This window comes from Oncorhynchus kisutch, linkage group LG17 (assembly GCF_002021735.2).
Source record: "Oncorhynchus kisutch isolate 150728-3 linkage group LG17, Okis_V2, whole genome shotgun sequence".
Taxonomy (NCBI): domain Eukaryota; kingdom Metazoa; phylum Chordata; class Actinopteri; order Salmoniformes; family Salmonidae; genus Oncorhynchus; species Oncorhynchus kisutch.
Window position 1 is genome coordinate 26912974 of NC_034190.2, and position 71189 is coordinate 26984162.

Below are 71189 nucleotides of genomic sequence, written 5' to 3' on the forward strand. Positions count from 1 at the left end.
TTGACCTAAACAGGCGGGGCCTCCATTTTGTTATTGTTTCATCTGTGGATTTGCCCTTTAAACAGCTGCATATTATCAAGATATCAAAGTGTCACCAACAAAAAGGTAAACAATGGGCCAAAAGCAAATGCAGAATATGGCATTCATTTTTCACAAGTAAATATAACTATTCAGTAGTGCTCAAAGCATGCCATTCCATGAGCACAGCATTTATTTTTCAGCTCGAATCAATGAGCCCAATCCGTCCTCCATGACAACAAAATCATAAACAACAGAGTAGAGCTGGCTAATAAGTCCTTACTTTTGGGGTTACGCTCAGGTAAAACAATTTGGGTAATCCATACTTCCATATTTCCAAGTCCTATTCTTGAAGATCAAGGGGTATAACATTTATTGGAATGACTGGAATTCTGATAGACTTTGGTTTTTAATGTAAAGATATAATTTTATTGTATTATTATATGTAGAAAGCAATGGGTTAGAAGAAGCCTACATAACCAACCCATAAAGTAAAATGTAACATCCACATATGGCCAGCTATGTAAACTTTCCAATGCCTCTTAAGGGGAAAGTAATCTAGATGTAATCAGATTACGTTACTGAGTTTGGGTAATCCAAAAGTTACGTTACTGATTACAATCTTGGACAGGTAACTAGTAACTGTAACGCGTTACATTTAGAAAGTAAACTACCCAACCCTGAATGTCAATTATAATTTCATCTTTTGTTACAGTTTATTATCTAAAATAAGAATTTGTTCTTAACTGCCTTGCCTAGTTAAATAAAACACATACAAATTCACTTAAAGAACCTGCGTCCCTCCTTATAATGTCAGAAGATTTAGGAGGGAACCTGTGTCCCTCCTTATAATGTCAGAAGATTTAGGAGGGAACCTGCGTCCCTCCTTATAATGTCAGAAGATTTAGGAGGGAACCTGTGTCCCTCCTTATAATGTCAGAAGATTTAGGAGGGAACCTGTGTCCCTCCTTATAATGTCAGAAGATTTAGGAGGGAACCTGCGTCCCTCCTTATAATGTCAGAAGATTTAGGAGGGAACCTGCGTCCCTCCTTATAATGTCAGAAGATTTAGGAGGGAACCTGTGTCCCTCCTTATAATGTCAGAAGATTTAGGAGGGAACCTGTGTCCCTCCTTATAATGTCAGAAGATTTAGGAGGGAACCTGTGTCCCTCCTTATAATGTCAGAAGATTTAGGAGGGAACCTGTGTCCCTCCTTATAATGTCAGAAGATTTAGGAGGGAACCTGTGTCCCTCCTTATAATGTCAGAAGATTTAGGAGGGAACCTGTGTCCCTCCTTATAATGTCAGAAGATTTAGGAGGGAACCTGTGTCCCTCCTTATAATGTCAGAAGATTTAGGAGGGAACCTGTGTCCCTCCTTATAATGTCAGAAGATTTAGGAGGGAACCTGTGTCCCTCCTTATAATGTCAGAAGATTTAGGAGGGAACCTGTGTCCCTCCTTATAATGTCAGAAGATTTAGGAGGGAACCTGTGTCCCTCCTTATAATGTCAGAAGATTTAGGAGGGAACCTGTGTCCCTCCTTATAATGTCAGAAGATTTAGGAGGGAACCTGCGTCCCTCCTTATAATGTCAGAAGATTTAGGAGGGAACCTGCGTCCCTCCTTATAATGTCAGAAGATTTAGGAGGGAACCTGTGTCCCTCCTTATAATGTCAGAAGATTTAGGAGGGAACCTGTGTCCCTCCTTATAATGTCAGAAGATTTAGGAGGGAACCTGTGTCCCTCCTCATAATGTCAGAAGATTTAGGAGGGAACCTGTGTCCCTCCTCATAATGTCAGAAGATTTAGGAGGGAACCTGTGTCCCTCCTTATAATGTCAGAAGATTTAGGAGGGAACCTGTGTCCCTCCTTATAATGTCAGAAGATTTAGGAGGGAACCTGTGTCCCTCCTTATAATGTCAGAAGATTTAGGAGGGAACCTGTGTCCCTCCTTATAATGTCAGAAGATTTAGGAGGGAACCTGTGTCCCTCCTTATAATGTCAGAAGATTTAGGAGGGAACCTGTGTCCCTCCTTATAATGTCAGAAGATTTAGGAGGGAACCTGTGTCCCTCCTTATAATGTCAGAAGATTTAGGAGGGAACCTGTGTGGCTAAAGTCTTTCCTGATGCATGAAGGTTATATTAGGTCTAACAGTTACCATTGATCCTGAGCGAGGCAGAATATGGTGGGTCTGTGTGTTTCTGTCTGCTCTGTCTCAGGCTCTGTGATGTACTTGGAATTGAGTGGGTTCTGTGGAGCGTGACTCCAGTTTACTACTCCACTTCCTGCAGCTCTACAGAGGTCATAAATGTAAAGGGGTTCTCTCACACCTTTCCATCCCATATCAGTCAGCTACCTCTTCTTTTCCCCTTTTTATTTTGAGGCCTGAGAAGAGAGATTTTCACCACCAGCTACATAATACAGGACTGTTCCCCATCCCGCCCAGTCCCTCTGTCTCCGCTCCTCACTATTATCCCCCACCCCCAACACGAACACACACACACACACACACCACACACACACACACACACACACACACGCACAAAGACAGACACACACACACACACACATATAATCATATGTCTGCCAAAACGGACAACTGAGTTTAGATTGAAAGCTTTTTGCAATTTGTTAATTAAAAATGCTCTGAGTTTTGGCCATACACTACAAAACACAAATCATGGGTTCAAAGTGGAGTTTGGGTTCTAGTTGTCCGTATTGAATTAAAACCTTGTGTTGAGTTGTACTGTATGGGTGCTGCACTACTCAACCAATAATACATCTGAAAATAACATACATCTAATGAATTAATTTCTAATGTGTACGTAAATGTTATTTGTAAAATGGTGTTCCCATAATGTCCTTGGCCTTGTCCAATTGGTGACGTGAGGGTTAAACCCTCCAGTGTCCTCAGGCATCAACACACACTCACCTAGGTGAGAAATATTACAGAGGCCTGGTGCTTCACAAAGGGACAGTTATAAGGCCAGGCATATTTTCCAGAGGACTTCGCCTTCGTCTTCACTGGTCAAAATAAGTAAACACAGAGACAGGAATGAGTCAGCTCTGGGAAGAAAAAACACACACACACACACACACACACACACACACACACACACACACACACGAGGTTAGTGGCACCTTAATTGGGGGGGGATGAGCTCATGGTAATGCCTGGAGTTGAATTGGTGGAATGGTATCAAATACATCAAACACATGGTTTGATCCATTCCATTCGCTCCGTTCCAGCCACTATTATGAGCTGTCCTCCCCTCAGCAGCCTCCACTGACACACACACATCCTTTCATCCTCCTCTCTTTGTCTGTTTCAGGATATAAGGTAACAGATATAACAGTACTGTAATAACATGCTACTTCCCAGGTCACTGTCATTTTAGCAGCCTCTTCTAGCCCCACCATGGACTTATATGTCTGTGTTTCCTTCTTTTGTTCATCACCGATAATTCAAGGTGGGTTTGAGTGGAGCGAGTGTTGGGTTTCTATTGCGGCCGTTGTATTGTATTTTAATTGTATTTTATTAGTGGCTGGTGTAACTGTGGCTCTGTGTGAATGAGGAAAGGTGTTGTTGTCCATAGAGACAGATAGGACCTGAGTGAAACACACCAATAGCCACTTTCCAAAACCCTCAGCGTAACCCTCCTCCTACCCCCGTCCCCTACCCTCCTCCCTCCCAGCCCTCTCTGATGTGGATTGAGCCCTAAAACGTGTCTGTCACTTTTGCATTTTTGTTACAAGTTCAGGAAATCTAAACTTTCCTCTTCTAATCACTCAGGCCTTTGAAAGGGATAAAAATAATTAGTGGGGACAGTAATTCCCCCTTCTGCCCCCCCCCCCCCCCCCTCCCCCTCAACCCTCTAGAAGACTAGTGGAGGTGGAAGCACCTTTGGGATGCTAATGCAAACTCAGCTAATGCCAGCTCAGCTCAGGCTCAGCTTTGACACGACAGATTAACTTTCTCTGTAGAGTGGTTGCTTTTGACTTGGGATACTGTCGTAGGATACTGTAATATAATACTGTAGTAAAATACTGTAGTAGGATAATGTAGTAGAATACTGTAGTAGGATACTGTAGTAGGATAATGTAGTAAAATACTGTAGTAGGATACTGTAGTAGGATACTGTAGTAGGATACTGTAGTAGGATAATGTAGTAAAATACTGTAGTAGGATACTGTAGTAGGATACTGTAATATAATACTGTAGTAGAATACTGTAGTAGAATACTGTAATATAATACTGTAGTAAAATACTGTAGTAGGATAATGTAGTAGAATACTGTAGTAGGATACTGTAATATAATACTGTAGTAGGATATTGTAGTAGGATACTGTAGTAAAATACTGTAGTAGGATACTGTAATATAATACTGTAGTAGGATAATGTAGTAGGATAATGTAGTAGGATACTGTAGCAGAATACTGTAGTAGAATACTGTAATATAATACTGTAGTAGGATAATGTAGTAGGATAATGTAATATAATACTGTAGTAGGATACTGTTGTAGAATACTGTAGTAGGATACTGTAGTAGGATACCGCAGTAGAATACTGGATAATAGGATAATGGGGCGGCAGGGTAGCCTAGTGGTTAGAGCATTGGACTAGTAACTGGAAGGTTGCAAGTTCAAACCCCCGAGCTGACAAGGTACAAATCTGTCGTTGTGCCCCTGAACAGGCAGTTATAACCCACTGTTCCCAGGCCGTCATTGAAAATAAGAATGTGTTCTTAACTGACTTGCCTAGTTAAATAAAGGTAAAATAAATAGAATACTGCAGTAGAATACTGTAGTAGGATACTGTAGTATACTACTGTAGTAGGGAAGGTGTTAGAAGATCAGCTTTGGTAAAGCTAGGATTCTAGCTATAGCTAGGCCACTGTGACTGGACTGATAGTTCACTTGACATCTAGTTTTGCATCTGAAACGCATGCTCTCGTAGTGAAACATACAGCGCAACACAATGTAACTAGAACTGTGTGGTACAGTACTATGGCTCTTACAGATGCATCTTACTGATGCATCTCTATACAATATTTACAGTAACAATTACCTTTCTAGGACTACTGTCCATCACTGCCATTGAATTGAGGTGAAACACAGATTCACAGATTGTGGCTTTAAGTCATTGGATTGATGATTTAGATCAGGTATTCCCAAACTCGGAGGGGGAGGTTTTTTCCTCGCCCGAGTAGCCTCATTTCACTGCCAAAAATACAATTAAACTATCTAGTGTTCAGCGAAATAATAACACAATGTCAAATACAGGTAGTCTAGTCAAATAAATAACATCCAATCACATTAACCATTACACTCTCACAGGAATGTCCCTAAAGGTCCATATGTAGCCAAACGTAGCTAATGCTTATTTTGTTTGCTCCAAAATAGATAAATGGTCAAAATAAATGTATGGCTCGCGTCCATAGAGATATACCAGCTCTACATCATGGCTACATCTGCACCTTTAGACGACACAAGTTGTTCTGCTTCCACGAGCACATCCAATGCTAGCATCAGTAATTCCACATTTGTTGCTAGCCCAGCTATCATGGACACCGAGTAGTTATCATGGACGCCTAAGTGCTATTGCCCCCTTACCCGGGAAAACACCAAACATCAGGGACGTTGGACCATCGAAGAGACGCAAATATGATGAGAACTACATTGATTTGGGGTTCACTTATATTGGGAGTAGTGCCTTTCCTCAGCCACAGTGTGTTATATGTGCAAAAGCACTATCTCATATCTCAATGAAACCTTCACTCTTGCGCAGACATTTAGAAACAAAACCTGCCAATTTGGAAAATACGTTTTTTGAGCGAGAATTAAGATGACTTTCGAGTAGTAAGACATGTATAAAAGCAACATATACCATTAATTAGAAGGGGCTAGAATCATCTTATATGGTGAGCTACTATTGTGCAGGACTTAAATCTTCCTGCTGCGTAGATATGGCTGGGACAATGTTGCGGGAAAAAGGCCCAAAAAACTATACAGACAATGTCTTCATCAAACAACACTGTTTCATGACGCATCAGTGACATGGCAGGAGATGTTTTGAAACAACAATTATTTCTTCGGATACAAGCCAGTGAATTCTATGCGTTACAGCTGGATGAGTCAACAGATGTGGCGGGCCTGGCACATCTCCTGATATGTGTCCGTTAAGTTTATGAGGGGTCAATTAAGGAAGGCATCCTCTTCTGCAAACCACTGGAAACCATAAGAACAGGAGAGGATATTTTTTATGTACTGGACAGCTTTGTGACATCAAATGGACTTTGGTGGTCAAGATGTGTTGGTATCTGTACTGATGGTGCAAAAGCCATGACAGGGAGACATAGTGGAGTGGTAACACGCGTTCAAGAAGTTGCTCCCGACGCATCTTGGGTACAATGCAGCATCTACCGAGAAGCTCTTGCTGCCAAGGGAATGCCTGACAGCTTGAAATATGTTTTGGACACAACAGTGAAAATGGTTCACTTTTGTTAAAGCAAGGCCCATGAACTCTCATGTATTTTCTGCACTATGCAATGATATGGGCAGCAACTATGTAACGCTTTTACGACATACAGAAGTGCGTTGGTTATCAAGGGGCAAAGTATTGACACATTTCTTTTAATTGAGAGATGAGCTTAAGGTTTTCTTTACTGACTATACTTTTCACTTGTCTGACCGCTTGCATGATGACGAGTTCCTCACACGACTGGCCAATATGGGTGATGTTTTCTCTCGCCTGAATGATCTGAATCTAGGATTACAGGGACTCTCGCAACTATAATCAATGTGTGGTACACAATTGAGGCTATGATTAAGAAGTTGGATCTCTTCTCTTTCTGCATTAACAAGGACAACACAGGTCTTTCCATCATTGTATGATTTTTGTGTGCAAATGAACTCGAGCTTACGGACAATGGCAAATGTGTTATAGCGAAGTACCCGAGTGAGTTGTGTGCGCAATTACGCAGGTACTTTCTTGAAATGAACGACACAAACAACTGGATTAGTTATCCCTTTCATGCCCTGCCTTCAGTCCACTTACCGTCATCTGAACAAGAGAGCCTCATCGAAATTTCAACAAGCGGTTCTATGAAAATTGAATTGAATCAAAAGCCACTGCCAGATTTCTGGATTGGGCTGCGCTCAGAGTATCCTGCCTTGGCAAATCGTGCTGTTAAGACACTGTTGCCCTTTGCAACCATGTACCTATGTGAGAGTGGATTCTCGGCCCTCACTAGCATGAAAACTACAGTTGAAGTCAGAAGTTTACATACACTTAGGTTGGAGTCATTTAAACTTGTTTTTCAGCTACTCCACAATTGTTTCCAGACAGATTATTTCACTTATAATTCACTGTATCACAATTCCAGTGGGTCAGAAGTTTACATAGACTAAGTTGACTGTGCCTTTAAACATCTTGGAAAATTCCAGGAAATTATGTTATGGCTTTAGAAGCTTCTGATAGGCTAATTGACATCATTTGAGTCAATTGGAGGTGTACATGTGGATGTATTTCAAGGCCTACCTTCAAGCTCAGTGCCTCTTTGCTTAACATCATGGGAAAATAAAAGGGAAAAAAATTGTGGACCTCCACAAGTCTGGTTCATCCTTGGGAGCAATTTCCAAACGCCTGAAAGTACCGCGTTCATCTGTACTAACAATAGTACGCAAGTATAAACACCATGGGACCACGTAGACGTTATACTGCTCAGGAAGGAGACGTGTTCTGTCTCCTAGAGATGAACGTACTTTGGTGCAAAAATTGCAAATCAATCCCAGAACAACAGCAAAGGACATTGTGAAGATGCTGGAGGAAACAGGTACAAAAATATCTATATCCACAGTAAAAGGAGTCCTATATCGACATAACCTGAAAGGCCCATCAGCAAGGAAGAAGTCACTGCTCCAAAACCGCCATAAAAAAGCCAGACTACGGTTTGCAACTGCACATGGGGACAAAGATCATACTTTTTGGAGAAATATCCTCTGGTCTTATGAAACAAAAATATAACTGTTTGTCCATAATGTCCATCATTATGTTTGGAGGAAAAAGGGGGAGGCTTGCAAGCTGAAGAACACCAACCCAACCGTGAAGCACGGGGGTGACAGTGTAACAGTATAACTTTAGACCGTCCCCTCGCCCATACCCGGGCGCAAACCAGGGACCCTCTGCACAAATCAACAACAGTCACCCACGAAGCATCGTTACCCATCGCTCCACAAAAGCCGTGGCCCTTGCAGAGCAAGGGGAACCACTACTTCAAGGTCTCAGAGCAAGTGACGTCACCGATTGAAACGCTATTTAGCGCACACAACCGCTAACTAGCTAGCCGTTTCACATCCGTTACACTAGCATCATGTTGTGGGGGTGGAAGCATCATGTTGTGGGGGTGCTTTGCTGTAGGAGGGACTGGTGCACTTCACAAAATAGATGGCTTTATGAGGAAGGAAAATATTGTAGATATATTGAAGCAACATCTCCAGACATCAGTCAGGAATTTAAAGGTTGGTTGCAAATGGGTCTTCCAAATGGACAATGACACCAAGTATACTTCCAAAGTTGTGGCAAAATGGCTTAAGGACAACAAAGTCAAGGTATTGGAGTGGCCATCACAAAGCCCTGACCTCAATCCCATAGAAAATGTGTGGGCAGAACTGAAAAAGCGTGTGCGAGCAAGGAGGCCTACAAACCTGACTCAGTTACACCAGCTCTGTCAGGAGGAATGGGCCAAAACTTATTGTGGGAAACTTGTGGAAGGCTCTCCAAAACATTTGACCCAAGTTAAACAATTTAAAGGCAATGCTACCAAATACTAATTGAGTGTATGTAAACTTCTGACCCACTGGGAATGTGATGAAAGAAATAAAACCTGAATTAAATCTCTATTATTCTGACATTTCACATTCTTAAAATAAAGTGGTGAGCCTAACTGACCTAAGACAGGGAATTTTTACTAGGTTTAAATGTCAGGAATTGTGAAAAACAGAGTTTAAATGTATTTGGCTAAGGTGAATGTAAACTTTTGACTTCAACTATAATACAGGCACTGACTGTGTGTGTAAAATGATTTAAGACTGAGTCTCTCTCCAATACAACCCAACATTGCAGAGTTATGTGTATCCTTTGAAGCACACCCTTGTCATTAACCTGTGGTGAGTTATTCACCATTTCTGATGAACAAATAAGGTTTTATATGCAAGATGGTTAAATAAAGAGCAAAGTATTGATTATTATTATTTGTGCCCTGGTCCTATAACAGCTCTTTGTTTCTTCCCACAAGCCGGGTTGTGACAAACTCACCCATTCTTATGTTTAATAAATGTATTATATAGTGTGTCTGTGGCAGGCTTTCAATGATGGCAAAAAACAACAACATTTGAGAGTGTGCTGACCCTGGTGCTAGAGGGGGTACACAGCTGGAGGTTGAATGTTTGAAGGAGTACGGGACTATAAAACATTTGGGAACCACTGCTGTAAAGGCTGTATAGTAGGGCTCCAGACTAACTTTTTCCCCTGGTGCCACTAGAACTTGTGGGTTTGCACCTTGACACCAGTCCACCTTGACACCAGTCCACATTAAAATCGTTCACTGCTGTAATGTGAGAGTGAGCATCTCATAATATTTTCAGGCCTGTATACTAATCACAGGTATATGATTAAGGAAAATCCTCATTCTCTACGGAGGCTAAAATCAAGCCATTCAGTTTCCTGAAAGCAGTCTGCCGGTCACGCTGGTTAGAAGGATTTGGAGACAGGCGCAGGAATACATCATCTGGGTTTTTAATACACCTTAACAAACACGTATACAAAACACTGGTATGTACCCAAACAAAAGAGCGAGGGTTAACCTCGTAGAACTACACGGGACGAGACCCGTAATACACGCAGCACAAAACACGCAGCACAGGCTGAGACACCGCATAGGTACTCACACCACCAACGGACATGGGAACAATAATCAACAGCCCAATGGGGAAACAAAGGGCACATTTATACAAACACAATCAGTGAGGAATTGGAACCAGGTTCAGTGCAGTTCAGTGCAGCCTAGAAGGCCGGGAACGTCGACCTCCGGAACTGGTAAACAGAATGAGCAGCAGTACCGGGGGGAGCCGTGATACTGCCAGTCTGTCTGTCTGTGAGTGTGTTTCTGTTTTCAGTCTGTTTCAGTGGGTTTGGTGTTGCCTGGTGTAAATATGAGCAGCTGTTTTCAGTCTGTTTCAGTGGGTTTGGTGTTGCCTGGTGTAAATATGAGCAGCTGTTTTCAGTCTGTTTCAGTGAGTTTGGTGTTGCCTGGTGTAAATATGAGCAGCTGTTTTCAGTCTGTTTCAGTGGGTTTGGTGTTGCCTGGTGTAAATATGAGCAGCTGATTTCAGTCTGTTTCAGTGGGTTTGGTGTTGCCTGGTATAAATATGAACAGCTGTTTTTAGTCTGTTTCAGTGGGCTTGGTGTTGTCTGGTGTAAATATGAGCAGCTGATTTCAGTCTGTTTCAGTGGGTTTGGTGTTGCCTGGTGTAAATATGAACAGCTGTTTTTAGTCTGTTTCAGTGGGCTTGGTGTTGTCTGGTGTAAATATGAGCAGCTGATTTCAGTCTGTTTCAGTAGGTTTGGTGTTGCCTGGTGTAAATATGAACAGCTGTTTTTAGTCTGTTTCAGTGGGCTTGGTGTTGTCTGGTGTAAATATGAGCAGCTGATTTCAGTCTGTTTCAGTAGGTTTGGTGTTGCCTGGTGTTAATACTGTATGAGCCGTTGAGGTCAGCAGACACTAGTGTGTGAGAAAACATGTTTAAATCTGCTCAGCCCAGCTGTGCGATCTCTTTAACCAGTGGTGTAAAGTACTTAAATACTACCTAAGTCGTTTTTTGGGGTATCTGTACTTTATTTTAATATTTATATTTTTGACAACTTTTTTTTTTACTTCACTACATTCCTGAAGCAAATAATGTACCTTTTACTCCATCCAAAAGTACTCGTTACATTTTGAATGCTTAGCAGGACAGGAAAATGGTCTAACATTATCAACAGAACATCCCTGGTGATCCCTACTGCCTCTGATCTGGCGGACTCACTAAACACACCTGCTTCATTTGTAAATTATGTCTGAGTGTTGGAGCGTTACAATAACTACATTAACTTTTTGATACTTACGTATATTTAAAACCAAATACTTATAGACTTACTCAAGTAGGATTTTACTGGGTGACTTTCACTTTTACCTGAGTCATTTTCTATTAAGGCATCTTTACTTTTACTCAAGTATGACAATTGGATACTTTTTCCACCACTGTCTCTAACACACACACACACACACACATACACGTACATACATACATACATACATACATACATACATACATACATACATACATACACACATGTACATACATACACACGCGCACAGACACGCGCACAGACACGCGCACACACACACACACACACACACACACACACACACACACAATCATTATTCATGTCATAGTTTGTATTTTCTGAGTGCCTTTTCTAGGAAACCAGCACCCTTTCCACTGGATGTGAGGTGGCTGGGTTACATACTGTAGGTATGGTAGGAAGGACATGAGATGGCAGGGTTACATACTGTAGGTATGGTAGGAAGGACATGAGATGGCAGGGTTACATACTGTAGGTATGGTAGGAAGGACATGAGATGGCAGGGTTACATACTGTAGGTATGGTAGGAAGGACATGAGATGGCAGGGTTACATACTGTAGGTATGGTGGGAAGGACATGAGCTGGCAGGGTTACATACTGTAGGTATGGTAGGAAGGACATGAGCTGGCAGGGTTAGGTATGGGAGTAGAGAGAGAGTTGATGGAGAGAGATCAAAAGGACATATTCACAGACACACAGACAGAAAGTTCTGACAAACAGAAAGTGTTAACCACCCCCATACATGGATTAATGGTAGCAGGTCTCACCTCTGAGGACGTTATTTACCCAGAAGACTGACGGGACGTGAGCCCACAGAGCAGACACATCACTAAGCACTCTCTTCCTGTTTCATCACTTCCTCTTTAAAAATGCACATGTTCACATGATACGGTGTCAGCTACTGATGAATGTTCTACAACCTATTAGGATTTCTTATTCATCTGTTATGAAGCTTTTGTCACCACTGACATACAGCGGACTAACAACACCATTTATTTTGATGGTCTTTTCTGGTGTTCATCCTGGGACACATAGGCCCCTCCTGTCTCAGCCTCCAGTATTTATGCTGCAGTAGTTTATGTGTCGGGGGGCTGGGGTCAGTTTGTTATATCTGGAGTACTTCTCCTGTCCTATTCGGTGTCCTGTGTGAATCTAAGTGTGCGTTCTCTAATTCTCTCCTTCTCTCTTTCTTTCTCTCTCTCGGAGGACCTGAGCCCTAGGACCATGCCCCAGGACTACCTGACATGATGACTCCTTGCTGTCCCCAGTCCACCTGGCCATGCTGCTGTTCCAGTTTCAACTGACCTGAGCCCTAGGACCATGCCCCAGGACTACCTGACATGATGACTCCTTGCTGTCCCCAGTCCACCTGGCCATGCTGCTGCTCCAGTTTCAACTTCCACCTGACTGTGCTGCTGCTCCAGTTTCAACTGTTCTGCCTTATTATTATTCGACCATGCTGGTCATTTATGAACATTTGAACATCTTGGCCATGTTCTGTTATAATCTCCACCCGGCACAGCCAGAAGAGGACTGGCCACCCCACATAGCCTGGTTCCTCTCTAGGTTTCTTCCTAGGTATTGGCCTTTCTAGGGAGTTTTTCCTAGCCACCGTGCTTCTACACCTGCATTGCTTTCTGTTTGGGGTTTTAGGCTGGGTTTCTGTACAGCACTTTGAGATATCAGCTGATGTACGAAGGGCTATATAAATAAATTTGATTTGATTTGATAGGGGAGATGGATTACGATGGTCTATTGCTGAGTATTTGAATGTAATCTTTGGCTAATCTTTGTTAAAAGAACACACACTGCAGAGGAAATTCCCGACAGAAGTGGTCCTTTTTTGACTGATCATCTACCCTATACACTACCGGTCCAAAGTTTTAGAACACCTACTGATTTAAGGGTTTTTCTTTATTTTTTACATTTTTCTTCATTGTAGAATAATAGTGAAGACATCAACACTACGAAATAACACATAAGGAATCATGCAGTGACCAAAAAAGTGTTAAACAAATCAAAATATATTTTATATTTGAGATTCTTCAAATAGCCACCCTTTGCCTTGATGACAGCTTTGCACACTCTTGGCAATATCTCAACCAGCTTCATGAGGAATGCTTTTCCAACAGTCTTGAAGGAGTTCCCACATGCTGAGCACTTGTTGGCTGCTATTCCTTCACTCTGCGGTCCGACTCATCCCAAACCATCTCAATTGGGTTGAGGTCAGGGGATTGTGGAGGCCAGGTCATCTGATGCAGCACTCCATCATGCTCCTGGGTCAAATAGTCCTTACACAGCATGGAGATGTGTTGAGTCATTGTCCTGTTGAAAAACAAATGATAGTCCGCCTAAACCCAAACCAGATGGGATGGCGTATCACTGCAGAATGCTGTGGTAGCCATGCTGGTTAAGTGTGCCATGAATTCTAAATAAATCACAGACAGTGTCACCAGCATAGCACCCCCACACCATAACACCTCCTCCTTCATGCTTTGTGTTGGGAAATACACATGCGGAGATCATCCGTTCACCTACTCTGCGTCTCACAAAGACATGGTGGTTGGAACCAAAAATCTCAAATTTGTACTCCAGACCAAAGGACAAATTTCCACCGGTCTAATGTCCATTGCTCGTGTTTCTTGGCCCAAGAAAGTCTCTTCTTCTTATTGGTGTCCTTTTGTAGTGGTTTCTTTGCAGCAATTCAACCATGAAGGCCTGATTCACGCACTCTCCTTTGAACAGTTAATGTTGAGATGTGTCTGTTACTTTAACTCTGTGAATCATTTAGTTGGTCTGCAATTTCTGAGGCTGGTAACTCTAATGAACCTATCCTCCACAGCAGAGGTAACTCTGGGTCTTCCATTCCTGTTGCGGTCCTCATGAGAGCCAGTTTCATCATAGCGCTTGATTGTTTTTGCGACTGCACTTGAAGAAACTGTCAATGTTCTTGAAATGTTCCGTATTGACTGACCTTCATGTCTTAAAGTATTGATGGTCTGTCGTTTCTCTTTGCTTATTTGAGTTGTTCTTCCGATAATATGGACGTGGTCTTTTACCAAATAGGGCTATCTTTTGTATACCACACCTACCTTGTCACAACACAACTGATTGGCTCAAATGCATAAAGAAGGAAATAAATTCCTCAAATTAACTTTTAACAAGGCACACCTGTTCATTGAAATGCCTTCTAGGTGACTACCTCATGAATCTGGTTGAGAGAATTTCAAGAGTGTGCAAAGCTGTCATCAAGGCAAAGGGTGGCTATTTGAAGAATCTCAAATATAAAATATTTGTTTCACACTTTTTTGGTTACTACATGATTCCATATGTGTTATTTCATAGTGTTGATGTCTTCACTATTATTCTACAATGTAGAAATAGTACAAATAAAGACAAAACCCTTGAATGAGTAGTTGTTGTAAAACTTTGGACCGGTAGCGTATGTGTCCCAGGTTTTCCAGGTAGGAAGCAGCCCCTCTCTAGGCAGCCAGAACCACAGCCAGGACAAGAGCCAGCCAGGGCCTCAGCCAAGCGTCTTGTCTGTCTGGCCAGTCTGAGGGAGCTAACCAGGAGCTGGAGGCCAGCAGACTATAAAACGGAATAAACAAAGGGGTTGGGCATGAGCAGGGTGCTTTTTACTGCATTCCCACGCCAGCAGCAGCAGCTTACTGAGAAGTGCTACCTGAAAAACACAGGACCCTCCCCCTTCCATCCCCCTTCCATCTACCCCCATCCCTACTAGCAGCAGGAGTAGACAACCAATCCAAGGCGACTGCTGCAGCCCAGGTGTACAAACACTTAACACAGCCCGAGATCAAAGGGTCTCATTAAAGGACAATAGATCCCTATCCCCCACCCCCTAATCCAGACTTGTACCACAGCATGGGCTTTCTCTATATCAATCCACTTCCTTAGGCTACACCTGCTAGAGCTCCCCCTACTGTCTGTTCAAACCTGGGACAAGACAGTCACTTTGAGTCAGGGAATCAATGAGGATTGTAACACTTCCCCTAGTGGTCGGTTAGTGGCTGGCCTTTGTCCTGACCTTTAAACTTTGCTGAGATTATAGGTGGTTTGCTTGGATACAACATCCATACAACTCTACTTTATTATCACCCAAGATTTTACAGGTTTACTGTATGCAGACAAATAGACACAGAGCATTACTGAGCTATAAAGATAGTCCAAAACAATTATTCACTCTGTCCAGTAATTTTGGACAAGAAATTAAACATTTAAGTGATACTTAGCAACAGTGGATTTCAGCCTGTCCAAGTATTCAACCACATGTATGAGTGAGCAGTGAAACTGGATCAGCCTCTTATAATAAGATAAACAAATGGAAACACAATCAACTGGATGCCGTGTCCCTGTGATCCAGATTTGCTGGTATTACAACAGTTTTATAAAGCAATGATAAATATACAAGAGTGGGTAGATATTTTATAGCGGAATCATCCTTCAGAATTCGTGTGTCAACTCAGGCAGGTTCTCAAAAACAAGCTGCAAAAGAAGAGCCAGAACCCTGTAGAAATCATTTGATTTAGATTTCGAAAACTTTATTGACAGATGTCAGTGAGTCAGTCAGATCAGGCCTGGGAAAGGTCTGTCTGGACAGACCTCAGAGCCCGCTACCAGCCCCGGTGTGTCTTTGATGGGGAGGCCCTCTCTTTGTAGTCGGCGTGTTAGTCAGTAAAAGTTAAAGGGCCTAAATGGTCCCTAACAGGAAGCAGTTTACACAGTGAAGCTCAAGCTGCCTGTGGCCCCTATTGTTCCCGGGCCCCTCACCACTTCATTACGATTTCCATAAGAAAGGAACAGTAATTTACCCTTTTCTTCTGGTCTCCCTTCATCTTGGTGGAGTGGACCTCTCTCTGTCCTCAGTCACTTGTTCCTTCTCTCCTTCATGCTACCAATGTATGGGTGGTGATGTAATGGCCTTGTATGTTCTGAAAGCATTTAAAACATCATGGAGACCAGTTAGTAAGGATTACAAATAAGGACAAGTTAGAATAAAACTGTATAATGGACAAGCATTTGTCTGTTTTGTGACGAGAAGTAGGACTAATTTGCAGAGCACCTTGACCTGAGAAAGTCAGGTCTGTCTTGATGAAAGACTGGCTCGAGTTCATGAGGTGAAACTTGGTGTCTTTGGTGCTTCTGAGGAGGTTAGCATAACTGAGCTGTACACAGAGAAGATGTTCAAATCCTGGCTGACTGAAGGGTCACTGTGACTGGCCACTCTGTCCACTGATCTGGATAGAGAGAAGACTAGTGTCCATGACCAGCTGAGCTGAGCTATAGAGACCACTGTGGAGAGCGTTCAAACTGTTTCACAGGAAGAGAGAAGGAAAGATCGACATAATGGTCATCCACATTATAAGGCATGGTGTTCAAACCCAGCAAAGTTGACCGTATAGTGAATCCCAGCTGTGACAACGCACATGAAGGTAAGACGCCCCCTCTCACACACACACACACACACACAGCTCCCCACACCCCCCACTCTCCCCTTCCCCTAACCCTCATTCCACACTTTGAACTTCTGAAGTGAGAAGGGGAGAAATGCAGCGAGAGCAGAATTAATTTATGCGGAGAGAACGATGTGTAACTTCTCCAGTTAATCCCATCAACCCTGACGCATGGACACATCCTGGGACACATGCAAACACCGATCAAACATGTCCTCTCTCGCTCACGCCTGGTAGGATACCCCAGAACCCCACTTTCGGAGGTCACTTGTCAACATGAGGTGAAACGGTCTGTTATTATATAATTCAGGGTGGTTATAACTCAGGCTATAACACCAGTTATAACCTCTATAAGGACCCACGGTGCTCTTTCCCTATCTTTCTGTTTCCGAAGGGTTTTGGCTGGAAGGCTGGTTGTTGTTCCTCCAGTCTGAGAAGGGGAGGGCAGCCGGCTGCAGACCCCCTCAGTGAGCCGGGCTGTTTTACCCACGGCCCCATGCAGATCCTGACAATAGAACCCGGCTGGAATCATTGTCTGACCTATTGTTGCAGGGGGAGCCAGAGAGGCTGGGGTCGGGTTGAGGTCCAGAGCACATATGTCTCAGAGTAGGAATGCTGATCTAGAATCAGGTCCCCCCTGTCCATGTACGTCTTACTCATTATAATCTAATAGGCAAAACAGAACCTAGATCTGCAAACCTACTCTGAGAGGCTTTGCCGCCACACCAGCAGGCCTCCTTATTAATACGCTAAATCTCCAAACCTCATTTCCAGGTTATATTTATATTTTATATTTATGTAACCTACAGTTGAGGTGGGAAGTTAACATACACTTTAGCCAAATACATTAAACTCAGGTCTTCACAATTCCTGACATTTAATCCAAGTAAAAATTCCCTGTCTTAGGTCAGTTAGGATCATCACTTTATTTTAAGAATGTGAAATGTCAGAATAATAGTAGAGAGAATGATTTATTTCAGCTTTTATTTCTTTCACCACATTCCCAGTGGGTCAGAAGTTTAAATACACTCAATTAGTATTTGGTAGTGCTGCCTTTAAATTGTTTAACTTGGATCAAACGCTTCAGGTAGCCTTCTACAAGTTTCCCACAATAGGGTTGGGTGAATTTTGGCCCATTTCTCCTGACAGAGCTGGTGTAACTGAGTCAGGTTTGTAGGCCTCCTTGCTTTCAAAAGCTTCTTCAGTTCTGCCCACAAATGTTCTTTGTGGGCAGGGCTTTGTGGATTGAGGTCAGGGCTTTGTGATGGCCACTCCAATACCTTGACGTTGTTGTCCTTAAGCCATTTTGCCACAACTTTGGAAGTATGCTTGGGGTCATTGTCCATTTGGAATACCCATTTGCGACCAAGCTTCAACTTCCTGACTGATGTCTGGAGATGTTGCTTCAATAAATCCACAACATTTTCCAGCCTCATGATGCCATCTATTTTGTGAAGTACACCAGTCCCTCCTGCAGCAAAACCCCCACAACATGATGCTGCCACCCCAGTGCTTCACGTTTGGGATGGTGTTCTTTTGGTTTGCAAGCCCCCCCCTTTTTCCTCCAAACATAACAATGGTCATTATGGCCAAACAGTTATATTTTTGTTTCATCAGACCAGAGGACATTTTTCCAAAAAGTACGATCTTTGTCCCCATGTGCAGTTGCAAGCCGTAGTCTGGCTTTTGTATGGCGGTTTTGGAGCAGTGGCTTCTTCCTTGCTGAGTGGCCTTTCAGGTTATGTCGATATAGGACTTGTTTGCAGTGGAAATAGATACTTTTGTACCTGTCTCCTCCAGCGTCTTCACAAGGTCCTTTGCTGTTGTTCTGGGATTGATTTGCACATTTCGTACCAAAGAACGTTCATCTCTAGGAAACAGAACGTGTCTCCTTCCTGAGCGATATGATAGCTGCGTGGTCCTATGGTGTTTATACTTGCGCGCTATTGTTTGTACAGATGAACGTGGTACCTTCAGGCGTTTGGAAATTGCTGAGGTCTTGGCTGATTTCTTTTTATTTTCCGATGATGTCACGCAAAGAGGCACTGAGTTTGAAGGTAGGCCTTGAAATACATGAACACCTCCGATTGACTCTAATATGTCAATTAGCCTATCAGAAGCTTCTGAAGCCATGACATATTTTCTGGAATTTTCCAAGCTGTTTAAAGGCACAGTCAGCTTAGTGTATGTAAACTTCTGACCCATTGGAATTGTGATACAGTTAATTACAGTGCCTTGCGAAAGTATTCGGCCCCCTTGAACTTTGCGACCTTTTGCCACATTTCAGGCTTCAAACATGAAGATATAAAACTGTATTTTTTTGTGAAGAATCAACAACAAGTGGGATACAATCATGAAGTGGAACGACATTTATTGGATATTTCAAACTTTTTAACAAATCAAAAAAATTTGGGCGGAAAAATTGGGCGTGCAAAATTATTCAGCCCCCTTAAGTTAATACTTTGTAGCGCCACCTTTTGCTGCGATTACAGCTGTAAGTCGCTTGGGGTATGTCTCTATCAGTTTTGCACATCGAGAGACTGACATTTTTTCCCATTCCTCCTTGCAAAACAGCTCGAGCTCAGTGAGGTTGGATGGAGAGCATTTGTGAACAGCAGTTTTCAGTTCTTTCCACAGATTCTCGATTGGATTCAGGTCTGGACTTTGACTTGGCCATTCTAACACCTGGATATGTTTATTTTTGAACCATTCCATTGTAGATTTTGCTTTATGTTTTGCATCATTGTCTTGTTGGAAGACAAATCTCCGTCCCAGTCTCAGGTCTTTTGCAGGGTGATGAGCTGTGTTGCTTTTACACCAAACATAACGTTTTGCATTGTTGCCAAAAAGTTCAATTTTGGTTTCATCTGACCAGAGCACCTTCTTCCACGTTTGGTGTGTCTCCCAGGTGGCTTGTGGCAAACTTTAAACGACACTTTTTATGGATATCTTTAAGAAATGGCTTTCTTCTTGCAACTCTTCCATAAAGGCCAGATTTGTGCAATATACGACTGATTGTTGTCCTATGGACAGAGTCTCCCACCTCAGCTGTAGATCTCTGCAGTTCATCCAGAGTGATCATGGGCCTCTTGGCTGCATCTCTGATCAGTCTTCTCCTTGTATGAGCTGAAAGTTTAGAGGGACGGCCAGGTCTTGGTTGATTTGCAGTGGTCTGATACTCCTTCCATTTCAATATTATCGCTTGCACAGTGCTCCTTGGGATGTTTAAAGCTTGGGAAATCTTTTTGTATCCAAATCCGGCTTTAAATTTCTTCACAACAGTATCTCGGACCTGCCTGGTGTGTTCCTTGTTCTTCATGATGCTCTCTGCGCTTTTAACGGACCTCTGAGACTATCACAGTGCAGGTGCATTTATACGGAGACTTGATTACACACAGGTGGATTGTATTTATCATCATTAGTCATTTAGGTCAACATTGGATCATTCAGAGATCCTCACTGAACTTCTGGAGAGAGTTTGCTGCACTGAAAGTAAAGGGGCTGAATAATTTTGCACGCCCAATTTTTCAGTTTTTGATTTGTTAAAAAAAGTTTGAAATATCCAATAAATGTCGTTCCACTTCATGATTGTATCCCACTTGTTGATTCTTCACAAAAAAATACAGTTTTATATCTTCATGTTTGAAGCCTGAAATGTGGCAAAAGGTCGCAAAGTTGAAGGGGGCCGAATACTTTCGCAAGGCACTGTATAAGTGAAATAATCTGTCTGTAAACAACTGTTGGAAAAATTACTTGTGTCATGCACAAAGTAGATTTCCTAACCGACCTGCCAAAACTATAGTTTGTTAACAAGACATTTGTGGAGTGGTTGAAGAACGTGTTTTAATTACTCCAAACTAAGTGTATGTATACTTCAGACTTCAACTGTATATTTGTAATCTTCTCTTCAGTGGAGGTTTCTAAATCAAAAAATACCATGAAACCCTCATGGGTAACCCAGTAATATTCATTTAACCATTTCAAACCTAGGAACTACAAATATTGATGTCATCCACTCTATACACACACACACACACACGTTGTCGGCCTGCTCCATCCCTACCTGACACGTGCTCCATCCCTACCTGACACGTGCTCCATCCCTACCTGACACGTGCTCCATCCCTACCTGACACGTGCTCCATCCCTACCTGACACGTGCTCCATCCCTACCGGACACGTGCTCCATCCCTACCTGACACGTGCTCCATCCCTACCTGACACGTGCTCCATCCCTACCTGACTCGTGCTCCATCCCTACCTGACTCGTGCTCCATCCCTACCTGACTCGTGCTCCATCCCTACCTGACACCTGCTCCAGCCTTACCTGACACCTGCTCCAGCCCTACCTGACACCTGCTCCAGCCCTACCTGACACCTGCTCCAGCCCTACCTGACACCTGCTCCAGCCCTACCTGACACCTGCTCCAGCCCTACCTGACACCTGCTCCAGCCCTACCTGACACCTGCTCCAGCCCTACCTGACCTACCTTCATAGGAGATCCATACAAACCTCAAGGGCAGCACACGTTACGTAATAGCAACATGTGGTCACTTAACACAATGAAGTTTAATTTCAAACTTGTTAAATATGTCAGTCAGCCAGTCAGCCAGCAGCCCCAGCAGTCCTCCAAAATAAATATGACTTCCAGTTAACCTGGCCTTCAACTACGTTTTATGATTGGGTAATAAAAACAATAGGAGAACAAATAAAAAATTTGACATTTGGCACCTTCACCTCTCACGTCTCCGAAAGCTCTGGTTACATTCCACAATGAACTAAACGGAACAAATATATAAACGCAACAATTTACGAGTTACTGTTCATATAAGGAAACCAGTCAATTTAAATAAATTCATTATGCCCTAATCTATGGATTTCACATGACTGGGAAGGCATAGGCCCATCCACTGTGGAGCCACATAGGCCCATCCACTGTGGAGCCACATAGGCCCATCCACTGTGGAGCCACATAGGCCCATCCACTGTGGAGCCACATAGGCCCATCCACTGTGGAGCCACATAGGCCCATCCACTGTGGAGCCACATAGGCCCATCCACTGTGGAGCCACATAGGCCCATCCACTGTGGAGCCACATAGGCCCATCCACTGTGGAGCCACATAGGCCCATCCACTGTGGAGCCACATAGGCCCATCCACTGTGGAGCCACATAGGCCCATCCACTGTGGAGCCACATAGGCCCATCCACTGTGGAGCCACATAGGCCCATCCACTGTGGAGCCACATAGGCCCATCCACTGTGGAGCCACATAGGCCCATCCACTGTGGAGCCACATAGGCCCATCCACTGTGGAGCCACATAGGCCCATCCACTGTGGAGCCACATAGGCCCATCCACTGTGGAGCCACATAGGCCCATCCACTGTGGAGCCATATAGGCCCATCCACTGTGGAGCGAGAGCCAGAATGAGGTTTTCCCCACAAAAGGGCTTTATTACAGATAGAATTACTTAATCAGCTGTTCGGGTGGCTGGTCTCTGACGATCCCGCAGGTGGAGAAGCAGGATGTGGAGGTCCTGGGCTGGCGTGGTTACACGTGGTCTGTGGTTGAGGCTGGTCTCTGACGATCCCGCAGGTGGAGAAGCAGGATGTGGAGGTCCTGGGCTGGCGTGGTTACACGTGATCTGTGGTTGTGAGGCTGGTCTCTGACAATCCTGCAGGTGGAGAAGCAGGATGTGGAGGTCCTGGGCTGGCGTGGTTACACGTGGTCTGTGGTTGTGAGGCTGGTCTCTGACGATCCCGCAGGTGGAGAAGCACTGCGTCTCAGTGCAAGAGGCGTCACTGCAGTACCTGGTTCGAACCCAGGCTGCATTACATCCGGCTGGGATTGGGAGTCCCACAGGGCGGCGCACAATTGGCCCAGCGTTGTCTGGGTTTGGCCGGGCTAGGCCGTCATTGTAAATAAGAATTTATTCTTAAATGACTTCCCTAGTTAAATAAAAATGAATGTGGTGAGAAAAAAAAAGGTTCCAAACATTTATTGAGACACTCAGAACACATGGAACAGAACAAAGATGTCACTACAGTCATCAAGTTTCTGTCACAGGAATGAGACTAACAGGAAGCCAGCATCCCATGACGGCAGAAAAGGGGAGAGAAAGAGAGACCGTGATGAAGACAGTAAGATAGGGGTGATTCAATTCAACTGTAACATCGGTGCCGGAGGTTGCTTTTGATAAGGACTCATAGTAGTTGTTTTGTTTTCTTGGGCAGAGTAAGAGTGCAGAGGGGTATGGAGGGTTGGCTGGGGAACGACAGCGACGTCTCTCAGCTGAATTTGGCTTTAGAGAAGTCCATCTCCGGGTGCTGCGACATGAACCTGAAACACAATGACGGGGGTCACATCATGCAGTCTGAACAGTGAAAGAGTAGCCTGGTCCCAGTCGACAAGGAACTGGTAAATGACAATAGGAGTTTGCAAGACTATTTAAGTGCATCTAGCTTAAAGACAGCATACCAGCCATGTGTTAATCAGACTACAGAGGATAAACTCCTCCCAGCGTTGAGCCCAGTAAGGGGACAGGGGAGGAAGTGAATCTGGTAGCAGCAGTGAAGGTGTTTAGAGATGCACCGATGTGGACATTAACTAATATTTTTAGGCTATTATCGTCCAATACCTAAAGTAACCAAATCAGACTGACATCCATTTCTAAAGGACTTGAATGTCTGCTATTGTGTCAACCAGTAATGAACATACAGTAAAGTCAACCCATAGTGACCGTACCAGATCTTTTGAATAGGACTCTTTCATAAACTAGAGGAAGTGAGAGGCGATGCAGAACGACACATAACCAGGCAAGTGAACAACCACGGCTAACCTACCATTGGCCTAGTCATGACCAGGACAGGAAGTAGAAGGGCTTAATAACCGGACCTCTGACAAGAGACTGCCCTCCACATAGTCTCCGACGGCTCCTTCCATAGATCAGGGTTTCCAGTAAGCCAGAGGGAAACCTAACGCTGGCCATGCTTGTGACTGGGACTAGGTGTTTCACCTCCAGTGATGAGACCTTAACATCCATCTCCGACAGCTAAAGCTCCTTCCCTCTGTCCAGTACAGACCCCTCATCTCAGTGGAATTGTCCTAATACTTATGTCTGGCGAGTCATACGGAGATGAAATATTTGCCAACCATCACTAAATGCACCTCAAATTGCCCAAATCACATTGCTAGGAAAGGACATTGTCATTGTCTGGTCATCTTTAGAATACGGAGCATATTCACATGCTGTACGTAAACTGAATAGAACTTTGTTCTTCAATAAAAACAACAGGGCACATATATGAGCAGGTGGATTGCACAGTTTAACACAAGTTAAACAGTTGGAGACATGCTTTTCCCACAAACCCCTTGGATCAGGGTTTCTGTACAATGATGTCCAAGGTCAGTGTGGGGCCCTGACTTTGAACAGGGATAACTTATGCACGACTCAGAAAAAAGCAGTGTAATGGGAGACATGTTTCCTCCCCAGACACCTCGGGTATTATGCCGGTAGAGGAGCAACAGGCGAGGTCAGCTCTGGTCCCGACTCCGTACGGAAGCTGGTACAGACGTCTCACTATCAGTTTATGGCTGCAGTGATTATGTAACCTGACCTTGACTGGTTTCAAATTCACATTTGACCTCCTTTTTATGGCTATGTTAAACTATACAGTAGCTACTAGAACATGTTTGACAATAAATAGCAAAGCACCAAGTGGGAGCCTAGTGGTTGGAGCGTTGGGCCAGTAACCGAAAGGTTGCTAGATCAAATCCCTGAGCCGACTAGGTGAAAAATGTGACGATCTGTCCTTGAGCAAGGCCCTTAACCCTAAGTGCTCCAGGGTCGCTTTCAATAATGGCCGATCCTTGGCTGTGAACCCATTATCCGCGGGTGTCTCAGGGGAATGGGATATGCAAAAAACGAATTTCACACCACACACTTGTACATGAGTGAAACAGAACAAATATGCCCCCCCCCCCCCCTATTGTACCTTTACCTGTGAGAAAGGTCAGTAGTTAAGTCCCAGGGAGGACTTGACATGGGTCAAACTTTACACTGTATATGTGAAGAAAAGGATTGCACTACTTAAACGTTATCGTAACAGGCTATATGTTGGTGCTATAAGCAATGTGCTGAAAGCTACTTTTTGAGGATGTCTTGTTTATTCTGCTCTTCGGAGGTGGGTAGACCCATGGACTTCTGTCTCTGATCGTACATCATCTTCTCCACCATACCACGGGTCTCCCCATCCAGATCTGACAGCTGAGACAGCCGGAACACAGAGAGATGGAAGATGAGAGAGCGAGAGAAAGAGGGGGAAGAGGAGAGAGCAAGAGAGCGAGGGAAGAGGAGAGCGAGCGGGGGAAGAGGAGAGCGAGACGGAAGAGGAGAGAGGGTGAGCGATAGATGGAGGGTGAGGGATAGAGAGGAGATGAGAGATGGAGGGTGAGGGATAGAGAGGAGATGAGAGATGGAGGGTGAGGGATAGAGAAGAGATGAGTGATGGAGGGTGAGGGATAGAGAAGAGATGAGTGATGGAGGGTGAGGGATAGAGGAGATGATAGATGGAGGGTGAGGGATAGAGTTGAATAAGTGGGAGATGCATTACTATTTTACTTTTAAATATAGGAGAATAATCACGTGTTCTCTCGCAAATTACAGTGAGCCTTGCATCAGTAGCTTGGCGTTGGTTACCTTCGAGTTCTCCGGACAGATCTTCTTCGTGTTGAGTTCTGGGTCCGTGGTCACCATTTTATTCCACCACTCCATCTTGTTGATCTGAAACAGACAAGGCATGACTGACTGACTTATAAAATATTTCATGCTGAAACCATCTCTCAATTAAACCAATTGAAATAAAGTAAATAAAAGCATCCTCTCTGAAGTACCTTCTCCAGGTGAATGGTGACCACCTTGCCGTCCTCAATGAGCCAGGAGCTCTCCTCCACCTTGACGTGGTTGTAGAGCTGTCCATCGATCACAGGAGGATGGCCCTTCAAACCCACCTTCAGCATACCACGCTGGATGTCCACCTCCACATCCTTCCCTTTCAAACGGAACTTCACATCAAAAGGCACCACCAGCTGGGGGGGCGGAATAGAGGGCAACACCCAGTTAGAATGAAGGCACCACCAGCCGGGGGGGCAGGATAGAGGACAACACCCAGTTAGAATGAAGGCACCACCAGCTGGGGGGGCAGAATAGAGGACAATACCCAGTTAGAATGAAGGCACCACCAGCTGGGGGGGGGGGGGGCAGAATAGAGGGCAACACCCAGTTAGAATGAAGGCACCACCAGCTGGGGGGGAAGGATAGAGGACAACACCCAGTTAGAATGAAGGCACCACCAGCTGGGGGGGCAGGATAGAGGACAACACCCAGTTAGAATGAAGGCACCACCAGCTGGGGGGGCAGGATAGAGGACAACACCCAGTTAGAATGAAGGCACCACCAGCTGGGGGGGGGGCGGAATAGAGGGCAACACCCAGTTAGAATGAAGGCACCACCAGCTGGGGGGGGGGGGGGCAGAATAGAGGGCAACACCCAGTTAGAATGAAGGCACCACCAGCTGGGGGGCAGAATAGAGGACAACACCCAGTTAGAATGAAGGCACCACCAGCTGGGGGGGGGGGCAGAATAGAGGGCAACACCCAGTTAGAATGAAGGCACCACCAGCTGGGGGGGGAAGGATAGAGGACAACACCCAGTTAGAATGAAGGCACCACCAGCTGGGGGGGCAGGATAGAGGACAACACCCAGTTAGAATGAAGGCACCACCAGCTGGGGGGGGGGGGGGGGGGGGGGGGGGTCAGAATAGAGGACAACACCCAGTTAGAATGAAGGCACCACCAGCTGGGGGGGGGGCGGAATAGAGGGCAACACCCAGTTAGAATGAAGGCACCACCAGCTGGGGGGGGGGGGGCAGAATAGAGGGCAACACCCAGTTAGAATGAAGGCACCACCAGCTGGGGGGCAGAATAGAGGACAACACCCAGTTAGAATGAAGGCACCACCAGCTGGGGGGGGGGCAGAATAGAGGGCAACACCCAGTTAGAATGAAGGCACCACCAGCTGGGGGGGAAGGATAGAGGACAACACCCAGTTAGAATGAAGGCACAACACCCAGTTAGAATGAAGGCACCACCAGCTGGGGGGGGGGGGGGGCAGGATAGAGGGCAACACCCAGTTAGAATGAAGGCACCACCAGCTGGGGGGGGGCAGAATAGAGGGCAACACCCAGTTAGAATGAAGGCACAACACCCAGTTAGAATGAAGGCACCACCAGCTGGGGGGGCAGGATAGAGGACAACACCCAGTTAGAATGAAGGCACCACCAGCTGGGGGGGCAGGATAGAGGACAACACCCAGTTAGAATGAAGGCACCACCAGCTGGGGGGGGGGGGGGGGGGGCAGAATAGAGGACAACACCCAGTTAGAATGAAGGCACCACCAGCTGGGGGCGCAGGATAGAGGACAACACCCAGTTAGAATGAAGGCACCACCAGCTGGGGGGGCAGGATAGAGGACAACACCCAGTTAGAATGAAGGCACAACACCCAGTTAGAATGAAGGCACCACCAGCTGGGGGGGGCAGGATAGAGGACAACACCCAGTTAGAATGAATGAAGGCACCACCAGCTGGGGGGGAAGGATAGAGGACAACACCCAGTTAGAATGAAGGCACAACACCCAGTTAGAATGAAGGCACAACACCCAGTTAGAATGAAGGCACCACCAGCTGGGGGGGGGGGGGGGGGGGGGCAGGATAGAGGGCAACACCCAGTTAGAATGAAGGCACCACCAGCTGGGGGGGGCAGAATAGAGGGCAACACCCAGTTGGAATGAAGGCACAACACCCAGTTAGAATGAAGGCACCACTAGCTGGGGGGGCAGAATAGAGGACAACACCCAGTTAGAATGAAGGCACCACCAGCTGGGGGGGCAGGATAGAGGACAACACCCAGTTAGAATGAAGGCACCACCAGCTGGGGGGGCAGAATAGAGGACAACACCCAGTTAGAATGAAGGCACCACCAGCTGGGGGGGCAGGATAGAGGACAACACCCAGTTAGAATGAAGGCACAACACCCAGTTAGAATGAAGGCACCACCAGCTGGGGGGGCAGGATAGAGGGCAACACCCAGTTAGAATGAAGGCACCACCAGCTGGGGGGGGCAGGATAGAGGACAACACCCAGTTAGAATGAAGGCACAACACCCAGTTAGAATGAAGGCACCACTAGCTAGGAAGCAAGGACATAGGGGAACCAACAGAATGCCTGATGACCTTGTTTGCCCAGATTACATCTTGCCCAATTCTAAACCAATCCCTAGCGACTGCAGAAACTGATAAACAACATCCGCTCTGAAATAGAGGGAGCTGCTGCACGATTAGCCCACGAACGGAGAGCACAAACACCTCGATAGTTAAAGCAACAATCATGCTCCAGTTAGACAACTTTAATATCACTAGGGAACATAGCAACACGGTAATCACTGAAGACAAGGGAACCAAACTCACGTCCACTTCAGACAGGGACTGTGTCCAGCGATAGTTGGCCAGGTCAGCTCCGTTGCCTGCGTTGGGTTTAATCTTGTCCTTGTCTTTCTCGTCTTCTTCTCCTTCAGAATCAGTCTGGCAGAAATGAAGAAGACTGTGATTCATTGTCTTCAACATACTGCACATACATATAATACCCGTGTGCTGTAATGTGCATCAGTTTTTCCCCTAGTTCATTTCCCAGGTGGGACACCCCATCTATACGATACCACTCATTTATCTACTGAGGAATCCCAACAGAATCTCTTACCCCCTTGTCTCCCTTCTCTCTCCCTTCCTTCTCAGCTTTCTCAGCTGGAGCTACTGCATTTGTGGCCTCTTTCTTCTCCTCTTGTTTCTTTTGCTGAAACCAAGACAAGAGACATTAAAGTAGCACATATAAACTTCATCAAGACAGTGACATTGTTAAATCTAGTGTGTATAGTACATCAATCAATCATTCATTCATTCATAACTGACAATCTTTTTTTTTTTACCTGGTCGATTTCAGACTGAAGTCTCTCTGCCTCTTCGTCTGTCAGTTCTTTGATTTTGGGCTCGTCGTCTGCGTTCTTCCTCTTCTTTTCCTCCTCTTCCTCAGCTAGCTTGGCAGCCCTCTTTGCCTTCTCTCTCTTCTCCTTCTCCTGCCTCTTCTCTTTCTCTCTGTGGGCCTTCAGGGCAAGACCACTGTGGTGGGCAAACGACTCCTTCACCAGCTGGGGACAGAGGGGTCGTCACTAGGTAACACAGCCACAAAGTCATAAACCCCTCACTCACATTTCTACAATTTTTTAAAATCTGATTTTAAAACTTATCCTAAACTACACTGTTAACCTTATGTATAACCCTAACCTTAAAATAAGACCAAAAAACAGTTTTGTTTTGATTATTTTTACGATATAGCCTATTTTTTACTTTGTGCTATCTAGTGGAAACTGGACAGAGGGGAAAAGGGGGAGATTAGACTGACAAACTACTTTAGCAGTTCTGCATCTTTTGACATATGCATCTTTATTATGTTTCACTATATTGGATCACTCTGCGGCGGAGGGATACATCGAGGTGAGGAGTTATACCAGTGTACACCGGTGTCACGGCTGGGGTCCGCCCCTATATATAGACACACCTCCATTTTCTCGGTGGACGTCTATGGTTTGAGGTACAAACTTTCTGAAGCTCGCTTGTTAAGTGTAATATCTTCCTTGGAAGTTCTCTCACTGGCTGTTTGCAGCCTGGAGCAGCTGGCCACATGGCCGCCCCTCCTCAGTGCTCCACTCGCAGTGCGCGGTTGGTCTGGATCTTCCGCCATGGTTTGTCGTACTTGTGTTTCGCTAGCGTTACACTACGACTACATGTGCATCCATTAGTATGGTGGCTCTTGACACAACCACAAACTGTAATTTACCTTACAAAACCTGCCCACTGGTTGTTCTGTGTGTTGTCAATTGAGTCATCGAGTATCGAGTCAGACCGTCAGCAGGTTGATGACGACAGCTGTTCCCTGTTGGCCAGTGATAGGCTGTTCCTGGGGGGAACATGTTGGCACTGTTCACCACCGTGAGCGAGGGGGGGGCTACAAGGCTGACAGGCCATCACAAGCCGCCAGTGGGGCTCAATCGCACCCAGTGGCTCGAGAGGCTATGAGGAGCCTACTCACTCAGGTAGCCACTGCACTGGACATCAACTGGTGGACAGTGATGACTCTCCATCTGTCCCCAACTCTACTGGTGGACAGAGATGACTCTCCATCTGTCCCCAACTCTACTGGTGGACAGAGATGACTCTCCATCTGTCCCCATCTCTACTGAGTTCTGCGAGGCCTTGCAGGAGAGCTGGGCCTCTGCCAGGGGGTGCTTCTGACTCACAGCAGAGACTGGACCATGGCGTTATGTTGCGGGCGCGGAGTCACTTGGCCTCCGGGAGAACCCGACCATGGACACCATAATAGCTGCCATGGTCCTCCCGGACCGGGAGATTATAGGGCGGAACCTGTGACTGAAGCCGGACCCCCCCGCGAGCTGAACGGCACCAATGGTCCATGTTAGGACTAGAGAGGGCATAATGAACACCATGCGGAGTTTAAGGGCACCGGCTACAACCGCGACATACCAGTTGCCCTGGTGGTTGTTCTGCTCTTGGTGCACTGGTATTGAGGTTGTGCCTGAGTCATGCAGGGTGCAGTGTGTCCTCGTATGGACCCTGGTGGGAGGAGTACATCTCTCCGCTCCAACCCCTCATTCCTCCCGAAGGTTCTGTCAGACAGGCATGTGAACATCCCTTTTATCCTGTCTGCTTACGACCCCAAGGCAGTGGCGGGGGAGTCTGGGCCCTGTGAGGGCACGGGCAGCCTATATGGAGCGGACACGTCAGTGGGAACAACAGACCAGCTCTTTGTCTGCTATGGTGAGAGAGTCCTGGGGGCTGAGCTATCAAAGCAGAGGCTCTCTCACTGGATTGTGGACACGATTACGACAGCATACCGCCTGGCTGGCAGGCCAGTGCTGGGATCTGTGGTGGCACATTCAACACGAGGTGTGGCTGCGTCCTGGGCTCTACTGAGAGGAGTGCCCCCTCGCTGATATCTGTGCTGCGGCCAGCTGGGCTTCCTCTTGCACCTTTGCTAGGTACTATTGGGTAAATGTGGCACCTCCCACTGCAGTTGGTTCAGCGGTCCTGGGCGTCGCCTCCCCTTCCGGGGACTAAGCCGGGACCCACCCTTCCACATTGACGGCCCCTGCGTCTCGGTCCCGCGGAGTGATCCAATATAGTGAAACATAACTGTGGTTACGTAACATTAGGTTATGTGAGCTATATAGATCACTCCAATCCTCTACGGTGCTAGAGCACCTCAAAAATGATGTGTCGTGGCCATAGGGCAATATATAGGGGCAGACCCCAGTCGTGACACAGGTGTACATGAGAGTACATCTGTAAATCCTCACCTCGGATGGATCCCTCCGCCGCAAAGTGATACCAATATATTGGAGTGATCCATATAACTCATAACCGTGGTTACATATGTAACCTTCGTTCTGTTACGCCTTGATCACACTGATAGTAGCCTTGGGCAAAACACTACGCAGCATCATCTGGATGTGTTCAACAACAGTTCAACATTCACCATTTGCTACCATTTCTGTCAAGCCGTCTATGCATAATGTTTGACGCATATGTTCGATTAACATAAACACCACACAGAACGCACTGCAACTGCAACGCAATGCAGAAAGGCAAGGTGTCCCAAAATGCTATGACACTGTCGGTTTGATCGAGGCGTTAGGTAGCCAATTCTGGACTCACCTTCTCTGGTGCTCCTGCCTCTCCACCCGTGAAGAAGTCGGTTTTACGCCGGAGGAAGCTGAAAAACGTGTTTACTAACTGTTGGGAGAATAAATATTACATTAGAGATGATACACAGCCAACCTGAGCTTTAAACACGCCCATTTGCTATGCCTTACCAACGGTTGCCACAAAACCTGCATGCCTAAACACAACTAACTAGCTAAACTGTGGTTAACGAATACGATACTGGTGTGAAATTTAACATACGTAACTATCATTAACTACAGGTTTGTGGTGCCATATTCATGGTGGAAACGCGGGACACTCCCCATCATACAGCTAACGTACATTAGCCGGCTAGTCAGTTGTTTTATGATGAATTTCATAGCATCCTAACAAGCTGGAGTTTACCTCTTGTACACCTCCTTCATGCTGTTGTGCCATAACAAGCAACATCCCGTCATACTTCTCATCATCACCCATTTTCTGTCCAAATGTATGAACTTGATTAAAATATAATTTGAAATTCAGGCTAGCAGGGAGCTAAAATGGAGCAATGTGAAGTCACGTTGCTGTGCTACTTCCTGGAAACAAGCACCGCCTTGTTTCTCAGCGAATTAAAAGTTTGACCCCAACAACCATGAGTCCAACCTTTTGATTGGCAAACTAAACAGCCAATTAGATCCTGTTAGATGAACGGCTATGGCGTGTTCAAGTTTTGACGGTGTGAAACCGAGTGCAGCGGGGAACGGAATATTCGTGATGAGAAATTACTGTTTGATTGATGGCAAAAAACGTGCTGGTAATTCATTATGACATAATTATCGTATATTCATGTCGTTTCACTATTATACTTTTTTCTTACGTTAATCTGTTATACATTTGCATTTGAAAGAATTCAAATGTATTTATGTACAGACATTTTCACATGCAAACACGATTCATATGCTCAAGGATTACTTTCTGATTCTGAACATCTTTGGTGTAGCCATTATATCAAATCTCCCCACCTCTAAATTGGCAATGACCCTTGTTTGTCTTGAGAAATCCTATTGAAAATGTTCCATTTGATAGTTGGATAACATCATTCTAATCCTTCATTAATTAACAGTGATTTAGCAGGAGATATCTCTGATGGATAGGTGTCAATGACCAACAGCTCAATGTTCCATATTTTGACCCAGATAACATACTGTATCTTGACTCCATGACTGAACTATTCAAATATACTGAAAAAAGGGTCACAGTGACTGCCACACAGTGTTATGTTGAGTGATACGCAACGGGTGGAAATATATATTTTTTCTAGGTTACCTAGCCTATTTGCAAAAACACATGGAAGGCCAAAAATAAAGTAGGCTATTGATAATGAGATTAAAATGATACCTATCTACATGATTAGGATCTAGGCTACTTGTGTCATTATTTTCCTAAAATTATATTGCTCTTTGTCAATGCCAAATGCTGATATCCTATGATCCTGAGTTTGCATTTACCCCTTAACTAGCAGGAAATAGAAGACTGAACCAAGGCCGTGTGTTGGGGTGGTAGTCTGTATGGGAGCATTGACCCCGTCCTTGGTAGTCAGGTCAACATGATAAATGTCATTGATCTCGTAGTGCAGCTGGCTTCCTCACGTCTCTCCCTCCCTGCAGGCCAAATGTCACAGTTGTATTGAATACGTCCTATCACCTCACTCCACGTGGAGAGAACCTAATGCAGAGAGCAGAGCAGTCCAAGTTACTCTGTTGTTCTCAGATGTGAGTGTGTGTGGTTTGAGGGGGAGAGGTCAAGGCTGACTGGTCACACATAGATCAGAGGAGAGTGTCCTGTCTTCCTATAAATAAGACTCGGTCTACTGGAGTTGTCAGACAGTCAGAGCTGCTGATCACACTGCTGGACAATATTTCAAAGAGAGAATGTGGCTATTCTCACGTCTGTAGCATAGCTCTGTAAAGCCTCTGCACTGGGACATCTTATCATCTATTGATTGATTGATACTTTATTGATCCTCAAAGGGGAATTCTCCATGATGTTTCCTCTTGAAGAGATGAAGAGCACCTGTCACTGTTCAGGTTACCGGGAGCAACAACATCAGCCTCACACCATCCTGTACAACATCCTGAGCCGGGCGGACAGTAACTACAGCAACAACGACAGCCTGATCAACAACAACCAGGTGAACCAGTACAACTACAATAAGATGATGCCTCACAACTGTCACTGCAAGCGGCAACGGGTGGTGTGTCTGAAGAACCCTGAGGGAACCTGTCAGATGACATCTGATGTTCTGGTCAAAACCATCTGCTTCATGAAGAGTTTACCCTCCTTCAGTCAGCTTCCAGTGGAGGATCAGCTATCTCTGCTGAGGTACTGCTGGGTGCCCCTGTTCTCTCTGGGCCTGGCCCAGGAACGGACTGTGTTCGAGGTGAAGGATGTTCCACAGGCTAGCATACTGAGGAGGATCCTCCTCAACGGTCAGGGGCCACAGAGTGAGGAAGAGCAGGAGGTGGAAGATGAGGGGAAGAGGTTGCTGCCCACCCTGGCTGGGGTGCATAAACTCAGGTCCTGTCTGAACAGACTGTGGACTCTGGATCTCAGCCCAAAGGAATATGCCTATCTGAAGGGAGCTATGCTGTTCAATCCAGGTAAAGATCATCTTATCTTCTCAGCATGCTATGATGTAATGTGGAACTCCAAATCTACCTTAACTGACATTGTATTCATTTAATTTGTTGTAAATATTTGAAGCAATCAATAAATCAATGATTATTTAATCATCTAACATGACAATACAGTAAACAGCTCCACTCTTTCTTCTGTCACATTAGTGTTAAACTGCTGATGGTGGAATACAGTTGACATGACATTTCCCTCACTTCCTCTTAACAGACGTCCCAGGACTGAGCACCACTGTATTCATCAACAGTCTACAACAGCAGGCCCAGAGAGCACTACAGGAGGTTGTGCTGACCCTTCACCCAGGAGACTTGGGTCGATTCAGCTGCATCCTACTATCGACCTCTGACTTACAGACTGTCAGCCAATCACTCATCACAGAACTGTTCTTCAGACCAGTTATTGGTCAGGCGGATCTGTTTGATTTGTTACGCAAGATGCTGTTTATTAGACAAGAATAAAGCTGAAAGTGTGTGTGTGTATATGTGTTTGAATGATATTTTAGGGTATTTTCTACAGTGACAACTATGAACGTGAAGAATGCAACCAGGCAATAAAAGTTTAACTAAATGATTGTTTTTCTTCTCTTCTATCCACACATTTAATCATTGTTCTATCATTTACTTTTGGCATGTATCTGATCATTTAACAGTGGTGTGATAACAATAAATGAAGTGAGAGCAACAGTATTTTCTATTGGATCAAAAAATCCTGTAATATTGTACTGGCTCTTAGCATAGGTACTCTGGCTCCTACCTGTGGTATTCTACCTGTTGTGCTGTTCACTGTACAGGGTATTGAATGGAAAGTACCAAAACTCCCCTGAGTGACGGGACCTGGAAAACTCCCCTGAGTGACGGGACCTGGAAAACTCCCCAATGCATAAGGAAGGCTAGCAAAATGCGGCTTTAGACTGTATTAATACCCCAACTAGCTCAACAATATGTCAACACTCATATTTCCTGTAAACCTACCTCTTTATCCATTTCCTGTCTATGCCCAGAATGACCTGTTTTACAGTCATTCCATGGTCTGTATTATTTTGTCCTTGCCAAAGATAAAAGTTGTCCCCAGAGGGCACAAGTGAACACCCTGGTACTGGTACAGCGCACATGCCAAAGTTGTGTACATTTGGGCCTGTTCAACAGGGCAAAACATTACGTTACAGAACATTCAGACAAAAATGTTTTAAGTAGAATAAAATATATGCTTTCCATCCATAGTAGAATAGATCTTTACATTTCACATCACAGAACATCACATCACAGAACCCGTTCGTAAGTCTGCATGTTGTCAGAGATTCGTCCATTTCAATACATCAACACACTAGAACTGAGTTGTAGATAGTTTGGAAGAGTAGTGTGTGTGTGAGTAACTGGTTGATTCTTGTCCAGTAACGCGACAGGAAAAGGCTATTTAGAAAGAATGAAAACAGAGATACACAGAGCTTAATGTCAACAACACACACAAAACATATGTCTGGGACTCTTCCACTGGTGAGCTAATGGAAAGTGAGCTAGTCCCAGGTTCAGACATTCTCGCCTGGAGGATTTCCATTTAAAATATTTATTTATTAACAAATCATTCATTTAGACATTCTTAGAGAGGCGGATCCTAACTTCCACATAAATCCACTTAGTCTCATTGTACAGAACTCAAATTAGACTGAAGTGGAAGTTAGAATTTTCCCCATAGAGAGCAACACAGTTCATTTTTACCAGCCACAATAAAACAGAAGACAAAATGTGCAAGAATAGCATGGCATCAATGCCTTTACAACTTCATTTATGCTTGTGCATCAGTTTAAACAAAAAAAAAGTTGTATATAAAATCACAGAAATGCACACATTATACAATTTAATTTCAAGTATATACTCATTGGCGTCTACAATGAGATCATGTTAATCATTATCCAGGCCACATGCTCGTGAGAGATTTTGGACCCTAACCAATTTTAAAGCAATACAAACATTAGGATTACCATTATGGGTAACACTTCACTTGACATCCAGCGTCATAACACGTTATGACATGGTCATAACCATTTTAATAGGTCATAACCTTTGTCCCTTGTCATGACACATATTGCGTTATTTTATGGCAGGTTATGACACCTCCATAAGACTGTCAAAACCTGCCACACAAGGCAAAACATTCCACTACACAATTACACTGTTGGCATGTTCTATATTTGCGTGTGAAATTGACCACGTTAAATGATCACTGTAATTGCACACACATTGATGTCAGGCATGCACTTACCCCAACGCTCCTTTGCTGATGGCTGGGATGAACGCAGATGCAGATTTCAGGAGCAGGATGACGTATATAACAGCACGTACGTGATAGGCGACTTATAGGATGACGTATATAACAGCACGTACGTGATAGGCGACTTATAGGATGACGTATATAACAGCACGTACGTGATAGGCGACTTATAGGATGACGTATATAACAGCACGTACGTGATAGGCGACTTATAGGATGACGTATATAACAGCACGTACGTGATAGGCGACTTATAGGATGACGTATATAACAGCACGTACGTGATAGGCGACTTATAGGATGACGTATATAACAGCACGTACGTGATAGGCGACTTATAGGATGACGTATATAACAGCACGTACGTGATAGGCGACTTATAGGATGACGTATATAACAGCACGTACGTGATAGGCGACTTATAGGATGACGTATATAACAGCACGTACGTGATAGGCGACTTATAGGATGCCGTATATAACAGCACGTACGTGATAGGCGACTTATAGGATGCCGTATATAACAGCACGTACGTGATAGGCGACTTATAGGATGACATATATAACAGCACGTACGTGATATGTGACTATAGGATGATGGTCATAATGCTTCACGGCAGTGTCAAAAAGCGGATTTTCTACAAGTTAATTCAAATACAACAAAAACATGACCGTAAAGAATTCATTATAACAGAGGATTTAAGAAACAATCTTTTAAAAATGGAAGGACACTTCTTGGCCAGGAAAAAACTATTTTGAATAAATGTGAGTTTTGATTCTATAACCAGCCATAAAATACAATCTATGTCACAACAGGTGTAAACATATGGGCATTGACAGTGTAATGACCATATTATGACAGGAAATGTCAAGTGTTTCCACATAGTTAAGACCATGTCATAACATGTTATGACACTGGGTGTTAAGTAAAATGTTACCTAGTTAGGTACAGGAGCATGAAATTCTCTTGGCATCAAAAAGCACATCTACATCTTGTATTTCAAAGTCACCAATACGTCAATAACATTCATCGTCTTTGAGGTGTTCCCTCTTCATCCGTTCCCAGTGTTTTTTTTGGGCCTCCAGTACATTCCAGGTTAGTTCTTGGTGTCTACATGTTGCACTATAAAACCGTTGACCAATCAAGTGTGCGGTTATCTATCTTCCTCGGGCCAGTTTACTTTACCCTGCAAGTCCCTGGATGTGAGTACACTACCTTGAAACTGATTCTTGTGTTAGTGTTGAAGCGATAATGCAGAAAGAGATCCGGCAGCAGTGGAGAGTCGAGTTTCATATCAAAAGAGCTAGTTGTTATTCAAGGGTAAAGGAACACACACCACCACGGATGTAATTGGAGGGCAATAAGAGGAACAACAAAACAGGGGAAGCTGCTGGAAGGGTTTGGGAAGTAAATCTACAGTGACTTTTCTATGAGACAAACCAACCCCCAAACAAGGGCGCAATACGCCAGAATCAAAGATAAATTCACGACCCTGGTTACATTAGAATCCTTCAATATACAGATGACACGATTCATAGTATCGCCTTCAAAGTAAAGTAGTGGTCTGCGGACGGAGTTTGCATACGCATAATACTCCTCCCACTTCATTTAAGTGCAATTCTCAGGCTCCTTAAAGTTCCCAACACAGAATTAAATAGACCTTACAATATGTGTATCTGTATGGCTCCCAACCTCTTCAGCTGGAGTCTGGTGAGTAGCTCCATGGTATCAGCAGTGTTGAAGAAGGATCATCATGTTCTGACTGAAGTCCCGGGCAGGGGCATGCTGAACACAGACATCTGACGTTCAGAACTTTCTGCTTCAATCAAAATATGATAAAGGCATGAGATGTAGAACATAATCGAACAGACAAACGTCATTGTCCACGCAATGTGGAAATGTGTCTTTGGCTTCAAAGTCAGTTCCACTCATAGTTCCTCTCTAATAGTCCTGGGACACCAGGTGGGTGCAATTAATTATCAGGTAGAACAGAAAGCCAGCAGGCTCCGGACCTCATAGGGTCAGAGTTGAAAACCCCTGCAGCAATGTGCCACTGCTAAATGAACACAGGGGACACACTGCGATTTCAGTAAAAAAAAAATGGTGTATTGAAGGACTCTAACCCTATCATAACAAGCTCTTAATGATGACTACAACACTGCAGGACACACAACATAGAGTACCCACGTCAAGTCTCTTACCTGCTCCACTGGTCATCCTCATGTTCCTAGCGTTCATATCAGAATCTGTCTCCTTGGAGATCTGGATATCGTAATCATCTTTGTGGTAAAACAGAGTGAGTCAACTAACAGTGTAATAACAAATGAAAGCCCATGAAGGATTCCTTCAACAAGTACGTAAAATAGGGGAAAAGCGGAGGTTTATCATTGGAGGTGTTGCTTACTGTTATTGCTGATGGTTGATGTTTGGTAGTTGCTCATAGTTTCGTTTCCGCTGTCGGAGGTACTCCTCTGTGACCTTCGGTATGGAGGTCTCTTCTTACTCTTCCTAGTGCTGATCCTGAATGCATAGAATGGATTAAAATAGTAGAAACTTTATTATCCATTTTAATGTATTGATTTGCTGTCACATTACCAACAGCTTGCACGCACACACACACACTTGTTGTGCCCTTGATCAAGGCAGTTAAACACTACCAGCAAATGTCAGTGAATGGTAGCTACCTGATGATGCCCTTGACCAGTCGACATTCTGCGTCCTGCTCATCAAGCTGATGCTCCTCGGCCAGGTCACTGATCAGCTGGCTGATCTCACCGGTCTTCTTCAGGAACACTGAGTCCGAGGTGCAGTGGGCCAGCTCCTCGATCTGGTACTCAGAGTACAGCTCCAGAAGCTTCTGGGTGATCAGAGAGTCCACGTCACCCATGCTCAGATCACCCGTATCCCCCTCATACCAGGAGTAGGATGGAGGGCTGTACCGTCTCCCTCCTCCACCTCTTCCATTGTGTAACAGAGGCCTGGTAATGACCACTGGCTCCTCCTCCATTCTGGGAATATCCACTTTGACCCCTCTGATGTAGATGTCCTCCGACCAATCAGAGCCACTACCCCCGCCCTCCTTCCTGGTTTGGGGGTCGTTGGCCCCAGGGTGGCTCTGGAGACCCCGGAGGTTGACCTTCTCCTGATCGTCATCTGAGGACCTCCCTGTGGGACTGGGGGCCAGTATGGTGCGCCGACACACCATGTAGAGTCCACAGGTCAGCACGCTGCACACCCAGTTCTTACAGCTGCCTGGGGAGGAGGGGGCACAAGGACCACACCCGTGATCCCCTGGAGGAGAGTCTGCTGATCCGGGGATGAAGCCGGTGGTCTCATCAGCCACCTTGCTCTGCACGTCCCCGTGGTGGGCCTTGTGGTGGGTCCCCCTGGGACCCTGGTGCCTCAACTCCACCGGGTCCACACATCGCTCCTCATAGCAGGACTCCTGGCTGGTGCTGCTGCTCCGGTAGAGGAGATGGTTGGGTTCCACAGGTATGAGGCCGACCTGGCCCCCTGGCTCTGACCAGGGTCTGGGGCTCCCTGTGATGCTGCTGGGCATGGTGGCTCACTAGAGCCAAGGCCTGGGAAAGAAGAGGACAGGGAGTGTGGGGGAGGGCAATTCATTACATTAATGTAGGAAATATGTATGCTATATTTTTTTAACATTGCTTAATTCTGTCATAATAATCAGCAGCTTGAAATAGACAAAGCAGCCGTGAATCAAATCCAAAGCTTGGTGATGAGATGAGAAATTGATTCAGGTGTGTTATTGCTGTGGTAGGAAAAACATTTGCAGCCTGGGTCTCCAGCACACGGAGAAGCCCCGAGGGGTATTGAATTAGCCGGCTAACTTGCATACATATTCTTTAAAAACGTTTTATTTTGTAGAAAGATCAACTTGAAAACGGGGATGGCCTAATTGACTAAACAACCAAAAACACACGCGTAAGTTTAGCTTTCTTAATGAACCAGAAAAGCTAGTCATTTCTAGTTGTTGATTGAAGTGAGCTGGCTAATGTAGGAAATGTGTAGTATACCCCTCTGGCCTGTAGACCACGTTCACAACGTACTTTCACAGAAAGTCAACAAAAACCATATGGAAGCCAGGATGAGGACGGTGTCCATTCAACGTAGGCCAAAATGTAAACCAATGTGTCATAAGGTGAATGTAATCAAATGACTTTGTCTGATAGGCTGTGTGGGGTGGGGGTGACTACAACAATGTCCTGATCAGATGTTTGATGAAAGCAGGGCCGGGCCTACTTCATACAATGAAAGGTTACTACTGCCATATGCTGAGACACAAAACAACTGGTTGAAATGGACGATGACCTTTTCAGTCCATCTACAGCCTTTTGTCAACAACAAAAAAATACAATAGTTGTCAAGGTGCTACATCCAAAACACATATCTAATCAACTTTCGTGACATCTGTAATGGATACTTTAAAATAAGTTACACCTGGGTTTATTAATTTGGCTTACTCACGGCATTCGAAGGGTGATCGCGGTTCTCCACCGAGTTTTCTTCCGAGTGGTTATATTCCATAAAGAGCAAGAGTTTACATAAAAATTTTTTTTTTTAAATTGAATTACCGACAAAAAAGACGCGGCATAGTTTCGTTTCGTAAATGCTTCCTACAACCGATTTTCACCTGCGCGACAAGGTAATTAAGCGAGAGTTAATCCAACCAAAATCGCCGCAGTAAATTAGTTTAGGCTACTTTAGATATTCAGAGTTCGCTCGTCAATAGCTGTCCAACGGAACGTCCTAAGGTAATATCTAGAATCAGATGACGGTAGAGAGCAAAATACACCTTTTGTTTTTACCGATAGTCGAACTCTTCCCTTAACAGGGTCGAACAGAAGGCAATATTCTGTTTTCTGGCGCTCGGGTGGTTTAGGGACCGTCGTAAAAGTGCAATACCGGTGATTACACGTGTAAGCAGAAAAAAAGGTTTCGCATTCCCATTCAGGAGGGTTAGCCCTATGAAGACTACACACAAGTTTCTGCCTTTCTATGGAGTTTTTTTGCGAGCCACATCTGCATTGCTTGCTCTTTGGGTTTTAGGCTGAATTTTGTATAAGCACTTTGTTAAAAAAAGGGCTTTATAAATACATTTGATTTGATGTGGTTTTAGATTTTACACTGTATGTACAAAACATAACACCTGCTCATTCCATGACATACTGACCAGGTGAAAGCTATGATCCCTTATTGATGCCACGTGTTAAATCAGTGTAGATGAAGGCAACGTGACAACTGAAACAAGGATTTTTAAGCCTTGAGAAAATTGAGACATGGATTGTGTATGTGTGCCATTCATAGGGTGAATGAGCAAGACAACATATTTAAGTGCCTTTGAACGGGGTATGGTAGTAGGTGTGTCAAGAACTGCAACACTGCTGGTTTTTCCACACTCAACAGTTTCCCATGTGTATCGAGTGGTCCACCACCCAAAGGACATCCAGCCAACTTGACAACTGTGGAAAGCATTGGCGTCTACATGGGCCAGCATACCTGTGGAATGCTTGACACCTTGTAGAGTCCATGCCCTGACGAATTGAGGCTGTTCTGAGGGGGAAAGGAGGTGAAACGCAATATTAGGAAGGTGTTCCTAATGTTTTGTACACTCAGTGTATATGTCATTTGAATTCACACATACAGATCACTGCACCTGTACATAGCCCATCTGTAAATAGCCCATCCAACTACCTCATCCCCATACTGTATTTATTTTGCTCCTTTGCCCCCCAGTATCTCTACTTGCACATTCATCTTATGCACATCTATCACTCCAGTGTTTAATTTGTATATTGTAATTACTTCGCCACCATGGCCTATTTATTGCCTTAACTCCCTTATCTTACCTAATTTGCACAAACTGTATATAGATTTTCTTCAGCTGTGTTATTGACTGTATGTTTGTTTATTCCATGTGTAACTCTGTGTTGTTGTATGTGTCGAACTGCTGTGCTTTATCTTGGCCAGGTTGCAGTTGTAAATGAGAACTTGTTCTCAACTAGCCTACCTGGTTAAATAAAAGGTGAAATATATTTTTTAATAACCACAGGAAAAATATTTGTAGGAAATCAAACTGGACGAACTTGTATATCTATATATCATGTTGACAGTGAGCTAATGAAAATTACATGACGATCGATGCTTGGCTGCCATTTGACAAAAACAAATCATCTCTCTTTTGTCCATAATCACCTCATCATGTAGGCCAGCCTACCCTCACTATCTGCCAGCTGTTGGCTAGAGCACATGCCATAACCATAATGGGCACATTAGCTATATAAATGCAATATAGGCCTACAGTATTGTGACAAAACCATCAGTTGAGGTGAAGATGGAATGGAAACCAACTTTTATTTTTTTGGTACATGGGAATTGAACCGCAAATGTAATTATGAAAACTTGTTCTCAACTAGCCTACCTGGTTAAATAAGGGTGAAATAAAAAACTACATCATCATGCACAGCCTTTTATCCCACAAGTCAAATTGATAGAGAAAACAAAGCTAGGTAATTAATTTCAATGATGTAAAGGCATATCATTGGTTCCCACCAGTGATTGAATGAGCTTTAATCATATTTTAGGGCCACACTGCTAGGTTTCCATCCAATTGAAGACAGATTTTCATGAGAATATTCTAGAATCAGCATGAAGGAAAATATGCAAATTGTCCCACTAGTGGTGTGTTTCCACCAAACGGACTTGTTGCAAATAAAAATCAGTGTGTGATTTCGCAAAGGTTTTCATGTACTGAATAAACCATAAGTTCAATGTGTTTCCATTGCATTTTCAACTCTACCGACAGTTTCTTCACAAAATTATTGCATTAAATAGCAAATGTGCTACTCTGTTCTTGGCACATGTGCTTTAGCCAACAGCTCGCATATACAGTGCAGGTAGTCTGTGCAGGCATCGTCTACATCAATGCTTCCCAAACATGATGATCAATGTTTTTCCTAGCCACCGTGCATCTACATCTGCATTGCTTGCTGTTTTAGTCTGGGTTTCTGTAAAGCACTTTGTTACATCTGCTGATGTAAAACGGGCTTTATAAATACATTTGATTGATTGAGAGCCTCCATACTTATTGGGAAGGAGCATTAAGATCACTGTGCACTTTCACCACCCTATGAAGTTTATTATTTCATCTGTGGCCTAATAAACTGCATGGTTTCCAAAGTCTAGTGGGAGGACCACACGCCATATCGTCACGTGACATCCTTTACTTCAATACTTGTGCAAAAAGGAATTTTCACCGCTATTTCCACATAGTTAATTTCCCAGACACAAAAAGATCCCATCGTGTCAAACAAATAGACGCGAAGTAAAGTTTGTGGTTATTGTGTTGTAGTAAAGAGTACTTACACAAGCCTCAGAGCTGAATTCCATCCATATCCAAGAAGTATCGGTGATTTCCGATTGAGCCGACATATGCAGCAACGTTTACTGTGAATGCAGTCGCGGTGAATGAAGGAACATTGCCTTTAAATTTCAATCGAGCGGTCTTGAATCCACTCCGCACAGTGGATTTTGACAGGGAGCGATGAAATGTTGGAAGCCAGTCATTGTCAATGGAGGGAAGAGAAGTGGCCTGGAGCGCAATGTGGGCGAGGGATGGTCAACAATGCGGGACCAAAGTTGGGGAAAGGTGAACTTTATGCAAATAGGCTGCTCTGCGACACTATTGACCAATCTAAGCTCACGATAACTTCCAGCCCCTACTGGTTTGGCTGTTCATGCCTATCACTATCTAACCTGCTTCCTAGCACCCTCACGAGGGCGAAGATAGCATGGCTATCCAAAATATGGTGTTATGTGGACATCACGTCAGACTACAGTAGCCAAACTCAACTGGCGGACCGCGGTCCTGGTCCGGACCCAGAGAAGGGTCAATCCAATCGGACAACATCGCATTTTGTTTTATAAAAGTCAATGCATTATTTTAAACAGCTTTAAAAAATATTTATATCAAAACGGGCGCCGCGGCCTCTAACTCAGCAACCTCTCTTTCTCTCTCTCTCTCGAAGCAACGGCTACCTCAACTAGTGCTCCGCCTAATCCAATTGCATGGTTATTTGCAAATACAAGAGGCCGCGTTTTACCCAATCACATTAATCCAAATATCCTCTGTGGAACCTTGGGACAAGCAGGCAAAAATAATCGGAAAGATTTGACCATGTTTCAACTGTAAATATCACAGATTGAAGGAGTTTAGTTACCAGTATATGGCTTGTTTAAAAAAAAAAGAGTTGATTCTGAAAACGGGACAGTATTTATTAATTCTCCCCACAAATAGCACAAAACCAATGTGCCTGATATTCAGTGAGTAAAGTGCCAATGTTTAACGCCATGAGGACACCCTGAACACAGAGGTGAGAACAAACAAGATTAAGGATATCCATGAGGTCATCAAAGGGATGCTGACAAAGAGGGGGAGAGATCTGAAGTCAGAGTTCTTCATCATCACAGATGAAGCTCCAGCCATGATAGGAAGAGGGAGGGGACTGGTTGCACATTTGAAAGAGGACCACCCTGACCTGACAAATCACTGCATCATCCATCAATCTGTCCTGTGTGCCAGTCTGGGAAATGAGTATTCTGAGGTCATGACAACGATGATGAAGCTGATCAATGGCATCTGCTACGAGGCATTCTGACAAAGGCCAATGCTAGTTCTGATGACTTACTACGGCACAGCAATGTCAGAAAGCTCAGCAAATGCAGGGTTTTGGAATGTTTTTGGGCCTTTCAGGAGGAAATCAAAGCTTTCTTAACAGAGCAAAAGTGTGACAAGGCAACTCAGTTTGAGTTTTAGGAAGATGGAAACAGTTGCATTTGACAGACATTACATCACACCTTAAATCAACTGAATGTTAAGCTGCGGGGATGGGACAACACCGTGTGGGATATGATAACAGCAGTTCGGGATTTCCAGATGAAACTTGAGCTTTTCAAGAATGATCTTCAGAGAGAACGTGTCCACTTCCCCAATCTTCTGGTGCAAACGTAGGGAGACAAATGTGTTCCCAACCATGTTGATTTCATCCAGAAGTTGATGGATAACAAGGCTCGCTTTGATGACTTCACTGTTGGAAGAGAACTGGTGCTGCTCATCCAGAACCTCTTTCTCATCACAAACGTGACAATGTTGTCAGAAGAAGTAAAACAGACCTTCAGATGGGTAGATGTTGCATCACTGCAAATTGAGTTGATTGAACTGTAAGAAAATGTGTATTTGAAGGCGCAGGCTGGTGATTGTGACCCTGTCACTTTCTGGGGAAATATAGTGCCTGCAGCTGATGTCCCTGTTCAAGAAACTGCCACTATACATCCTAACCATGTTTGGCTCCACATACAGCTGTGAATCAGCCTTCTCCACAACAAACTTTATTAAAAACAAATACCGCACCAGGCTCACCAATGTTCTCTCTACTATCGCATGGCAAGCGGTACCGGAGTGCCAAGTCTAGGACAAAAAGGCTTCTCAACAGTTTTTACCCCCAAGCCATAAGACTCCTGAACAGGTAATCAAATGGCTACCCGGACTATTTGCATTGTGTGCCCCCCCAACCCCTATGTTTTACTCTGCTGCTACTCTCTGTTTATCATATATGCATAGTCACTTTAACTATACATTCATGTACATACTACCTCAATTGGGCCGACCAACCAGTGCTCCCGCACATTGGCTAACCGGGCTATCTGCAATGTGTCCCACTGACAACCCGCCAACCCCTCTTTTACGCTACTGCTACTCTCTGTTCATCATATATGCATAGTCACTTTAACCATATCTACATGTACATACTACCTCAATCAGCCTGACTAACCGGTGTCTGTATGTAGCCTCACTACTTTTATAGCCTCGCTACTGTTTTTAGCCTGTCTTTTTACTGTTGTTTTATTTCTTTACCAACCTATTGTTCACCTAATACATTTTTTGCACTATTGGTTAGAGCCTGTAAGCATTTCACTGTAAGGTCTACACCTGTAGTATTTGGTGCATGTGATAAATACACTTTGATTTGAACACATGGACCCGTGTCTGAGTTGCTCTCACACCATTTATGCTAAAGTTTAAAGCATTGGCAGGAGACAGAAAGTATCATTTCTGGGCAAGGCATGGATGACCCAGACTGACTTATAGATGAATATTGCATGGCCCTGACTGACTTATAAATGAATATTGCATGGCCCTGACTGACTTATAAATGAATATTGCATGGCCCAGACTGACTTATAAATGAATATTGCATGGCCCTGACTGACTTATAAATGAATATTGCATGGCCCAGACTGACTTATAAATGAATATTGCATGGCCCTGACTGACTTATAAATGAATATTGCATGGCCCAGACTGACTTATAAATGAATATTGCATGGCCCTGACTGACTTATAAATGAATATTGCATGGCCCTGACTGACTTATAAATGAATATTGCATGGCCTTGACTGACTTATAAATGAATATTGCATGGCCTTGACTGACTTATAAATGAATATTGCATGGCCTTGACTGACTTATAAATGAATATTGCATGGCCCTGACTGACTTATAAATGAATATTGCATGGCCCTGACTGACTTATAAATGAATATTGCATGGCCCTGACTGACTTATAAATGAATATTGCGTGGCCCTGACTGACTTATAAATGAATATTGCGTGGCTCACAGTGATGTTATGTGAATTCAGATGACTATTTGTTGAACTCTCCTTCGTTCTCCAGAAAACACTATTTTATAAAAAAAATTAATAATTTAAGGCCAATGTACAATGGTTAACAGTGCCCTTTTTGCATAGACAATTATGCAACCACTTCTGTTCTTCAGCAATGTTGCACATGTTTACATTCGAAATAAGTAATTCATTCAAATTTGTACAATTTAATGTAGATTTAATAAAATCAACGTTTCCTAAATCGTGGATGACTATGTTTGTTACTACGCTGGACCTTCTCAAATGGTTTAATACAGAGGTAAAGTTGGTTTTATATTCACACGTTTGGACATGCAACAGACATGCAGACATTCAACAGACATTCGCCAAAAGCAATTTAGAAATGTAAAAATCAATAACTAATTCACCGTTTGTCACTGAATCATCAAGCTATGTATGATTTATTCTATAAACTTCTAGCATACTTTTCCAACCTTCGTTCCGAGGAAAAATTCCAGTTTTGACTTAATTGAAATACATAAGATCTATAAAATCCTATTTAAAGTGGCAAAAATCAATAACTCACTCACTGTTTGTCACAGAAACATCAAACTAGGTATGATTTATTCTATAAATATCAAGCATTCTTTTATAACTTATTGAGTAAAAACTCCAGTTTTGATTTGATAGAGGTCATGTAGTCCGTCTAGAGGGCTAACGAGTCTGTTATACCCTATTAGAAGGGGCCTGGCAGAAAATGCTGCATCTTCAGTCATATTAAATTAGATTACAGGAAATAAAATTACGTGATGAAGGGGGTGACTAACTAGACAGGTGGATGGATCAAGAGGACCAAGACAACCAGGAGGATCAACATGGACAGTCCACAGTGGAGATAAGGAAAACAGAGTGAACCATAACATACACTACCGTTCAAAAGTTTGGGGTCACTTAGAAATGCCCTTGTTTTTGAAATAAAAAAATAAAAATGTCCATTAAAATAACATCAAATTGATCAGAAATACAGGGTAGACATGGTTAATGTTGTAAATGACTATTGTAGTTGGAAACGGGAAGATATGCAAATTAATACCATTTAAATGTAGATGTTTTTTTGCCTTGGATATATTTACCATATCATATGGACACAGATACATACACCCTTTACCTTGTCATAAGTAGACAAATTGCAAATTATGAAATCCTTCCAATAGAAAAAAACATCAATTTAGTTACAAATGGAACTTTAATTAAATGAGTTGACTCTTCACATGGGATGATTTCACTGAACATGAAAGGGAATATTTAACATATATCTGTAAAATGATAGTCTAGAAACTAAAGCTTTGGTTGTCTTCCTCTCAGGCTTCCATGTCTTCTCCCCGGACCTCCTCAATGTCCACCTCTTGAACATCAGACTCTGAGGCCTCATCTTCCCTGTCACTTTCCAACCTGGTTGAGGATGGCTTGATGTCAGGCTCAAATAACCAATTTTTCAACCCTTGTATTGTTCAGCCTGTTGCATGCTTTGGTGTGTGTGTTCCCAAACAAGGACAAGTTGCGCTCTGAGGTGGCTGATGTTGGTGGGATTTGGAGGCTGATGGAGGCAACAGGGGAAAGAGCCTCAGATCCACAAAGTCCCTCCCACCAGGTGGCTGATGAGATGTGTTAGCACGACTGCCATATTGCATCTCCATCCCAAAGCCCTTGCTTGGAAGTGTAATTCCCCAGACTGCCAAGAACCTTGCCCTTATCCAAGCCAAGGTGGCGAGACACGGTAGTGATGACACCATAGGCCTTGTTGATCTCTGCACCAGACAGGATGCTCTTGCCAGCATACTTGGGGTCCAACATGTACGCTGTGGCATGTATGGGTTTCAAGCAGAAGTCTTCACACTTTTTGATGCATTTCAGAACTGCAGTTTCCTCTGCTTGGAGCAACAGTGAAGTGGGCATGTCAGTACGGATTTCTTCTCTTACATCTGCAAGCAGAGTCAGAACATCAGACAGGATGGCATGGTCTCCCTCAATCTGTGCAATGGCTACTGCTATAGGTTTCAGGAGTTTCAGGCTGCTTACCACTCCCTCCCAAAATACATCATCCAGGAGGATCCTCTTGATGGGGCTGTCCATGTCGGCAGGACACCACCCCAACGGGTGCTGCTGGGCAGTTTCAACGTGGTGCTCTTTTTCTTCTCACTTTGCTTGGAAAGGTAGATTGCTGCCATAACTTGATGACCCTCTACATACCTAACCATTTCCTTGGCTCTCTTGTAGAGTGTATGCATTGTTTTCAGTGCCATTGTAACAGAATTCCTCTTCTTCAGAGGAGGAGTAGCAAGGATCAGACCAATGTGCAGCGTGGTAAGTGTCCATAATGATCTATTTAATAAATCAACTGAACAAACATAACAAAAGTACAAACAACCGAAACAGTCCCATATGGTACTAACACAGGATACAACCACCCACAAAACACAATAGAAAACAGGCTACCTAAATATGGCTCCCAATCAGAGACAACGACTGACACCTGCCTCTGATTGAGAACCATACTAGGCCAAACACATAGAAATATAACAACAGAACAAAACATAGAAACATACATAGAATGCCCACCCCAACTCACGCCCTGACCAACTAAAATAAAGACATAAAAAAGGAACTAAGGTCAGAACGTGACAGCCATGATGTCCTTGAGGAGCAGATTCAATATATGAGCAGCACAGCCAATGGGTGTGAAAAATTCCAGTTTTGACTTAATTGAAATACATAAGATCTATAAAATCCTATTTAAAGTGGCAAAAATCAATAACTCACTCACTGTTTGTCACAGAAACATCAAACTAGGTATGATTTATTCTATAAATATCAAGCATTCTTTTATAACTTATTGAGTAAAAACTCCAGTTTTGATTTGATAGAGGTCATGTAGTCCGTCTAGAGGGCTAACGAGTCTGTTATACCCTATTAGAAGGGGCCTGGCAGAAAATGCTGCATCTTCAGTCATATTAAATTAGATTACAGGAAATAAAATTACGTGATGAAGGGGGTGACTAACTAGACAGGTGGATGGATCAAGAGGACCAAGACAACCAGGAGGATCAACATGGACAGTCCACAGTGGAGATAAGGAAAACAGAGTGAACCATAACATACACTACCGTTCAAAAGTTTGGGGTCACTTAGAAATGCCCTTGTTTTTGAAATAAAAAAATAAAAATGTCCATTAAAATAACATCAAATTGATCAGAAATACAGGGTAGACATGGTTAATGTTGTAAATGACTATTGTAGTTGGAAACGGGAAGATATGCAAATTAATACCATTTAAATGTAGATGTTTTTTTGCCTTGGATATATTTACCATATCATATGGACACAGATACATACACCCTTTACCTTGTCATAAGTAGACAAATTGCAAATTATGAAATCCTTCCAATAGAAAAAAACATCAATTTAGTTACAAATGGAACTTTAATTAAATGAGTTGACTCTTCACATGGGATGATTTCACTGAACATGAAAGGGAATATTTAACATATATCTGTAAAATGATAGTCTAGAAACTAAAGCTTTGGTTGTCTTCCTCTCAGGCTTCCATGTCTTCTCCCCGGACCTCCTCAATGTCCACCTCTTGAACATCAGACTCTGAGGCCTCATCTTCCCTGTCACTTTCCAACCTGGTTGAGGATGGCTTGATGTCAGGCTCAAATAACCAATTTTTCAACCCTTGTATTGTTCAGCCTGTTGCATGCTTTGGTGTGTGTGTTCCCAAACAAGGACAAGTTGCGCTCTGAGGTGGCTGATGTTGGTGGGATTTGGAGGCTGATGGAGGCAACAGGGGAAAGAGCCTCAGATCCACAAAGTCCCTCCCACCAGGTGGCTGATGAGATGTGTTAGCACGACTGCCATATTGCATCTCCATCCCAAAGCCCTTGCTTGGAAGTGTAATTCCCCAGACTGCCAAGAACCTTGCCCTTATCCAAGCCAAGGTGGCGAGACACGGTAGTGATGACACCATAGGCCTTGTTGATCTCTGCACCAGACAGGATGCTCTTGCCAGCATACTTGGGGTCCAACATGTACGCTGTGGCATGTATGGGGAAAGGTAGATTGCTGCCATAACTTGATGACCCTCTACATACCTAACCATTTCCTTGGCTCTCTTGTAGAGTGTATGCATTGTTTTCAGTGCCATTGTAACAGAATTCCTCTTCTTCAGAGGAGGAGTAGCAAGGATCAGACCAATGTGCAGCGTGGTAAGTGTCCATAATGATCTATTTAATAAATCAACTGAACAAACATAACAAAAGTACAAACAACCGAAACAGTCCCATATGGTACTAACACAGGATACAACCACCCACAAAACACAATAGAAAACAGGCTACCTAAATATGGCTCCCAATCAGAGACAACGACTGACACCTGCCTCTGATTGAGAACCATACTAGGCCAAACACATAGAAATATAACAACAGAACAAAACATAGAAACATACATAGAATGCCCACCCCAACTCACGCCCTGACCAACTAAAATAAAGACATAAAAAAGGAACTAAGGTCAGAACGTGACAGCCATGATGTCCTTGAGGAGCAGATTCAATATATGAGCAGCACAGCCAATGGGTGTGATGTGAGGGTAGGACTCCTCCACTTTAGACCAAGCAGCCTTCATGTTCACAGCATTGTCTGTCTCCATGTGCAAATGCCTTCTGTGGTCCAAGGTCATTGATGACTGCCTTCAGCTCATCCGCAATGTAGAGACCAGTGTGTCTGTTGTCCCTGGTGTCCATGCACTTGTAGAATACTGGTTGAGGGGTGGAGATAATGTAGTTAATTATTCCTTGTCCACGAACATTCGACCACCCATCAGAGACGATTGCAATACAGTCTGCTTTCTCTATGATTTGCTTGACCTTCACTTGAACTCTGTTGAACTCTGCATCCAGCAAATAGTAGATAAAGCATGCCTGGTTGGAGGGGTGTATGCTGGGTGAAGAACATTCAGAAATCTCTTCCAATACACATTGCCTGTGAGCATCAGAGTTGAACCAGTTGCATACACAGCTCGAGCAAGACATTCATAACAATTTCTCTGGCTACGTTCCTCAATTGAGTAAAAAAAAACTTTGGATTCCAGGAGGACCATGAGCTGTTGCTATCGATAAGGTGTCTGATTCACAATTTTCACCTCAAATAGAAGTAGTGGGACTTTAGTCAGAGGTTGCTTGTTGTAAGTGCTGAGGGAACTTTATGCAATTGGCCAGATGATTCTGCCTCTTTGTTGTATTCTTCACATATGATTTGGCACAGTATTTGCAAATGTACACATCTTTTCCTTCTACATTAGCTGCAGTGAAATGTCTGCATGTACAGATAAATAATTAAGCAGATACACTAAGCAACTCCTTTGTAAGATGAATGTTTTAAAATGAAACATGTATGGAAACAGGTGAATTAACACTCCTCAGTTAGCAGGCTCAAGCAAGCTAAACCCCACATGGTTGCAAAAACTAGCTAGCAGAAATGGTTAACGAGTTAGAAATGATTTAAACACACTTTGCTGTAGGCTACTATTTACTAGTTAACAAAATATCATATATGTCGTATAAGATATATTCACCTCACCCAGTATTGTAATCAAAACTTACCAGAAAGCATGTAGTCCTTGGCTCAGTGTAGTAGTGTGGACTCAATAGCATCTCATTAGTGTGCAAGATCTTGAGAATCAGCTGTACATGTGTTGGAAGAATGCACTGTGCATGCAGAGGGTTGCAATTCCATTGAATTGGGGATGGTTTAACCAAAATATGACACAATACATATAATTGCTTTATGTGTATCCCCCAAAAAAGGTTCATTGTTATAAGTTAACTTTTTTGATGAATTTAAGCTAAACTTAACTTCCCATAGAAAATTCAGTCCCTTTGCAAACCCTAGTTATTGCTCTAATGTTCTATTATCATGACTCTATGTTATTATTCTACTATGAGAGATACTAGATACATACTATGACAGCAACTCACTGTAATAGGTGCACACCTTTTATCTCACACAAGTGACGATTAAAATGATCACCAGGTATGCTCCATATGGAGACACAGGACACTTTTTCTCTCTTGCTCTTCCCCACCAGTCTGGCAGGTGTCAATCTGATTGATGGGGATCATTACTGTCCCCTGCTGGAAGTGTGTGCCATCAGGCCCCTATCCATGATGAGGATATCTGTCACACTTTCACCCTCACGTCTTATCAGACACATGGCACTGCTAACCAGCCTGGATTCAGATAGTATTAAAAATCATTCCATGTCTTCAGCTGTGCTTGGCTCAGAGGAACTAATAAAATATTCCCAAAAGTACAAACCCATATCCTGCCCATCTGGCATTCCAGACAGGATCAAGCAAACACTGAAAGAATTTGAAAGACATCGAATACTGTTTGTTCCCATGTCTGACTAGCCATGGAGTAAAGATTCAGAATGTTCCCTTGGGTTTTAGATGTTATAATATTGTTGACACATTTGTCTTTTACACTGAGGTGAATGACTAAGCCGGGAAGGGCACACCAGTTTGTCACAGTAAAATAAACAGAGAGAGAGCATCACCTCGCATGCATTGACCATCCATGTGTGGTGGCTCAAATCAAAGATGCTATTTCCTGCCAGAGGAAGTGGAGGTACAGACATCATTTTTTAGGAGCTGTTTCCTTTCATCTCTTTTTCCATAACGCCTGGCAACATTCATAAGAAAGAAAATAAAGAGAAAAATAACGTTCACGCAGAATACAGAAATGTAAAAGAAAATACAAATAAATCTTTCATTGGCATCAGCAGAAACGATCTTGTTGACAGGACCTTTAGACAGAGGGTAGATTTGCAGGAAGAGGAGAAAGGTGTCTTAAATCATACTGAAAATGAGTTCTATTAATCAACAAAGGATGGAGGTGACTCTTATGTTCTCTCTAATGGGAGACAACACTCTCTTCTCTATTCGTCAGGCCATTCAACAATCTGCTTCACCCATGATATTTCATCATCATAATAAGCATACAACGTACATCTCTCTCTCACACACACTTTCAATTGAATTCAAAGGGCTTTATTGGCATGGGAAACATATGTTTACACTGCCAAAGCAAATGGAATAGACAATAAACAAAAGGAAAAAAACAATTCTTTCTAATTTGCATTCATTTCCTGCAGGTCAGAAATGTTCTGGTCTGGTGTTCTACTTGTTATTTCATTTTATTTTACATTTATTTAATTAAGCAAGTCAGTTAAGAACAAATTCTTATTTACAATGATGGCCTACCCCAGCCAAACACTCCCCTAACCTGGACGACGCTGGGCCAATTGTGTTTACTAATACCACAACTAATAGGTAATGCTGGGGCTGGGGCTTTCTGCTTGGCAGGTGCAGTGTGGTTTGGCTGTGGCTTGCTGACACTTGAAGAGCTGGGTTTGGAGTGGCTAGGGGAGGAGGCACTACTTCGAGACGACAGACACAAGCTCCACCGTAGTATTCGGAGATGTTGTGGATGGTGGCCAGGGCGAAGCGTTGAGGGGTGGTGGGGGTGCCACTGCTAGTCCCACACTGGGTAAGGCTACTTTTTATTTCATTTTATTTTACATTTATTTAATTAAGCAAGTCAGTTAAGAACAAATTCTTATTTACAATGATGGCCTACCCCAGCCAAACACTCCCCTAACCTGGACGACGCTGGGCCAATTGTGTTTACTAATACCACAACTAATAGGTAATGCTGGGGCTGGGGCTTTCTGCTTGGCAGGTGCAGTGTGGTTTGGCTGTGGCTTGCTGACACTTGAAGAGCTGGGTTTGGAGTGGCTAGGGGAGGAGGCACTACTTCGAGACGACAGACACAAGCTCCACCGTAGTATTCGGAGATGTTGTGGATGGTGGCCAGGGCGAAGCGTTGAGGGGTGGTGGGGGTGCCACTGCTAGTCCCACACTGGGTAAGGCCATAGCTTATAGAGGAGAGGCTTTGGGTAGGGCCGCTGGCAGACCTAGGGTTGGACTTCACTGCATTGGGAGTATAGCTGTGCTGATATCAGCACAGGCCAAACTTGGGGGCAGGTTTAGAGCCACTTTACTTCTGGATGGTGGCAGGGGCTTTCTGTATGTAGGTTGAAAAACTGTCAGCCTGGGCAAAAGTGAAGAGGCTGGAGACTGGCAGACAGAAACTTCCATTGGTCCACTTGAAACCAGGATAGATGGCCATAACAGGTGAGGTTCTGGACATAGTGGGCGAGGGAGGGGGGGTGCGTAGCAGCTGCGGCTGGTGGCTCCTCTATTCTGAGTCTGGACAAGGACTTAGTTGGGTTGGCTGGAGGTAGAAAATCTTGTTCCACTCGGAGTAGAGCCATAGCTGTTAGGAATAGATACACCAGTAGAGGGTTTCATATGACTATAGACAGAGGCAGCTCTACAGAAGAAAATACCTTGAAACCTAACAGACCCTAGCAGTTTTATATGGGGGTTTCGCCTCTGGACTTGTAGCTTCCACTTTCTGAACTGATCCAGAGCAGCTAGATTGAGTTGTTGGGCTGGATTCTCTTTGTCTCCCAACTTGAAACTGGCTTCACTGCAGTGGGGTTGGTGACACTTTGACCAGAGGTTATGCTGGCCATGGTGTGATGCTTGTTCTGTCTGAGAGAGGTTCCACTGGCTATAGAGCCAGAGAGGCTATGATAGCTATTCTTGGAGTGAGTCCTCAAACCCTTGTCTGGGCTGAAGTGAATCAGATGCTGAGGGAAGATCCAGAGCCCCTTGGGGCTGGCTGGATAAAACTTGGTGTAGAGCCTCTGAGGGACCGTCTCTGGTTGTTGGATCCAATCATTCTGTGGGTAGCTTTACTATGGCCTGATCCAGCAGTACTAGAGGCTGGTCTGAGTTGATCCTGTGGTTAGCTGCCACTTGGTGGTCCCTGCTCAACTTCCATTCTGGAAGAGCCAGAACTCCTGTAACCTCTTTCTCTAGGAAATAAAACAGAAGTTAGTCATTACAGATGCAATTTGAACAATGTCTGTAGGTTGTCTTTTCCTTACCTTGAGGAGCACAATACCAAGATGAAGTTTTCCTTAGAAAACTATACAGTTATTTGTTTTTTTAATGTATTATTTCGGATATAGTTAGCCCAGAAAATCTCAAGTGTTATTACATACAGCCGGGAAGAACTATTGGATATAAAAGCAATGTTACCTTACCATCATTACAACCAGGAATACGTCTTTCCCGAAGCGGATTCTTTGTTCGGACCTCCACCCTGGACATGCGATCTTATCCAAGAGACCGATCCAAAACAACGCGGTCGCGGCAAGAGAGACAGACAGAGTGGCCTACTGGTCAGACTCAGAAGGCGAGCACACCATCCACCGCTTCCGAGCATATTACTCACCAATGTCCAATCTCTGGACAACAAGGTGGACGAAATTAGGGTACAAGTTGCCTTCCAGAGACATCAGAGATTGGAACATTCTCTGTTTCACGGAAACATGGCTCACTCGGGATATGTTCTCAGAGTCGGTGCAGCCACCCGGTTTCTTTACGCCTCGTCCCGACAGAAACAAACATCTGTCTGGTAAGAAGAAGGGCGGGGGTGTATGCCTTATGATTAACGACTCATGGTGTAACCACAACAACATACAGGAACTCATATCCTTTTTCTGACCATATTTAACCATGACTCCATTTTGTTGCTCCAGGAAACGCCTGTACTCAGGTCAATTCAATTGATGTATATGCTGACTCGGTGAGCGAGTTTATTAGCAAGTGAATCGGAGATGTCATACCCTTTGTGACCATTAAAACCTTCCCCAACCAGAAATCGTGGATTGGTGGCAGCATTCGCGCGAAACCGAATGCACGAACCACTGCTTTTAATCATGGCAAGGTGACCGGAAACACGACCGAAATCAAACAGTGTAGCTATTCCCGCCCCAAGGCTATCAAACAAGCAAAGTGTCAGTATAGAGACAAAGAGTTGCAATTCAACAGCTCAAACGCGAGACGTATGTGGCAGGGTCTACACTCAATCACAGATTACAAAAAGAAAACCAGCATCGTCATGGACAACAACGTCTTGCTCCCAGACAAATTAAACAACTTCTTTGCTCGCTTTGAGGACAATACAGCACCACTGACACAGCCCGCTACCAAAGCCTGTGGGCTCTCCATCTCCGTGGCCAACGTGAGTAAAACATTTAAACATGTTAACCCTCACAAGGCTGCCGGCCCAGACGGCATCCCTAGCCGCGTCCTCAGAGCATGCGCAGACCAGCTGGCTGGTGTGTTTATGGACATATTCAACCAATCCCTATCCCAGTCTGTTGTCCTCACATCCTTCAAGATGGCCACCATTGTTCCTGTTCCCAAGAGCTAAGGTAACTGAATCAAATGACTTTGAGAGAGCTTTGAGAGACTAGTCAAGGACCATATCACCTCCACCCTACCTGATACCCTAGACCCACACCTAGACCCACGCCCCAATAGGTCCACTGACGATGCAATCGCCATCACACTACACACTGCCCTGTCCCATCTGGACAAGAGGAATACCTATGTAAGACTGTTGTTCATTGACTACAGCATTTAACACCATAGTACCCTCCAAACTCGTCATCAAGCTCGAGACCCTGAGTCTCGACCCCGCCCTGTGCAACTGTGCCCTGGATTTTCTGTCGGGCCGCCCCCAGGTAGTGAAGGTAGGAAACAACATCTCCACCCCGCTGATCCTCAAGACTAGGGCCCCATAAGGGTGTGTTCTCAGCCCTCTCCCATACTCCCTGTTCACCCATGACTGCATGGCCATGCACGCTTCCAACTCAATCATCAAGTTTGCAGACAACACTACAGTGGTACGCCTGCCTGGTTACCAACAATGACGAGACAGCCTACAGGGAGGAGGTGAGGGCCCTCGGAGTGTGGTGTCAGGAAAATAACCTCACACTCAACGTCAAAACAAAGAAGATGATCGTGGATGTCGGAAAACAGCAGAGGGAGCACCCCCCCATCCACATCGACTCGACGAGACAGTAGTGGAGAAGGTGGAACGTTTTGAGTTCCTTGGCGTAAACATCACGGACAAACTGAAATGGTCCACCTACACAGACAGCGTGGTGATGAAGGTGCAACAGTGCCTCTTCAAACTCAGGAGATTGAAAAAATTTGGCTTGTCATCTAAAACACTCACAAACTTTTACAGATGCACAATCGAGAGCATCCTGTGGGGCTGTATCACCACCTGGTGCCGCAATTGCACCACATCAATCGCAAGGCTCTCCAGAGGGTAGTGCGGTCTGCACAACACATCACCGGGGGCAAACTACCTGCCCTCCAGGACACCTACGGCACCGGATGTCACGGGAAGGCCAAAAAGTTAATCTAGGACAACAAACACCCGAGCCACTGTCTGTTCACCCCGCTATCATCCAAAAGGCGAGGTCAGCACAGGTACATCAAAGCAGGGACCGAGAGTCTGGAAACAGCTATAATCTCAAGGCCATCAGACTGTTAAACAGCCATCACTAACATAGAGAAGCTGCTGCCAACATACAGACTCAAATCTCTGGCCACTTAAATAAACTGACTTAATAAGGGTATCACTAGTCACTTTAAATAACGCCACTTGAATAATGTTTACATATCCTACATTACTCATCTCATATGTATATACTGTATTCTACACCATCTACTGCATCTTGCCTATGCCGCACGCCCTCGCTCATCCATATTTTTATATGTACATATTCTTATTCATCCCTTTACATTTGTGTGTATTTGTGTGTATAAGGTAGTTGAAATTGTATAAGGTAGTTGAAATTGTTAGATTACTAGTTAGATTTGACTGCATAGTCGGAACTAGAAGCACAAGCATTTCGCTACACTCGCATTAACATCTGCTAACAATGTGTACGTGACCAATAAAATTTGATTTGAATTTTTGCAAACAATGAACAAAACAAACAAATCCCCTGTCAAGAGAATACATTGTACAAGTTAAATCACGTAAAAGCCAAGAGAGAAATTACACAACATATTTCACAAGCAGCAACTTTTCAGTAGATATGAAACACTTTTATATTTAAATGAAGTTCTACAGAACCCACAGAGGAGACAACGCAATAGCTGCCAGCTCGCTAACTTAGGCTGCTTTTACACAGGCAGACCAATTCAGATCCTTTTGTTACTCATTTGTCTTTTGACCAATCACATCAGATCTTTTCAAATCAGCTCTTTTTCAGAGCAGATCTGATTTGTCAAAAGACTCATTAGTGAAAAACAAGATCAGAATTGTGCTGCCTGTGTAAACGCTGCCTTACTGCCTTGAGTTGTTGATATATCAGCTGAGTGTATATTTATAGCCTGAACAGCCAGTTGTCATCACTGTTTGATTGATTGATTGATCATGTTCATCTGCATGTCACTGTGGTGTCATAACGTTAGCCCTCTTTGTGTGAATTTCAAATGTCTTTCCTTAACTCTTCGCGTCCTCTGTCCTCACCTTGGTTGTTTTAAAATCTGTCCGCTCCACAAAGACATACAGCTGAGAATGATCAATCAATAAGCCAGTGATTGGATGGCAACTGCAGGTTCAGGCGATAAATACACACCAAGCTGGTATGTCAACTAAGCATGGCAGTAAGGCACTGAGCTACTAATTGCTTTGTCTGGGCTGTTGGTGGTTTAAGGCTTTGAGATGGCTTTTGGAATTAATTTGGGGTAAGGTTCTTTGACCAATGTGTTTCAGGTCAACTGCAAGGTTGCTGCTTGTATTTGGAATGTTGATGTGTAATGGCAACTTCTTTTCTTGACAGGATTGTGTTCCTTTGCTCATTGTTTGCAGAACACTCAAGTTTTACATGGGCTCCACGTGGTAAGGCATGAACACAAACCGTTGTCACTTTTGTCAGACCAACCTTCAAGTTTGGCACTGAATCTATAACTTTCTTTCTATAACCTTCTGTTTAGATGCCCAGAGAGTAAGAGGCTATGGGTTTTCTGGCTCTTCCAGAATGGAAGTTGAGCAGAGGCAAACAGGTGGCAGCTATCCCCAGGATCAATTCAGACCAGCCTCTCACACTTCTGGTTCGGTCCAGAGTGAAGCTACTTACCGCGGGACTGGATACAACACACTCGGAGGCTTTGCTCCAAGCTCCCTCCAGCCAGCCCCAAGGGGCTCTGGATCTATCCCCAGCAGCTTTACCTCCGCCCAGACAAAGGGTAAGAGGACCCGTGCCAAGAATACTGACATTAGCCTCTCTGGTTCTATAGCCAGTGGATCCTCTGTCACCCACAACAAGCATCAAACCAAGGCCAGCAGAACCTATGGTCAAAGTGTCACTGACCCCAGTGCATTAAGGCCAGTTTCAAGTTGGGAGGTAAAGAGAATCCAGGCCAACACTCTCCGTACTGTACAGCCTCACTCCGGCAGCTCTGGACTAGTCCAGAATCCTGATGTTGTGTTTAATGTCCAGAGTAGAACTGCCTCTAACCTGAAACCATCTATTCCTAACTATGGCTCTACCCAGAGTGAATTCAAGTTCTCCACCTCCAGACAACCCAACCAAGGCCTTGTCCAGACTCTGAGTAGAGGAGCCCCCAGCCTCTATGGTCAAACTGCCACCCACACCACCTCCCTCACCCACTATGTCCAGGACCTGAAGCAAGGGAGCAGCCTCCCTTCCCTGGCTTTCAAGGGACCAATGGAGATCTCTGCCCGGTCAATTTCCACTCCCGACCGTGAAGTTCCCTCAAGTGGTTCTTCACAAACTTCATTTAGACCAGGTTCTACTGAAGGTGGGAGTGCAACAAACAGCTACAAGCCTAGCTTCTCCCAAGATGTCATGCAATACCAGAGCAACTCTGCCAGTAGAAGTGTTTCAACTTCCAATCAATATGCCCAAACCTCTGGCCAGAGAATAGATGGATCCTCTACCTCAAGTCGCGGCATGCCCACTTCTAGCCTGGCCTCTCGCGCCAGTCTTTTTCGCCCCAGCTCTACAGCTAGTGGAAACTCCTATGGCGCCTACAAGCCTGGCTCTGACCTTGGTGCAACACCAAGCCAAAGCCTGTTTACCTTTAACCAAGGTGGAAGGGGTTCAACATACAGCCAGAATCTCCTTGCAAAACCTGCCCAAGGGAAGTACGGACAAATGTCTGCTCAGTGGGGGAGCTACCAGCCCAGCTATGCTGCCAGTAGTGGGCCAGTCTCCAGCCTCTTCAGTTCTACCCAGGCTGCCAGTTCTTCAACATTCATCCAGAATGCTCCTGCCACAGCCCAGAAGCCAAGTGGCTTTAAACCTGTCCCCAGTCAACGCTATCAGCCCAGCTATTTGTTCAATGCAGTGAAGTCCAACACTAGCTCTGCCAGACGTCCCACCCAGAGCCTCTTGTCTAGCAGCTATGGCCCTACCCAGAGCAGGACCAGCAGTGCCAGCTCGATCAACCCTCGCCGCTTTGCCCTGACCATCATGCACAGCATCCCAGAATTGTACGGCGGATCTACAATCCACCGGCTCAAAGACCCTACTCGGTAGGAGTAGTGCCTCCCCTAGCCACTCAACCCAGCTCTTCAAGTGTCAGCAAGCCACAGCCAAACCACTATCTGCCAAGCAGAAAGGCCCTAGCACAACCTAAATTGAGTCCAGAGCTTTAGGGGAGTCCAGAACATGATGAAGTGGGATCTGTAGCCACCAGTTGAGGTGAGATTTCAGTTTCTCTATTTTTATGCCATTTGGGCTGTTTAGGTTTACATAGGCAGTTCATTGATCTTTTTTGCGATTGGCTTAGTCAAAAGATCAGAATTTGGCTGCCTGTGTAAATGCAGCCTTGGCACCTGTCTTTGCTTTCATGTATGCTTGTTACTAATCTTTTTGTCTTCTAGGTGCTGTGACCTGGAAGTGTTGTCAGGACTTCTCTACTTCAATTGTTTTAAATAAAATTTACTAATACATATTAGTCTTTATCTATTTAATTGTTTTCAGACAAATGTTTTGAATGCCTTCAAAGGGATGTCAGTGTTGTGGTAGTTAGGTTGCTTCTTCCAGTAGAAGAAATGTTGGCTCTCTGGCATTTGACAGGATCTTTTGCATCACTGGACCTCTGCAATCAATGAGCCTGAATCAGAGTTTTGGGCCTGATGCCCTTAATATTAATGGTGACTCTAATGCACTTGCTTTCTATCTCACTAAACCCTCCTGAAAGTTCTCTGAAGTATTTCATTAACCCCCCCCCCCCTCTCCAAAATAGTAAATGAATGTTTTTTCCAAATGACAAACTACTTGTCACATACGCTGACTACAAGTGTGAATTTTGCATAATGTTTACTTGCAAGCCCCTTTCATTTATTAAAATGAATTTTTCAGCAGTCTTAAAGCTTGAGATGCCATTAAGCTGTTGAGGAGCCTTTTGGTCCTAGACCTGGCAATCTGGAACCGCTTACCGTGCAGAAGTTTAACTTGGACTGCAACCGATCAGGATGCTCTTGATGGTGCTGCTGTAAAACCTTCTGGGGACCCATGCCAATTCTTGTTAGTCTCTTGGGGGGGGTGTAGTCGTACCCTCTTCACGACTGTCTTGGTATGTTTGACCCTTGAGAGTTCATTGGCGACGTGGACACCAAGGTACTTAACTCTCGACCTGCTCCATTACAGGCCCGTTAATGGGGGCTTGTTCGGCCCGCTTTATCCTGTAGTCCACGATCAGCTACTTAGTCTTGCTCAAGTTGAGGGAGAGGTGTTTCTGGTACCACTTTGCCAGTTCTCTGACCTCCCGAAAGGCCGTCTCGTCGGTATCAGGCCAAACATTCCTGTTACTGAGCTCAGCTCCATGTTTCAAAATGAGCAGGAGTCAATCTGATGGGGATCATTACTGTCCCCTGCTGGAAGTGTGTGAGCAGGAGGAGCCAGTGTGTGCCATCAGGCCCCCTATCCATGATGATATCTGTCACAATGTCACACTTTCACCCTCACGTCTTATCAGACACATGGCACTGCTAACCAGCCTGGATTCAGATAGTATTAAAAATCATTCCATGTCTTCAGCTGTGCTTGGCTCAGTGGAACTAATAAAATATTCCCAAAAGTACAAACCCAGATCCCATGTCTGCCTAGATTCAGAATGTTCCCTTGGGTTTTAGATGTTATAATATTGTTGACACATTTGTCTTTTACACTGAGGTGAATGACTAAGGCACACCAGTTTGTCACAGTAAAATAAACAGAGAGAGAGAGCATCACCTCGCATGCATTGACCATCCATGTGTGGTGGCTCAAATCAAAGATGCTATTTCCTGCCAGAGGAAGTGGAGGCACAGACATCATTTTTTAGGAGCTGTTTCCTTTCCTCTCTTTTTCCATAATGCCTGGCAACATTCATAAAGAAAATAAAGAGAAAAATAACGTTCACGCAGAATACAGAAATGTAAATAAAATATACAAATAAATCTTTCATTGGCATCAGCAGAAACGATCTTGTTGACAGGACCTTTAGACAGAGGGTAGATTTGCAGGAAGAGGAGAAAGGTGTCTTAAATCATACTGAAAATGAGTTCTATTAATCAACAAAGGATGGAGGTGACTCTTCTGTTCTCTCTAATGGGAGACAACACTCTCTTCTCTATTCGTCAGGCCATTCAACAATCTGCTTCACCCATGATATTTCATCATAAGCATACAACGTACATCTCTCTCTCACACACACTTTCAATTGAATTCAAAGGGCTTTATTGGCATGGGAAACATATGTTTACACTGCCAAAGCAAATGGAATAGACAATAAACAAAAGGAAATAAACAATTCTTTCTAATTTGCATTCATTTCCTGCAGGTCAGAAATGTTCTGGTCTGGTGTTCTACTTGTTATTTCATTTTATTTTACATTTATTTAATTAAGCAAGTCAGTTAAGAACAAATTCTTATTTACAATGATGGCCTACCCCAGCCAAACACTCCCCTAACCCGGACGACGCTGGGCCAATTGTGTTTACTAATACCACAACTAATAGGTAATGCTGGGGCTGGGGCTTTCTGCTTGGCAGGTGCAGTGTGGTTTGGCTGTGGCTTGCTGACACTTGAAGAGCTGGGTTTGGAGTGGCTAGGGGAGGAGGCACTACTTCGAGACGACAGACACAAGCTCCACCGTAGTATTCGGAGATGTTGTGGATGGTGGCCAGGGCGAAGCGTTGAGGGGTGGTGGGGGTGCCACTGCTAGTCCCACACTGGGTAAGGCCATAGCTTCTAGAGGAGAGGCTTTGGGTAGGGCCGCCGGCAGACCTAGGGTTGGACTTCACATACCTTAAGGGAACATTTTGACATTTGCCATATGGTTAGTGAGAAAGTCCACTTTGCAAATGTACGGTCCCTTACTAGACGTCCGACAACATTTCTAAAATTGGCGGACAGCGTCGGGCCGTGCAGCAGGGCCGGATCTTCCAGTAAGTCATCAAACGAAGTCTCTCGGACATTCGGTTTTCGTTTAATAAAACTTTCACATTTTGGTCATTTTTCCACTGTCCCGGTAAATACCACAAGAGGGCGAGTAGAATCATATTGCAAATGTACAAAACATCACCAATCACGACATGGCCTTATCTCCTAAATGGAAAAGACTTCGAAGACGAAACTTGGTGAGCATAGGTTTGGCATAATGGGCAGTTGGCCCCGAACAAGATGGCGTCCAGGCCTCCACGGGATTAAAGGTCAAAAATGAAAATAGAGCAATAATTTCTACACTTCACATCAAAGTAAATGAACCTACGGTGTCAATAAAAAAAGAACCAGCCATTTATCTATCGTAATTTAAGAGAAATCGTACAATGTCAAATTGTTTTTTTTCTTCTTTTTAAGTTACAGATCCAGTTGCAGCTTGTTCAGACAAATCTTTTTGAATTGTGTTTCCGAGCTATGCGAGATTTCTGTGATTTTCTGTGATTTTCTGAAATAACACACACTCATTCAACCCTCTGTAAATAAGTCAGTTCTTAACATAAAGACTTAAAACTCAATATTATATAAGTGCCTACCCCAAGGAGGATATGTGTTTACTTTCAGCTTCCTGCGTAAACCGGAAGTGCCGTAAAATGTTGTCATAGGTGCTGTTTCGAAGGGTTAAAAAGGTCTGATCTTTTCAAAACTTCATATTGGTTATTAGGCAACCCTCAATGAACTGTAAATCAGTCATTTCTCCCAACAGATGTCAAAGAAAAGCTCTGTCACACACACACGCAGCAAGGATGGAGTGACAAAGTGCGGTGCTTAAAGACACTCAGAGCCTGCAATGGCATTACCATAATCTCTAGGCTGTGCCGAGTTCAACAAGATGCCCCGCTAGACCGTAGCTTGCTCGGTCTGAGCTCATAATGAAGCCTGGCCCTAAATTGCAGAGGCTTTTGGGTGACTGCGGGAGAACAGTTAGGGTTAGAAGCACAATTCTACCTTGGGAACATTCCTGAGGTCCTCCCGATCGGTGCAAGCCTAAACTTGACCATGTGGCATTAACCCTTAAAAGTTAAAAGAAGGTGTTTACGTCAAACAGTTTTCAATGACTTCTCTCCCCATAGTAATACATTGCCTGCACCACTAAATTCAACCTGAAGCCCATGTGGGTTATGAATGTCTTATGAACCTGTCTTCCATGACAATCCATCAGGCCACTATGAGGACTACCTGTGTTGATTCTAAGCTTCCTGGAGCAACCGGAAGTGGTTAAAATCACCCCAAAATTGTCTTGCCATACCCAACCTGCAGTTTGTGAGAAATAGTGCATTCAACCCTGTGTAAATCAGTCAGTTCTTAATGTATAGACTTAAAACTCAGGATTCTGTAAAAGCCTACTCAAATGAGGATATGTGTTTACTTTTAGCTTCCTGTGCCAACCAGAAGTGCCTTTAATTGGGGTCACAGTGTCTGTTTCGAAGCATTACAAAAGTCACATCTTTCCAAAACTTCATATGTGTGACTAGGTAATCCTCATGAACTGTAAATCAGTCATTCCTCCCAACAGATGTCAATGAAAAGCTCTCTCACACTGACACACACACACACACACACACACACACACACACACACACACACACACACACACACACACACACACACACACACACACACACACACACACACACACACACACACACACACACACACACACACACACACACACACACACACACACACACAGCAAGGATGGAGTGACAAAGTGCGGTGCTTAAAAACACACAGAGCCTGCGGTGGCATTTCCATATTCTCAATGCACAGTGCATTTGCAACATGATTCAACAGTGAAAAAAATTCACCAAATGGACGTGATGAAATCAACACAACGAGCGATGGAGAGGAACCACTATCACTGCCCGGCCATCCCGAGTTCATAAGGCCAGTCAATTTTGCATTTCTGCAGTATTTTTGAGCATGACAAATTTGCGATGGTAAATGCCCATTGAAACATGGGCATCACAAATTTGTGATGGTAAATGCACATTGAAACATACTGCAAATGCACAGCCGTGCACCTGGTGATTGGAAAAATGGTTTTTAATGCCATTACGGGGTAGCAAGGGGTCCACGGTTGGGTAGGGGGCACCCCCCACCCGTGCTCCTTGTCATTTTGGACGTTTTAAAAAAAATCATTAAAAAACAACAGTCCCACTTCTCCCTCATCATACATGACAAATAGACCATCTAGGTTGATTCAAGGCTTAACATAGTGCTATATATTATTTTGGCAGTATAAATGCCTTTTGGACATGGTTCACTGACTTTTGGGTTTGTAAACCGACTTCCATTTATCGTACATGGCAAATGGACATAACATCCTGATTTGCCACTTTCAAATCTTTAATATTGCATTTGGACATTTCTTATGGCATTTGGCAAACAAAATAAAACAGTGACTTTTGACTTCCTATGAAATCATATTGCAAATGAACAAAAAACTATGCCCTATGGACAAGTTAACAAAAAAAATGATAATGAAATTTGACAAAAGTTTATTCATACAGGTCTTACACATGTGTAATTGACACAAAATCTAAAGAATTTCAAAAAACAGTCCAGAAAGCACTTTTTTAAGGGGGTGATACGTTTTTGAAAAAAATGTTCAATTTTTAAAAATTTTACTCTTGGGTCTTGACTTGTGTTACATTTGCAATATGAAAAATCACAGTGGAGCGCACTCGCCATCTGTTGGATTTTTGGAGTGCTACACTTGGCATTTGCCATATGGCATATGCAATCAACCTTGATTGAAACGACGCCGAATTGAGTGGTATTGGACACCGTGTATATGTTTCGTACGGTGTCAATGACTTCCCATTCATTTTTGTTTCTTATTCATCCCTTTACATTTGTGTGTATTTGTGTGTATAAGGTAGTTGTTTTTGTATAAGGTAGTTGAAATTGTTAGATTACTAGTTAGATTTGACTGCATAGTCGGAACTAGAAGCACAAGCATTTCGCTACACTCGCATTAACATCTGCTAACAATGTGTACGTGACCAATAAAATTTGATTTGAATTTTTGCAAACAATGAACAAAACAAACAAATCCCCTGTCAAGAGAATACATTGTACAAGTTAAATCACGTAAAAGCCAAGAGAGAAATTACACAACATATTTCACAAGCAGCAACTTTTCAGTAGATATGAAACACTTTTATATTTAAATGAAGTTCTACAGAACCCACAGAGGAGACAACGCAATAGCTGCCAGCTCGCTAACTTAGGCTGCTTTTACACAGGCAGACCAATTCAGATCCTTTTGTTACTCATTTGTCTTTTGACCAATCACATCAGATCTTTTCAAATCAGCTCTTTTTCAGAGCAGATCTGATTTGTCAAAAGACTAATTAGTGAAAAACAAGATCAGAATTGTGCTGCCTGTGTAAACGCTGCCTTACTGCCTTGAGTTGTTGATATATCAGCTGAGTGTATATTTATAGCCTGAACAGCCAGTTGTCATCACTGTTTGATTGATTGATTGATCATGTTCATCTGCATGTCACTGTGGTGTCATAACGTTAGCCCTCTTTGTGTGAATTTCAAATGTCTTTCCTTAACTCTTCGCGTCCTCTGTCCTCACCTTGGTTGTTTTAAAATCTGTCCGCTCCACAAAGACATACAGCTGAGAATGATCAATCAATAAGCCAGTGATTGGATGGCAACTGCAGGTTCAGGCAATAAATACACACCAAGCTGGTATGTCAACTAAGCATGGCAGTAAGGCACTGAGCTACTAATTGCTTTGTCTGGGCTGTTGGTGGTTTAAGGCTTTGAGATGGCTTTTGGAATTAATTTGGGGTAAGGTTCTTTGACCAATGTGTTTCAGGTCAACTGCAAGGTTGCTGCTTGTATTTGGAATGTTGATGTGTAATGGCAACTTCTTTTCTTGACAGGATTGTGTTCCTTTGCTCATTGTTTGCAGAACACTCAAGTTTTACATGGGCTCCACGTGGTAAGGCATGAACACAAACCGTTGTCACTTTTGTCAGACCAACCTTCAAGTTTGGCACTGAATCTATAACTTTCTTTCTATAACCTTCTGTTTAGATGCCCAGAGAGTAAGAGGCTATGGGTTTTCTGGCTCTTCCAGAATGGAAGTTGAGCAGAGGCAAACAGGTGGCAGCTATCCCCAGGATCAATTCAGACCAGCCTCTCACACTTCTGGTTCGGTCCAGAGTGAAGCTACTTACCGCGGGACTGGATACAACACACTCGGAGGCTTTGCTCCAAGCTCCCTCCAGCCAGCCCCAAGGGGCTCTGGATCTATCCCCAGCAGCTTTACCTCCGCCCAGACAAAGGGTAAGAGGACCCGTGCCAAGAATACTGACATTAGCCTCTCTGGTTCTATAGCCAGTGGATCCTCTGTCACCCACAACAAGCATCAAACCAAGGCCAGCAGAACCTATGGTCAAAGTGTCACTGACCCCAGTGCATTAAGGCCAGTTTCAAGTTGGGAGGTAAAGAGAATCCAGGCCAACACTCTCCGTACTGTACAGCCTCACTCCGGCAGCTCTGGACTAGTCCAGAATCCTGATGTTGTGTTTAATGTCCAGAGTAGAACTGCCTCTAACCTGAAACCATCTATTCCTAACTATGGCTCTACCCAGAGTGAATTCAAGTTCTCCACCTCCAGACAACCCAACCAAGGCCTTGTCCAGACTCTGAGTAGAGGAGCCCCCAGCCTCTATGGTCAAACTGCCACCCACACCACCTCCCTCACCCACTATGTCCAGGACCTGAAGCAAGGGAGCAGCCTCCCTTCCCTGGCTTTCAAGGGACCAATGGAGATCTCTGCCCGGTCAATTTCCACTCCCGACCGTGAAGTTCCCTCAAGTGGTTCTTCACAAACTTCATTTAGACCAGGTTCTACTGAAGGTGGGAGTGCAACAAACAGCTACAAGCCTAGCTTCTCCCAAGATGTCATGCAATACCAGAGCAACTCTGCCAGTAGAAGTGTTTCAACTTCCAATCAATATGCCCAAACCTCTGGCCAGAGAATAGATGGATCCTCTACCTCAAGTCGCGGCATGCCCACTTCTAGCCTGGCCTCTCGCGCCAGTCTTTTTCGCCCCAGCTCTACAGCTAGTGGAAACTCCTATGGCGCCTACAAGCCTGGCTCTGACCTTGGTGCAACACCAAGCCAAAGCCTGTTTACCTTTAACCAAGGTGGAAGGGGTTCAACATACAGCCAGAATCTCCTTGCAAAACCTGCCCAAGGGAAGTACGGACAAATGTCTGCTCAGTGGGGGAGCTACCAGCCCAGCTATGCTGCCAGTAGTGGGCCAGTCTCCAGCCTCTTCAGTTCTACCCAGGCTGCCAGTTCTTCAACATTCATCCAGAATGCTCCTGCCACAGCCCAGAAGCCAAGTGGCTTTAAACCTGTCCCCAGTCAACGCTATCAGCCCAGCTATTTGTTCAATGCAGTGAAGTCCAACACTAGCTCTGCCAGACGTCCCACCCAGAGCCTCTTGTCTAGCAGCTATGGCCCTACCCAGAGCAGGACCAGCAGTGCCAGCTCGATCAACCCTCGCCGCTTTGCCCTGACCATCATGCACAGCATCCCAGAATTGTACGGCGGATCTACAATCCACCGGCTCAAAGACCCTACTCGGTAGGAGTAGTGCCTCCCCTAGCCACTCAACCCAGCTCTTCAAGTGTCAGCAAGCCACAGCCAAACCACTATCTGCCAAGCAGAAAGGCCCTAGCACAACCTAAATTGAGTCCAGAGCTTTAGGGGAGTCCAGAACATGATGAAGTGGGATCTGTAGCCACCAGTTGAGGTGAGATTTCAGTTTCTCTATTTTTATGCCATTTGGGCTGTTTAGGTTTACATAGGCAGTTCATTGATCTTTTTTGCGATTGGCTTAGTCAAAAGATCAGAATTTGGCTGCCTGTGTAAATGCAGCCTTGGCACCTGTCTTTGCTTTCATGTATGCTTGTTACTAATCTTTTTGTCTTCTAGGTGCTGTGACCTGGAAGTGTTGTCAGGACTTCTCTACTTCAATTGTTTTAAATAAAATTTACTAATACATATTAGTCTTTATCTATTTAATTGTTTTCAGACAAATGTTTTGAATGCCTTCAAAGGGATGTCAGTGTTGTGGTAGTTAGGTTGCTTCTTCCAGTAGAAGAAATGTTGGCTCTCTGGCATTTGACAGGATCTTTTGCATCACTGGACCTCTGCAATCAATGAGCCTGAATCAGAGTTTTGGGCCTGATGCCCTTAATATTAATGGTGACTCTAATGCACTTGCTTTCTATCTCACTAAACCCTCCTGAAAGTTCTCTGAAGTATTTCATTAACCCCCCCCCCCCCTCTCCAAAATAGTAAATGAATGTTTTTTCCAAATGACAAACTACTTGTCACATACGCTGACTACAAGTGTGAATTTTGCATAATGTTTACTTGCAAGCCCCTTTCATTTATTAAAATGAATTTTTCAGCAGTCTTAAAGCTTGAGATGCCATTAAGCTGTTGAGGAGCCTTTTGGTCCTAGACCTGGCAATCTGGAACCG

General features: G+C 44.1%; 5 protein-coding genes across 9 annotated transcripts; 3 read left to right on the top strand and 2 right to left on the bottom strand.

Moving 5' to 3' along the window:
* Nucleotides 1–22667: 22667 nt before the first annotated feature.
* Nucleotides 22668–32108, bottom strand: LOC109907399 (nuclear migration protein nudC-like). 2 transcript variants are annotated; one of them, XM_020505335.2, is made up of 9 exons: nucleotides 31921–32108; nucleotides 31528–31605; nucleotides 28725–28943; nucleotides 28499–28591; nucleotides 28210–28323; nucleotides 25578–25772; nucleotides 25384–25467; nucleotides 24833–24951; nucleotides 22668–23024 (listed from the first exon to the last, which is right to left on the bottom strand). In XM_020505335.2, exons 1-9 carry the CDS (start codon nucleotides 31990–31992, stop codon nucleotides 22973–22975), a joined length of 1026 nt encoding a protein of 341 aa, XP_020360924.1. In that variant the 5' UTR covers nucleotides 31993–32108; the 3' UTR covers nucleotides 22668–22972. The 2 variants fall into 2 exon arrangements, with proteins under 2 accessions (XP_020360924.1, XP_031649328.1); XM_031793468.1 differs by lacking the exon at nucleotides 31921–32108 and adding an exon at nucleotides 31686–31776 and having other exon boundaries at nucleotides 22811–23024.
* Nucleotides 32109–32193: 85 nt separating this feature from the next.
* On the top strand, nucleotides 32194–34758 carry LOC109907401 (nuclear receptor subfamily 0 group B member 2-like). The gene is made up of 3 exons (XM_020505339.2): nucleotides 32194–32311; nucleotides 33528–34157; nucleotides 34402–34758. The coding sequence occupies exons 1-3, from the start codon at nucleotides 32212–32214 to the stop codon at nucleotides 34647–34649; spliced, it is 978 nt and encodes a 325-aa protein (XP_020360928.2). The 5' UTR covers nucleotides 32194–32211; the 3' UTR covers nucleotides 34650–34758.
* Nucleotides 34759–35360: 602 nt separating this feature from the next.
* On the bottom strand, nucleotides 35361–44111 carry LOC109907400 (keratinocyte differentiation factor 1). 4 transcript variants are annotated; one of them, XM_031793466.1, is made up of 5 exons: nucleotides 43846–44111; nucleotides 39144–40040; nucleotides 38864–38979; nucleotides 38661–38738; nucleotides 35361–38275 (listed from the first exon to the last, which is right to left on the bottom strand). In XM_031793466.1, the coding sequence occupies exons 2-5, from the start codon at nucleotides 40016–40018 to the stop codon at nucleotides 38211–38213; spliced, it is 1134 nt and encodes a 377-aa protein (XP_031649326.1). In that variant the 5' UTR covers nucleotides 40019–40040; nucleotides 43846–44111; the 3' UTR covers nucleotides 35361–38210. The 4 variants fall into 4 exon arrangements, with proteins under 4 accessions (XP_031649326.1, XP_020360926.1, XP_020360927.1 ...); XM_020505337.2 differs by having other exon boundaries at nucleotides 35361–38278; nucleotides 43846–44067; XM_020505338.2 differs by lacking the exon at nucleotides 43846–44111 and adding an exon at nucleotides 40948–41492.
* Nucleotides 44112–59545: 15434 nt separating this feature from the next.
* Nucleotides 59546–62130, top strand: LOC116354376 (uncharacterized). Its single transcript, XM_031793469.1, has 4 exons — nucleotides 59546–59895; nucleotides 59991–60049; nucleotides 60145–61877; nucleotides 62060–62130. The coding sequence occupies exons 1-3, from the start codon at nucleotides 59873–59875 to the stop codon at nucleotides 61710–61712; spliced, it is 1650 nt and encodes a 549-aa protein (XP_031649329.1). The 5' UTR covers nucleotides 59546–59872; the 3' UTR covers nucleotides 61713–61877; nucleotides 62060–62130.
* A 6009-nt stretch (nucleotides 62131–68139) lies between these two features.
* Nucleotides 68140–70706, top strand: LOC116354377 (uncharacterized). Its single transcript, XM_031793470.1, has 4 exons — nucleotides 68140–68471; nucleotides 68567–68625; nucleotides 68721–70453; nucleotides 70636–70706. The coding sequence occupies exons 1-3, from the start codon at nucleotides 68449–68451 to the stop codon at nucleotides 70286–70288; spliced, it is 1650 nt and encodes a 549-aa protein (XP_031649330.1). The 5' UTR covers nucleotides 68140–68448; the 3' UTR covers nucleotides 70289–70453; nucleotides 70636–70706.
* The last annotated feature ends 483 nt before the right edge of the window (nucleotides 70707–71189 follow it).

Coding starts and splice junctions, on each gene's coding strand:
- LOC109907399 (XM_020505335.2), bottom strand. CDS start 31,992: ATGGGTGATGATGAGAAGTATGACGGGATGTTGCTTGTTATGGCACAA. Junction 31,606..31,920: donor ATGAAGGAGGTGTACAAGAG/GTAAACTCCAGC, acceptor TTCTCCCAACAG/TTAGTAAACACGTTTTTCAG. Junction 23,025..24,832: donor AAACAAGACATCCTCAAAAA/GTAGCTTTCAGC, acceptor ATTGTGTTTCAG/GTTCATGTCGCAGCACCCGG.
- LOC116354376 (XM_031793469.1), top strand. CDS start 59,873: ATGGCTTTTGGAATTAATTTGGG. Junction 59,896..59,990: donor GCTTTTGGAATTAATTTGGG/GTAAGGTTCTTT, acceptor TTTTCTTGACAG/GATTGTGTTCCTTTGCTCAT. Junction 60,050..60,144: donor TTTTACATGGGCTCCACGTG/GTAAGGCATGAA, acceptor CCTTCTGTTTAG/ATGCCCAGAGAGTAAGAGGC.
- LOC116354377 (XM_031793470.1), top strand. CDS start 68,449: ATGGCTTTTGGAATTAATTTGGG. Junction 68,472..68,566: donor GCTTTTGGAATTAATTTGGG/GTAAGGTTCTTT, acceptor TTTTCTTGACAG/GATTGTGTTCCTTTGCTCAT. Junction 68,626..68,720: donor TTTTACATGGGCTCCACGTG/GTAAGGCATGAA, acceptor CCTTCTGTTTAG/ATGCCCAGAGAGTAAGAGGC.
- LOC109907401 (XM_020505339.2), top strand. CDS start 32,212: ATGGCGTGTTCAAGTTTTGACGGTGTGAAACCGAGTGCAGCGGGGAAC. Junction 32,312..33,527: donor TGATGGCAAAAAACGTGCTG/GTAATTCATTAT, acceptor TGATCCTCAAAG/GGGAATTCTCCATGATGTTT. Junction 34,158..34,401: donor AGCTATGCTGTTCAATCCAG/GTAAAGATCATC, acceptor TCCTCTTAACAG/ACGTCCCAGGACTGAGCACC.
- LOC109907400 (XM_020505337.2), bottom strand. CDS start 40,018: ATGCCCAGCAGCATCACAGGGAGCCCCAGACCCTGGTCAGAGCCAGGG. Junction 38,739..38,863: donor ATCAACCATCAGCAATAACA/GTAAGCAACACC, acceptor TTTACCACAAAG/ATGATTACGATATCCAGATC. Junction 38,279..38,660: donor GAGGATGACCAGTGGAGCAG/GTAAGAGACTTG, acceptor TTTTGATTGAAG/CAGAAAGTTCTGAACGTCAG.